This window comes from Equus przewalskii, chromosome 8 (genome assembly GCF_037783145.1).
Source record: "Equus przewalskii isolate Varuska chromosome 8, EquPr2, whole genome shotgun sequence".
Classification (NCBI taxonomy): domain Eukaryota; kingdom Metazoa; phylum Chordata; class Mammalia; order Perissodactyla; family Equidae; genus Equus; species Equus przewalskii.
In genome coordinates, this window is record NC_091838.1 from 78,741,266 (window position 1) to 78,813,354 (window position 72,089).

Here is a 72,089-nt window from a genome sequence, read left to right on the forward strand (position 1 = left end):
CATTCAAACTGTGGTGTGTGCACTAGGAGCCATCATCTAGGAGCCTATTATAAATGCAGATTTTAATGTCCTCAGCCAAAACTATTGGTTCAGAACCTGAATTACAATACAATGCGCAGGCAATTTGTATACACATTCATGTCTGATGGGCACTCTTGAAGGGCACTTGAACCCTAGCTGGGTTATATACTCTGCGATGTACGTCAGTTTAAGCATCTGGACCTCACTTCCTTCATTTGTGAGGATCTGGCCAATCAAGTTCTCAGGGGAGGGCTTGACACTGTTAGAACACCACCGTGATGTAGCTGCTGGGAACAGAAGGCACAGTATTAATAGCATTAGAAGTAACAATAACAACAAAACATGAGATTAACAGCCCACTGGAGAGGACTTTGATTTAATAAGGAAGGGTCCTACATCTGGGTTTAAACTCCATACTGGCTGGCTGAATGACTTTGAGTAAGTCACTTTAGCTCTTAAACCTCGTGTTCCTCGTTTCTAAATTCCCACCGCTGGACTAAGTACTTCTATCTCCCTTGTACTCTCTTTAAAGAACAGTGGTACACCCCTCCTCACTGACGTACTGTATCCTTCCTAGGCTTAATTTTTCTGCTTCTGACAGTGTCCACTGGGCTAGACTGTAAGCTCCAGAAAATAGTAACAGACATTGCTTAAGCATGGGTGACATCAGTGGGAAGAAACGCAGTTGTCTACAGGGCCCTTTGCCTCCAGTTCATTTCTAACCTGTGACAATGGACAGATAAGAGGATCCTCACTCATCATAGATAATGTGCTATAACATCTCACCATTTAAATAAATTTTATCTGATACTGCACAGTCCAGATTCTATTTCAGGATTACGTTAGGAATACCCCAGAGGCATTGTCTTACTTGAAAAATGTTATTTCAATTCGTTGGATATCATTCTTTACAGGATTTAGGTCAAACGAGGGCCAGCACTAAATCCAAACCAAACAATATGTGTCTGCAATAAATTTCTGTTCCTGAATTATTCATACATAATGGCATAGGTGACTCTTCAAGCATTCTGAATTAAGCAGAATTGATTTCTCACTTTTTTTATGCTCTGTTGTACAAGCCTTTTTGTACTTTTACTTCTCCTTAACAAATAAAGTATTGATTCGTCTCCACCGAACATGTTTTATTTAAACTTCGGTCTTTGTCAGCAACTTTGTCCTTGTTACCCACAATTCCCTTTGCTAACTTCCCAATCGTCTTTTGATCTTGAAGGTGAAATCCTTCAACCCAGCTGCTTAGCATGAAGTAACTGCAGAGTGGCTTAAGAACCCACTAATAACAGTAACACAGTGCCCGCTCGCCCTTCCTTTGAGTTTTTATTTCATTAGCACACCCAAAAAGTAGCCTACACGTTTTTATGCCATTTGGACGATTTAGAAACTAACATCGGGTTTGAACTGCATTACTTCTATGATTTCCAAGAGTCCTCACGCTTCTTTTTACTAAATCCATGAGCAAACATGTCTGTCAGTAGATTGGAGGGAAAATCTGGGTCCTGTAGAAATCTCAGCATGAAGCACTGGGCCTGAATGAAAGCTGGGATTCAATAAATATGTATCAAAAAACAAGTGAATCAAATTTTTATCAGGATTTATTCTTACCTCTTCTAAAAATAGTTGACAGAACATGAGACAGAAAGGAGAGCATGTAACTTTAATTCTTCGTTCACTAGGTAGCACTCAAGTTTTGTGTAAGAATAAACAAGAATTGAAAGAAGAATGAATTAAGAAATAAGTGAGTCAGGAGACCTGATTTCCAACCCCAGATCTGCCATTAACTTTGTGTAACCTTGGCCTCTGGCTAAGTTTCTCTACCTCTATTAAGAGAAAATTGTTCTAGACATTATCTACATTGTGCTCCTGTGTTGGGACTATGATCGTGACACAGATGTTTGCTGTTTTACTTGCTTGGGTTAAGACAATCATACTCATTGTCTACTTTGATTCCATGCCTCGTCTGGAAACTGGCCATCTCCTCTCTCCTTCCCAAGTTCTGTGTGATATGTAAGAGAGCCCCCAGCAGGACCACTGCACTCTTGTCCATGTAGTCCATTGCAAATTTCCCATAGTATGTGGTCTTCAAAGCACATCTCCCCTTGTCAAATTTTCTGCTGCCGATGCCCATTGAGACACTCTCACAGTTACGTTTCACCTGTCAAAATTCCAGGCCATTCTCCTTTCTGCAAAGCACAACCTCTAAAATCAATTCTCTGTCCTTCAGTCTTGCTGTGAATACATTCAGCACATGGAAACTTTTCCTGGTAAACCAAATTCCTGAGCTGCTGCATATGTCCATGTCAGCTCCCTGGGTCTTCCCTTGGGCAAAGCATTTGGTGCATATTTACTGAACACATGCTCTGTAGGCTGTACTATGATAAGTTCTGATGATGCACAGATGAAATGGGCACAGCTCCTACTCTGAAGAAGTTTTTAGTCTAGGGACGGGGCGGGGGGGGCAAGATGTACACATGTAGACAATTTCCATACAAAGAGGAAATTGCTATTCCCATAAGTGTTTCCCAAACAAACAAGGCATTTCTTCAGGCATCAGCCTGATATCAGCTATGACATGGGAAGCCAAGGGCCTCTTCTGCTTTGTATTATGCTCTGAAAGAAATGTTACCAAGACCATGTGGCCTTTACTTCAATACTTCTCAGTGAAACAACTTGTTTTATTCTTTTCCCAACTGTCTCTTTCCACATGAATAACCTGGAAGCTACACCAATACAAATGCCAGACCATATGCTCTACTCAGATGTCCTCCCCGTCATGCCTAAGACTGTGCCTTGAGTTAAGAGCCCAGTGGCTTCTGACTCCTTCTCACAGGATGAGTTCTCTCCTTGGTAGACCCACACTTTTCTTAGAAAAATCACCGACTTCCTTTTCTTGTCAATGTTCTAAAGAGGAATGTTTACAAACCTCACCCTCCCTTCTGAAGTTTACCCTAGCCCTGTCTATGTCCTTTTATTTCACACTTGGATTATCCCTTTTATCTGCTAGGTTGAATACGTTGGACATGCTATATGCTTTTGAAAAATTAGTTTCTCCACAAAATAGCATTTCTCAGGTGACTTTTCTTGGTGTCTCCTCTCAACTTTTCACCTCCACATACCACTTCTGCAAGAGAGGGCTTTGGTCCCCAGAGCCACCCTTGAAAATACACCTCTGAACCCTTTTGTTACAGGATTCATTTCAATTTCCTTTTTCTGGCCTGCTTCTTCTAAACAAACAAACAAAAACAACTGGGATTTCAAAACATATATTTATAGGATACCTCCTAAAATCTAGGGAATACATAACTTACACACAAAGCATTCAAATCCCAAATCCCATACCTCGGAAGAAACGATGTTCAGGTCCACCATGCTTGGGCTCAAATCTTGTGCAGAATGCATGTGCTCGTCAGGTTTTATGGACTTTCTCTACATTTGTATTGTGATTCTGTGCATATCTCGGAAAAAGCTGACCCACGACTGCAGGAGACTGAGCGGTAGTCCATGGGCAAATCAATTGCTCCCTCAAGAGGTGAGAGACGTGAATGGGAAAACCAATAAAATAAAGTAAAATAAAATAAAATAAAAATTGGCAGCCTTTCATGATTTACAGTCACTGTCTTTGGTGTAGTAAACCTAATCACATTGGTTACTATTTCACGACATTCGCAGCCGGAGTCCATTAGAACAGTCTAATTTACACTGCAGTGTAATTCATCTGTTTTATTAAGGTTGTTCTTGTATTTATGTTCAAAGTAAAAGCGGCCTCTGGCTCAATGTTATACAGTCATTCTGAGAAAATGCCACAGGGTACAGCAGTTAATAAACCCGGGAACTAGATTACAGTGCCCGCATTGTTGACATCTGACAAGTTTACTGTAAATGTAGTTAGGGGGATGAAGGACCTTATAAAAATAGACGTTAGTGTCATCATTACAGGCCCATTCCAAAATAATTGTAGATCCCATTTATGGAGGTAGTTAAAGGGTCTTTGCATATACTTTATTGAAAATGTTAGCGCTTAATCTTTACCCCATCTTCTCCCAGGAAAACCTATTTCAGGTTAGCTTGCATTGATGGTAAGAAAATTACCTCTTCATAGAATAATGATAAATTAGAGATGGGGAGATTGCTTGGTGAAGGCATGCCACGATTCCAACAAGATTAGAAATTTCCATCCAAATCAGCTTTAGCTACTGAGAAGACTCTCTGTTCTGTGGAAGACTAGATGGCCAGCTCTCCTCTATAAATAACCAAGAGGGATAGCTGACAAGGTGTCATCCTTGTGACTCCCTTAGTGATGCTCACAGACAAGGCATTCTTACGTTTCAGGATGCTAGTCACTCCCCAACGGTCTACCAGTGACTCTGTTTCCAAGAACTCATTATTTACACTGGTACACGGATAAAAAAATCATCTTTTCTGGAATGAAAGAGAAGAAAGTCTACTAGAGAATAAGTTAATGCCAGCTATAATTCATAAGATATAGAAGAGGCAGAAGAAACAGGGGAGCAATTAATTACTGAAAAAAGAAACTAAAGATGGTTCTCAGCTTAATATTCCCTGTCTGATAGAAAGAACATGGTCTTTGTCATAAAATTGACTTGAACTTGAATCCAGGTATTAAGACTCACACTCTAAGAGGATAGTGTTACACAAGGCTAGTACGAAGTAGGTACTCAATGAAAAGACTATCAACAGTTTTAGGGTCTTAGAGGATGATTCCAAGACCTAACACAATGCCTGCCGTATGGTTGATAACCATCAATATTTGTGGATTAATCAATGAATTTTTTCAGCATTATTTTATCAGTACATGAAAATGAACTTCAGGGGATGGCATCAAAGAAGGGAAAGATGTCAGAAAGAACGTGATGCCTCCTGAAATGCATGACTACTTAGATTTCCTCATATTGTGGGGCTGTGAGAGGAGACTCAGGCTGTGGGCTTCTCTCTGGCATTGACCCAATGACTGTCAAGTGCCTTGAGATCCATAATTGCCTATCTGGGTCTCTATCCCTTCATCTTTAAATAAGGATATAGGATGATAAAACCGAAATTCTATGCATTATCCCTTCTAAAACTAAAATTCTATGACCTCCACATTTACTAAAAAGTCCAGCATTTCTGATTCGGGGCTCCCATAATTTGGGAAGCATCGGGAAGAAAATCACATTATTTCCATCTGCCAAATCTTTAAGAAAATTCTTTCTCTATCATAATCCTTATCACCCATATCCAATAAGTCACAGATTCTTCTAAGTTCTCTCTCCTAGACATTGCTCAAAGTCAGCATCTCCATGCAATTCTTACAGCTACCGCCTTAGTTCAGGCCCATATTGTTTCTTGCTAGGATTACTGTTAAGATTCCTTAAATTGATTCTCTGCCTCTGATTTTACCCTCTTCCAATCCGTAGTCTACGTCTTCTACATTCCAGATAACTCAAGCCTTGTTTACACAAACTTACAGTTTGAGTATTTCCTCTTACATCTATTCTTTTATTTATTGAGCAAATATTTTCCATCTGTCTGACTCAGAGAAAATTATCAACACTCACTGTGCCTCAGTTTATCTATCTGCAAAATGAGAAAAACAATAAAAATATCCATTTTATTGAGTTGTGATTATTAAATAAGTTCATATATGAGAGAAGCTTAGAAAAGGGTGTAGCTCCCAGCAATCATTCAAAGTGATAGTTATATGTAATATTAATATGACCACTCATGCAATCTTGCCAAGCAGAGTCCCTCGCAGGCTTTTTGTATTTGATGTTCCATCTTCCCAGATGTCTCCACGTCACCTTCTCTCACTTCATTGAGGTCTCTGTTCAGGAATCCTTTGCTTTTCCCATGTGACATAGCTCCCTTGTTGCCCGCTGTCCTCTTTATCTTGTTTTACATTTCTTCATAGCACTGACTGCTTGTTCATAACGATATTATATGTTATCCTTTCTTCTTTATAATGTATCTTTAGAATATATTTACAGGGATTATGCTTGTTTATAGCTACATACCCAGAACAAAAAGTGCTTGACACATAGCAGGTTGTCAGTAAATATTGGACAAATGAGAGAATGAATTGATGAAATACTCAAATGCTTACTTGACTATGATTGTGATGAATGTTCTAGAAAAAAATAAAATAAGGCTCTAGCATATAACAAAAGCAAAGACCAGGAAAACCTACTCTCCTGTGCTTGAGTCTAACTTCCCTCTACAAGCTGATTGTGTTGGTGTCCTTCATAAATGCACTCAGGGAATCTTACCACTCTCCACAACGTGCCCCAAGTGCTCCATGACTAGAATGGGAGATTCATGGGGACTTATCTGACTTATTTCTATATGTCCTTATGTGCTACACTTCCTAGTAGCAGGGGCTTCTACTTGTCATAAATCATTCAACAAAAGGTTGCTAATCAACATCATGAATTTGAAATATGAAAGAGTCAAGTTTGATTTCAACATATTTGGTCCAAACAATTGTTAAGCAGGTTGTGGTTTTTGAAAATTCGATAGCTCTATTTACAATAGTGTCGTTAACATCATTAAGAGTAAGTGATTAAAAAGTAATAATTCATAGATGGTCTTTAACAGCTGATAATTATTGAATGCTTACCACATTCAATCAAAACAGTGAAATGTGATGCAGTCAACTAAGCACTGATTCTGGATTCTAGAGAATTAGGTTCTGTTCTGAGCTGTCACTATCCAATTTATCTCCTGCTTGGGCAAGATATTTACTCTCTTGAAAATTCTGTGTCTTTACAGGAAAAACAAGGGAGTTGGACTAGATAAAATTTAAGATCCTTTCCCATTATAACAGCCCATGATTCTAGGCTGACCTAGTTCAGATACATCATTAAAAAACATGACTAAATGGCAAAATCAACCAAAAGAACATTTTTAGGTTTACCAAATCAAGACTTCCACATTTTTAAGGAAAACACGGAGCTTACATTTCAGAGGGCATGAGGTCAATCCTGCTCCATGATGGTGTGCTTTTTTAAGGCATAAGTGCCCTTTTCTGGGATTCCCAGCTTGACACGGTATCTAAGTCTAATTAAATTCCTTTGTGCAAACCTTAAATACACTTAATTAAAACAGGTGAACTTGGGATGATTAATTCCAAAAGCAAGTAGGTTAAAGTGCAGGCTCATTTCTTCCTCTAATTAGTTGAAGGATGATCTTCCTTGCCGAGAGGCTAACAGGCCGGAGATTCATTTCTTCAATTCAAATCTGTTTTTAAATGTCTTTTCAAAGCCTGTAGGCTTTGGAATTTGAGTTCTATAAAATTTTGACGTCGGGGATTATTTCTCCTTGTTTTATACTTAGTTAAACCCAAAGCAGGGCTCACTGGAGATGCAAGGGTTATAAAGTAACCAATGGTCAGTGAATCCAGACACACGGTCAGCAAAACCGGCCACGTGGTAACTTTATTATCACTTCATCACTCTTGAGAGACTGGTTTAACTTCATCTATTATGATAGGTTTTCAGAAACTGTGACTTACTCATTAAATAGTTGATTCTTTGAAATACTCAGTTTAGCACAGAAGTGTCAGATTTCCCCATATGCAGCCATGTCCATCCTTGCGTGTTTAAAACTGCTCCCATTGTAGTCTTAGTGTATGGCCTGGCTAAAATGGCTGAGGGCGGCACAGTCCCAGTGGTTTTGGGAGGAGTACTCTCAAGGTGGTCCCTGCCATTTTGATTTTCTTTTCATATTATGATGAAAATATACTTAGTACATTGTTACAGAAAATAAACAATTGTGGTATATATAATGCACAATTTGCTTGGCTGATTGCAAGCACTGTCTGAATCCACATTAGTGGTAAGTTTCTTGTGATGTTGAGAACATATTGTAATGAAGACTCCTTGTGACATGTTGAAAATGTTCTTATCTTCTTAAATTTATATTCTATGTAGTAATACAAAATTTTCTCTATGAAATTTCACTGATGTAGAAATGGCTCACTATGAATCTGGGGGAAGATTTAGGGGTCCTTGCAGATCCTTGGGATACCTGGAGACGTAGAGACAGTAGACATTGTGTGCTGAATAAAATGGCTGCTTTCCATGTGGCCTTTTATTATCAGGTGAGCAATATCAAATGCACTTCACATTCTTTCAAGGTCCTTCCTCTAACCTGACAATGATTTTAATGTTTCTCCTAGCGTGGTGTTTCTAGAAGTAGAGTAGCAAGTAGGGATCTATGAGGTCTAAAATGATGTTGAATTTTATTATACTGATAAGCTAACAAAATACCCAAAAGATTATTCCTTCTTTTATTTGCCAAGTCATTATTGACCCCTATGTGCCAGTCACTGTTCTAGGCTCTGAGAAGACAAACTGCCTTAACAGAGCTTGATTTTCATGGCAAGAGCGGGAGAAAGAATATGCAAGTAGGGCGACCATGGAACAACAAAAGCACTAGTGGCCAACAGCTGCATGAGCACCTAGGCCTCGCCACACATCAGCACTGACAGTTATTCTAATGTCCCCGAAGAGATGTCATTCTTCCTCTCATGAGGAAAATCAAGGAAGAAGATGAAGAGAGGGAGCATAAGCTTCCTTTCCTCGACCTCGCATCTCCTCAAGAGAAGTATTGGGCCGGATTATCTATGGTATGGAGTCAACCGCATTACTAAAACTTAGCATTGTTAATAAGGGCGCAGTCTGAGATTCTATCAAAAAGTCTGCCTTCCAGCCACACTGCAAACCTCCTGTTGCCAAAGTCCTAACTACACGTGAGGAAAGGGTGTTATCAGTGCTCTCTCTAGTTATATATCTTCCAATATTTATAAGTAATGAATTAGAATTTAGAAATGTTAATTTACAATTTACATAGCAAATATAGTATGTGATACATATTACTTAAACAAGAGTCAACTTGATGTCATCATAACTAATTTAGATTTCTGTACCGTAGTTGTTATTCTAAGAGTAGATCTTGATGCGCATTGGTGTTGATTCGTATGTTAGGTCTCTAACTTAAACTCTATGACATGTGGTTGAATTATGATTATCTATAATTTTATTAGTCCAGGCTCAGTGAAAAGAACAGAAATAGGTCTAGTTTTTTGAGCAGTAAGAGATTTCATACACAAATGAGAAGGTTTGGAGGAGCAAAGTTCAGGGAAGCATCTGCCAGCCTCAAGACACGAGGAAATGTATCCATTGCAGGACCCAGTGACCTCAGCTGCCTGGACACAGCTGGATGATTCCCAGGAACACATCTGGAAGCTGCTGGGAAACCAGGGCCCACTGTCTACCAAAGTCCTCTTGTAGCTGCTGCCAGAGAGTAATGTATTTCCCTTCCCTTCCACCACTCACATCTCCCTGACGTGTTTTTAATTAGAAGAGTCTAAACCAAATCTGTTTAGCCAGGAAGCCAGGAAAGTGTATTTTCCAAGATTTTGAGTCTCCAATATATATACACATATGTATGTATATAAAGAGAAAAAGAGAGAGAGAGAGTGAGTATACAGGATGCTGCGTATAAATTATTCCATTGTAAGGGAATCCTGGGTATATTATATAAAACTATCTATCAACTTTATATATAAATATATAAAAATTTATGCATAATATAAAACAAAGTATAAAATATATAACAGATATAAATTTTATGAATTATTCAATTATAATGTAATCCTATACATGATATACACATACATGATATAAAAATATACAGACATTGCAAAAAAGATAATTACACACCAATTCCTTTATAAGTACAGGTAAAATAATCTTTAACAAAATATTAGTGGTTTGAGTGGAAAAAAGTGTGAAAGCATAATCTATCATGACAAAAATTAGTCAATGAAATCCACCATATTAAAGAAGAAAAATCATCTGACCATCTTTGGAGATCCAGAAAGTAAAAAAAAGCACATTTAGCAAAATCTGTAACGAATTCATGATAAAAATTCTAACAGAGTAAGAATATAAGACACCTTCCTCCACCTGATAAAGGGCGTCTACAAAATCACACAGCTCTCGTACTGTGAAAGATTGGAGGATCCCCCTAAGACTGGGAAGAGGCAAGGAGGTTCGGTCGCATTAATTCTATTAGGCTTTGAACTGGAGGTCCTGGCCAGTGCAGTGACACAAGAAAAAAAGGTAAAAGCTATGAAGATAGGAAAGAAAGAAAGAAAACCTGTTTTATCTGCAGACGGCGTGTTTCGATACATAGAATATCTTAAGAAATCTACCCTAAAACACTGTTATAAGGAATAAATGAATTGTAAAAAGTAGCAGGATACAAACCCAATTATACAGAAATCAACTCTATTTTCATACACTTTCAATGAACAGCTGGAAAATAAAATTTTAAAAATGTCATTTATAATGGCATCAAAATTAAATAATAGGGACAATGGAGTTAATATAATGCAACTAACAGAAATAAATTAAATACTTAAGGAATACTATATTAAATGATTTTTAAGATCTTTAGCCTGAAAGCTATAAAACTTTGTTGAGACAAATTATGTAACACCTATATAAACAAAGAGATGCACCATTTTTATGAATCAGAATGCTCTGTGTGGTTAAAATGGCAATTCTTTCCAAATTTATCTATGAATTCCATGCATTCCCAATCAAAATTGCTTTCTGTAGAAAATAAGAAGGTTGTATTCAACGTTATCAAGAAACGCAGGGGCTGGCCTGGTGGCGCAGTGGTTAAGTTCGCACGTTCTGCTTCTCGGCGACCCAGGGTTCCCCGGTTCGGACCCTGGGTGTGGACATGGCACCACTTGGCATGCCATGCCGTGGTACGCGTCCCACATATAAAGTAGAGGAAGATGGGCACGATGTTAGCTCAGGGCTAGTCTTCTTCAGCAAAAAGAGGAGGACTGGCAGTAGTTAGCTCAGGGATAATCTTCCTCAAAAAAAAAAAAAAAAAACCCACCAGAAATGTAAAACAATAAAGCGACGGGAAAAATGAAGTTGATGTAATTAGACCATTTGATGAAACAGTATAAAATAAACATAGAGTAATCAAAACATTGTGGAAGTGACAAAAAATAGGCAAAAAGCAAAAGTACATGAGGCAGAAGAGAATGTAAAAATAGACTTGCATACTTTGGGGTAATCATTTTTCACAAAGTGGCAAAGAAAAAATACTTCTAAGAAATAGTGTTGAAAAAAACACCTATCCCCTATTTTATTTCATAGACAAAAATTAATTCAAATGGATCATGGACCTGAACCTAAAATATATAAAATCGAGGTTCTCAACCTCTGAACTGTGAAGGTAGATCTGGTTTTAAATTATACTAGCCACATGATCTTGGGAAATAGACAAGACTTGTGTGAAATGAAGAAATGCATAGGATGTGAGGTTGTAAATATGGAAACCACTGTAATAATCCCGAGAGAAAATGATTGTGGCCAGGACTCAGGGCAATGTCTATGCAGAAGAGACTGAAAGACTCCGACAGACTCAAATGTCGAGGATTCGGAAGAGAGGGCTGTGGAGTTGGTAAGAGAGAAAGGTCAGAAGAGTATTTTTATACTCAAGAATTTTTATATATTTACATACAAATTTTATATATAGTTTTATATAATATATGTAGGATTCAATTACAATAGAATAGTTTATATGCAACATCCTGTATACTCACTCTCTCATGTTTCTCACTTAAATAAATGGTGGTGTTGGTGTCTGAAATAAAGCACAATGGGGTTGGAATAGGTTGTCAATATTGGACATGCGTTAGTTAAGGTACCTGCAAAATATTTGTGTGCAGATGCCTTGTATGAAGGCTGTAATAAGGATATAGACCTGAGGAGTCAGATTTAGGTGGACCCCAGGATTTTAGAAATGGTGACATTTAGCTGATACTCATAATAAAATGGAATGGATGACGTTTCTAATTGGAAGGCATAGAGTAAGGAGATATGGGGGTCCAGAATTGAACTCTACATTCTTCTGAATTTGCTTTGTGTTTTGTTGAACTTATCATGTGTTTCTGCAAGTTAATTTTTAACTCAAAAATCAGAAAGAATATGGTAAACAATAATCGTATTGTATATCATCAGGGAAACATAGAATGGACAAAAACTTAGGAATGTTTAATAATATTATTTTTTTAATGTAATAAGCCAAAACCTATCATGACAAAATGTAAAATACAAACAAAATTCACAAAAAAATTTCAACACAAAACAATGAAAGTCAGCGTTATAGATACACGGGCAGATGCATATATACATGAAGTATACTCAACTTTTAAAAATAATAAAAATATTCCAACTAAAGAATTGGAAATTGTGCTAAAATACAAACAAACTAAAAAATGCAAATGGCCAATTATTATATGGAGACATGTCCAAAATCTTATAAACAAGAAACAAAAACATTAAGTAATAGTGACATTCAGTATTTACCTATGAAATATCTTGTTAACAATTTAAAAATGATATGCTGAAATGATAATATTTTGAATATATTGGTTTAAATATATTATTAAAATGAAGTTCACCTCTTTCTTTTTACTTGTTTTAGTGTGGCCACTAGAAAATCTGAGATTATGTATGAGGCTTGCATTACATTTCTATTAGACAGCATTCATCTAGAACAGATTTGGGGTCTTAAAATATTCATTGATTTTGACTATAGCTTAATCAGCTACTCAGAGATGCTTTTAGAAATCCATGTAAAAGCAAATTCATCCTCATATTATTCACAGGGGCAAATGTTTATAAACGATATACATAATGATTGGAAAATGGTTTGTTTTATAGACATTTTCTGAAAATTGGGAAATCATTAAAACTATGACATCATCAAACACTTGAGAAAATGCTTACACCTATGATAAGAGAAAAACAAAGATTAAAAAATATTTAATTTGTGGGGCCGGCCCCATGGCCAAGTGGTTAAGTTCGTGGGCTCCGCTGCGGCGGCCTAGGGTTCAGATCCTGGGCGCGGACATGGCACTGCTCGTCAGGTCACCTTGAGGCGGCGTCCCACATGCCACAACTAGAAGGACCCACAACTAGGATATACAGCTATGTATGGGGGGCTTGAGGAGATAAAGCAGAAAAAAACAAAAAAAAAGATTGGCAGTAATTGTTAGCTCAGGTGCCGATCTTTAACAAAAAGAAAAACAAATATTTAATTTGTTCCTATATTTACAACATATATTGAATCAATATGTTGACTATGTATATATAAACAAAACAAGATAAAATATATAGTTCTAACATTTGCTATATATACTACATTTTTTGAATATGTATGCTAAATATATATATATATATATATATATAATTTTTTGAAAAAGAAGTGTTTCTAAAATAACAGTTTACCTCTGCAAGATAGCCCTTCTATTAAGGTCAGTGAATCAGCCTGTTTTATTCATCCCTCTCTCCCGAATGCCTAACAGTTTTTGACACAGTAAACAACCAACGTGTCTATTGGATAAATGCATGTTGATATCTATTTTTTCTCTATATTTATCTATACTTTCTGAATGTTCTTTGAGTGCATATTTTTACACTCAATAAGAATACGTTTTAAAAATTAATAAACATAAGTGGTTTAGTTCCATTATCATTTTACCAAAAGGAGAGCGAAGGCCTTCGGAATTTGAATAACCCACTAAAGCTTGTCCGTGGCTGAACTGAGACTGGTGTCTCTGCCTCCTGATCTAGCAGTCTTTTCATTGCACTGCTATTATCAGCCATGTGAACCGATTGTGTGCTTAATTAATCAAAGGCAGAAGTGAGCGCAGTTGAGAGTATTTAGGAGATTAGTTAAAGGGTACAGGAAATTGGTAACTGAATTAGAAATTTTATTGATTGGTTGTGAAAGAAGTCTACATCCATTAGAGCCTGAATAATAAAAGTGGTGATAGTACCATAAATTGAACAAGATAGAGGATTAGGGAGGCAATGATGATAAATTCAACTTCAAACATAATGTGTTTGAGAGCTGGTAGAAGACCCAGGTGGTAAGGTTCATCAGGCAGTTAAAAACATGAGATGAAAATCTTGGAGAGCCGTTGAAGCCTAACACAGAGACGTGGGAGTCGGTTTCACAGAGGCTAGTCCTCCATCAAATCTTTGAGATGAGCAGATCCTAGTGCTGTGATCTGCTCACTTAAACACAGGACAGTTTTGGAGTGTTGCAGATACCACAGTTCAACGTCTCACAAAGACTTTTACCTTCTGGCAGGAACCAATGCCTTACTGCAAGCAGAATTTGATAAGCAATGATGAAGATCTCTCAGAAGGAAAGGTGTTGACGAGAGCAAAGTATTCCCAGACCAACTAATAAAGATGGCATTTATTTTCCCAAATACAGCATTTACCTGCTGTAGCATAACCTGAAGAAGAAAGGTACTTCTAATGCTCGATTATAGCTGGGTAATTCCTCCCAAGTGAGCGGCAAAATAAAGTGTGCTATTTTTCGTATATTCTAATTAATACTTCTTAAATAGCATGTCACTCACAGTGAAATTCTTGATGCATGTAAATTTATACATATATCATGGCTCCAGTTTTCCCACTATAACTAAGATGTTATTAAGCAAGCATCACACACATATACATACATGTGCAATAAATATTAATAGTCTATATATCTGCATGTATGTACTTGTATATATTTATAAATTTCTAATATAGAGATATGTATCATTTTTAATATGTAGATATATATCAGCATAAATAGAAAAAGAGATGACCTTTGGGACAATATGAAAGGTCAACATGCATGTAATTGGAGTTCTAGAAGGAGAAGAGAGAAATAAAAGGAAAGGAGACAGATTAGTAAGTTGATTACCAAATAAAAGGACAGGAGAAAGTTTAATAAGTTGATTACCAAAAACAACAAAAATTGGATTTAAAAACTGAGTCTACAGAAACAAGAAGAATCTAATCTACATATCAACATGAAAGCAGTAAAACTACACTTAGGCATATCCAAATAAAGCTGCTGAAAACTATTGAAAAAGGTAAAATATTAAAAGCACTCAGAAAAAATGATACATAACATGCAAGGAATAATGAAACATAAAATAATTGAAATTTATAAGAAACAGTAAAGAACAAAAGACAATGGAATGGCATCTTTAAAGTGATTTTTAAAAACTCCACAATACTATTAAACCAGAATTTATCATATGTCTAGTAGAAATACTATTCAAAAACGCTAAAAAAAATGTTTAAACAAAATCTGAGAGGATTTGTCATCAAGTAAACAATATCATATAAAATACTAAAGAGAGTTCTTTATACCGAATGGACATCATCCTTGAAAAGGAGATCACATCTACAGGAAGGGATCAAATGTACCAGAAATAGTGTATATGTGGATGCACATAAGAGCTTGGGGAATCTCTCTGTATTATCTTCATAATTTTTCTGTAAATCTGAAACTAAATTAAAATATTTATTATTTTTAAAGTATTAATATGGACTGTTAGGGTTCATATCCATACTCCACCAAATTACTGAATGTATAATGTTGAGCTATCAAAATTGTTCTGAGACTCAATTGTCATATTTGAAAATTGGCAATAATGACAAGATGAACCTGAGAGGTTATTGTGAGGGTTAAATGAGGTGATCCACCGAATACTGCCAGATGGATTTCAAGACAAGCTAACCACTTTTATTTGCTATTCATTTTATTCTTATTTTTCTGATCATCATCATTATTATCTCTCGAAGTTACTTCAATCGCTTGGATGCAGCTGCGAGGAGCACAATTGTGAGAAAGAGTCCAAGGCAACATTGAGACCAAGCATTGTGATTGATTCAAGGCTCCTGCCTAATGGTGGTTTGAGGGAATGGTGGGCCACTGTCCCCAGGTCAATGATTTTTCATCTCTGACTTAGAAGGTGATTGGTCTGAGAAGGTGAAGTTTCAAGGAGATTTAAGACAGTGCAGGAGCACGTTATCTCTGGGAAAATTTCCTGAATGACAATGCAGAATTACATTCCCAATGGTTGTAAACTTCTCGGTGAATTCGTGCTTTGGAAATTAAATGTCTCTTTTCTCAATAGGCTTTTGTTCTGGCGTGGGAGACATGGAACCTATCCTTCTAAAGATCATGAGCATTGACTTTAGGATCAATTCTCTAATGTGACACACAAAATCCCCCCTTGGCCACCAAACTGATTTCTTGCTCCTCCTTTCTGCTTTAAGCTACATGGCCCCAATTCTTACCCTGGTATTTTCTGATACACTCCCTGGCCACCTCTGTTTCTGCACACTGTCCTGCTCATGGTTCATAAATGCAGAGGCTTTTCACTCTTGCAGCTCTGGAAATTTTACCTCCCCCACAAATACTCCCTTTAGTCATGTATTTATTTCTCAAATTTTTTCTAAACTCTCACTAACACTTCAGGGCTCAATTAAGAATTTTCCTTTTCTGTAATTCCTTGGACAGTTATTCACTCATGTTTTTGCCCCTACAGGTGCATATCAGTTAAAAAGAACACTCAGAGGGCAGGACTATGTCTCAGGGATGAAGAGGTGCTTAGCACTCAGTATAAGGTTTGACTCAATCTTCTTTTCAATGAGGGAAATCTTACACACGGTGAAATGCACAGATCTTAAATGTACATTGTGGTGGGATGTTAACAAAAGCGTACTCTCCTGGAACCAACATTCTGGGCAATATGTACAACATTTACTTCCCCCCAGAAATTTCTCTCATGGCCCTTTTCAGTCAATTTGCAACCAGATAAACAACCGTAGTTTTTATTTCTATCAACATAGTTTAACTTTATCTGTTCTTCTACTTCATATAAATGGAAGCATACAGTATGAACTTCCATGCCCAGCTTTTTTTCCACCTTTTTTTTTAATTTATCCTTGTCATTGCAGGTATTGGTATTTCATTTCATTATTTTCTTGCTACATCATATTCTAATGTATGAATATCCCACAACCTGTTCATCCATTTCCTGACAATGAGTTTTGAGCTTTATTCCAACTCTAGGCTCTTATGAACAAAGTTGCTATAAATATGCTAATGCAGATCCTTTGTTAATAAATGTTTTTATGTCTTCTAGATATTTACTTAGAGTGTATGTCTTGGGCAATAGAGTAGGTTCATGATGTATGTTTAACTTTAAATATATATTTAATTATATAGGCTTATATATATTTAATCATACATTTATGTATAGTCATTTTATCACATAATATCAAGGATGTATACCAGTCACATGACATCACTGCTGATGTTAACCCTGCTTACCTGGATTAGGCAGTGTTTGTCAGTTTTCTCTACTGTCAAGTTACTCATTTGTTTCCCCTTTACATGTAGTATTTTTTGAAAGAAAGTCACTATGCATGGCTCACACTTACCCGTCCATAGTTTTCAACAGTATCTCGTACAGCTATGCACCTTTGGTGGTCTGCCCTCTGCATTTCACTGAGTGCGGGCCCTCCTGAGAACTGCCAACTCTTACTTGTTTTAACTTGTTTGTCTTCTACTTGCATTGATTGCCTTAAGCCTTGTCAAACTGCATTTCCCTTTCTTTAACTGAGGCTTCTGCCTGTTAACTGACTCATTTGAAATATATTGACATAGTCAACTTATTGACATCTTCAGTAAGGGAATCTAGCATCCAGTATCTACTGGCACCCCTCCATTCTATACCTCAGCACAAACATAGCACACTCTGTTCTAATTATGCATTTACATCATTGTCTCTTATATTAAATATGAACCTCTTTATAAAGACCAGCATGATCAAACTGAGAGGACATGTGAACCAACTTGAAGGATCTTTCCATGCCTCAAGAGGGAGCTGATTTAAGCGTCAAAAAATATATATTGACTGCAATGAGTTGAACCACATCCAAATAATTCTTAACATATTAATTCATAATAGGTCCAAAAAAATCAGGTTCCCTTTGGAAATTGCTAGGGCACAAACATTATCCTTTAAATTTGTAAAGGGAAAGAATAATAGCTTTTAAAATAGAAGAGAAATACGTGAAATGATTAGCAAAACGGTCACAGACAGCAAAGCTTTGTGATAGGTACCTGGGATCCAGTAAACGTTCTTTCTAATTTCATATACTGTTGAAACTTTCCGTTATACATAATAAGAGAGAGAGAGGAGAGAAATAAAGAGAGAGAAAGGAAGAAGAGGGAGAGAGAAAGAGGAAAGTGAGCCTTTTAAGGCTAGTACCTTGACATGCTCAATGTTGTATTCTCAAAGAATACAATGCCCTATGTCAAATGCTGGGTAAATATTTAAAGAACTAAGGGACACTGCCACTGATGCATATAACCATGCCAAACTCAGCTAATTACACCCTCTGTATGAGGATAGCTGATTAAAAATAAATCTGTGATCTCTACTAGTTCCTACTGGTAAAAAGAACAAGGCAGTATCTATTAAAAGTGAGGACCTAAACACGACAAGCACTTATATTTTGCTTTAAAATAAAATTCTGAGATTTGTCATCAAAAGTCCCAGTCGTGAGGCTTTATTCTATCTTAAGAAGGGTTATGCAATCTCTACTAGTTTAAATAAAGCCCCACTGATGGCCCTGTGGTCTAGCCATTAAAAGTTCTGCACATTCTGCTTCGGTGGCCTGGGTTCACAGGTTCAAATCCTGGGTGTGGACCTACTCCACTCATCAGCCATGATATGGTGGCATCCTGCATACAAAGTGGAGGAAGATTGGCACAGATGTTAGCTCAGGGTGAAACTTCCTCAAGCAAAAAAATAAAAAGGCCCCTCAGAGACTCACTATTTCATCTTTCAAATGTGGAAACTAAACATCTATCTACTTCACAGGGTTATCGTAAGAACTGAGTCGGATATACATGAAAAGCACTCTAAACAACGGTGTTGTACAAAAGTTGTTCTTTCGAAAAATTCAGAGGGACACTGAGAAACATCCTTAATGCCCCTTATGGAACTACACATCATGGCAGAATATGACACAGAACATTTGAGACCAGTGATCAGAGTATTCAAAATAATACCAGCAGTAAGCCTTATGATCTGATTTGACATCCTTATGGAAAGAGAACTGGAAGTTTGATCACCTGAACTTTAATCTCCGCTTGACTGATTATCAGTGAGCTCGTTAGAGTGGCTGACATCTCTGGTGGTCATCCCTTTCTTGCTTGCAACTCAACTTCATCTATATAATAAATCCAAATTCATTAGACTTATTATCTATCAATTGCAGTAAAATTATATACACTAAAAACAAATGACCCATTTGATGAGAACTCCATTGAATTTTTCCATTGAACAGTGTTCAGGGCCTGAAAACTATTAGATAATAAATAATAATAAATCATATATAATAAATTATTTATAAGAAAATAACACAAACTATTGGCAGTTTTGGATAGAGATATCTAGTAGTCAGTCTTCAAACTTCCCCACGGTCCTGGCCTCCTGGCATACACACCTTTACATAGTCCTCCCTGCCATTTGATGGGGCTGACATGTATAGCCAACAGTATATTGTGGGAACAACATGTGGGACTTCCAAGGACCTAAAAGAAGTTGCGGCTTCCACCTTTCGGTCTTTTAGATCACTTGCTCTGGGAAAAACCAGCTGCCATGTTGTGAGTATACTCAAGCATCATCATGGGGCAGTTCGTGTGGATAAAGACTAAAGTCTTCTGTGAATGACTAGCACTAACTTTCCAGATGTCTTAGTGAGCCACCTAGGAAGTGATCCCTCTGCTCCAGTAAAGCGCTGGCCAACCAGCTGACAGCAACCTCATGAGACCTTGATACCAAACCAGCCAGCTCAGCTACTCCTAGATTTCTGACCCAGAGACACTGTGTGATGACAACTGGTTATTGTTTTCAGCCACTAAGTTTTAGGTTATTTGTTTTGCAGCAACAAACAAGTAATGCAAGATCTAAAATACAATGCAAAGTTTTATTCTGTGGTGAGTATCATAGCGCAATGTAATGCGTTTTTATAAATCAGCATTATTATTGTATAATTTACATAGAACAAAATGCATGCATTGTAAGTGCACATTTTGATGAGTTCTGACAAATGTATACACCTGTGTTAACTGTCACCATGATCAAAATATAGCATATTTCCATCAGTTAATAAAGTTACCTTGTGTCCGTTCCCAGTCAATTCCCACTCCATGCCAAGCAACAGGCTGATCTGCTTTCCCTCACTAGAGAATAGGTTTGAATTTTCTAGATTTCCTATAAATGTAATCATACAGGATGTACTCTTTTGTATGTAGTGCCATTTGCTGAAAATAACGTTTTGAGATTCATACATGTTGTCGTGTCTATCAGTAGCTCATTTTTTTTATTGACAAATAATATTCTATTGTATGGACATAACTTACTTTATTTACAAAATCTCTTAATGGGCATTTGTGTTGTTTTCAGATTTTAGCTAATATGGGTAAAGCTGCTAAAACATCTATGTAAAGTCTTTGTGTAGACATGTATTTGTATTAATCTTGTATCAAATACCTAGGAGTGGAACTGCTGGATTATATGGTTAGTGTATGTTTAACTTTTAAAAGAAAATGCAAACTATTTCCCAAAGTCACATCATTTTGCATTCCTTCCAGAAGAGTTCCAGTTATTTCACATTTTTATCAACTCTGGTATTGTGCTTTAAATTTTCTCTAAGTTTACTCATTCTAGTGGGTGTGTAGAAGAGTCTCATTGTGGCTTTAATTTGCATTTCTTGGATGATTAATGAAGTTGAACAACTTCTCGTGCTTAGTGACTATTTGTTTCTCTTGTGCACAAACTGCCTCTAAATATTTCCATTTTTAGTGGCTTTTTTTTGTACAATTATAAAAGTTCTTTATATTCTGAATATAAATCCTTTGTGAAATATGTGTATTGTGAATAATTTCTCAGTCTGTGATTTGCCAATTCATTTTTCTCATGGTGTCTTTTGATAGGACCAAAGATTTTAATTTTACTAGAGTTTAATGTATTCTTGGTTATTTTTATGTTTATTGAATTCTGTATCCCATTTAAAAAACCCTTGACTACTCCCACATTGCAAACACATTGTCCTGAGTTTTCTTCTACAAGCTTTATAAGTTTATCTTTCATGCATACATGACAGAAACTAATGAGTCCTAATAGCTAGATGTTTAAAAAAAAAAAGGTGGTTTTCAGGTATTAGCTGGGTAGCCTTGGGGAAGTCATTTAATATTCTGAGAGTGAGACAATTCATCTCTATAACTGCAATGAATTCATCTCAGCTTTGAAGAATTTCTGGGAAACTCAACATTATACAGAACATGTGGATTTTGGTAATTTATATAAGTTGTAAATGGATGATGCTACAGTAAGCAGTATCAATAACCAGAATATGTTGTTGATTAATTATGACATAAACACCATTTTCCCCTGTGGCCATTTCTGTTTTCTCTTCTCTGTTTACTGTATATGCATCATATTCTTTACTGTTTGATTCTTAATTAACCAAGTAAATTGTATGAGATAAAGAGCTTCTGGACCACAAATATATTGTTATAAATACCTCACAGCCATAAGAAAGTCAGCAATCATTTCTTGAGTGACTCTTGTATGTGAGACCCATACTTTACTTTAATACTCTCTTTTAATATGCTCTAGAAGCAAATGTAAAAAACTATGAAATAATAGACAATTTTAAATGATCTTTCATCATGATGTTATTATTACTTAAAAATGAAATAAAATAATTCTGTGTCTGAGAAATGAGGAGGAACATCAGAGTTTAGAACTTGAGCTTTGTGACAACATCTTCTTTCTACTCCTGGATTTATGCTAACCCTTCTTAAATCCTTCCAATTTTTCAGTTCTTGAAAGGCTGGAGCTTCTGCAATTGCAAATTTCTTTTCTTAAGGTAAATTTCACTACTTTGTAAAATGTATTAATTTTATTAGACCTTACAGCAAAATGAAATTCTTCTCCAAAATCTTATATAACTTTGTGTTTCTCTTTCTACCTTGTTAATATTTTTTGTGTAAATATCAGAATAAACTTTCTAGATATTTGTTATGGACAAATGAAAATATTCCCAAAATCTAATTGTTCATTGTTTCAAGTAGTCTTTGATACTCTAGAATAGCTAATGGTTCTCAATTAAATAGCTTATAAATTGAGTAAACTAAAGTTTCGATTCCAAAGGATCTTTCACCTCATTCACTGAATTTAGAAAAGGAGAACTCTGGTTCAGGTTAGCACATGGAGATTGAGTTTCTCCTGACAGTAGTCAATCCAAAATTAATAGAAAAATGCCAAAGCTGCAGTCAAAATGGTTTTTGTCTATTTTGTACTCACCCCTTAATATATCTTTGCTATCAGCTCAAAAAATTGAGGCTTCCTTTGATCAGACTTCCATGGAAATGTATCTTAAGTAACCATAACTCTAGTTTCTTGGCTAGCTCCGTAATTATTGCAACTAACTTAGCCCTCCATTTCCTCTTTTTATGTTCCACTCCATTAGGAAAGGACATCATATTTTCTGAACTGATGAAATTAAACTCGCCCATATTTTCCCAGTCATCATAATTTTTACAAAGAGCTCATCTAATCAATTTTTGGCAAGAGAATGACAATACTACACTAGATAGTGCCATTAAGATGAAATAGTCATGCTGTTGAATTAGAGATACTTAAATTAGGTAGACCAAAATTTAGTTTGGCTTTTATTGTCCTCATTCTTCTAACCCTTAAATACATGTTTTCCAAGTCTGGTCATTTAACTTCCACCAGTATTTCTCCCAGTGCAGGAAAAAACACATCATTTTCCAGGCTTTTGCAAACAGAGATGTTACACGGAAACTGAATTTGTAAGCTAAATGTCAGATTGCCAAAGGACGCAATGACAACCTCCCATCTATCCTGGCATACGGAATCCCAACTGCCATGTTAAGCAGTAGCAATCTACCTTAAGGATATATATCCGATATTGACATAACCCAAGATGTGTCCAGGATACCCTCTGCAGTTCCAATCCCCAAGTTCTTCTGGTAAATGTGTATTAGATACTTACTACGCATAGGCACCTACTAAGTGTTACAGTGTTTTTATAGAGAAATGCATGAGACTTAGTATCTACCTGTACACAATTATACCTCAGTGAGAAAGACAGGGTTATACAAATAAACCACAGGACCATATGAAACTGCATTGAATCCAAAGAGCGATGACTGGAAATAGCATTCTTGGACAGTATCGATTCAGACCCACACTGTTTATTAGTGAATCATCCATCAAAAGAGGATGGTTAAAGAAATAAACCCAGGTGAACCTATAAAAAAGATTACCCTCCTAGGAATAAGGACTCAGGTTTCTTGGCCCAATTCTGGATGTGTGATAGAGGGGAGGGCAGGACGTGGGACTTGCATATCATTTATCTGTAGGATGCACTTGGAGAGCTAACATGGGTCATCCCAGGAATACTGTATGTAAAAGAAATCAAATGCAGAAGCCAGAAGAAGTATATCAAACAAGATACCCATCTAAAGGAATTAGGAAGGCTTGCCCTTGCATGAGAAAGCAAAAAAGAAATTGGGGAAATCAACAAGCAAAGACAGATTTATCAAAACCACCACACAGTGTGATTTTTTAGAATTGTGCTATCTAAGAGGGGGAAGTATGCAACATCATGCAAACAAATAAAGTGGAGAAACCAGAATGATCCAGAGGGTTCAGGAAGACTTCTTTGAAGATGTGCTCTGAATCCAAGGTCCCCAGGTCAGGAAGGATGTGAGAAGTCAAACGCCCTGTAGCTCTAAGGATCTGGGCTATATTGTTTAAAGAATAAGAGGATGGAGAATCCTGTGGAGGAGTGGTCAGAGGTAGAACTGGGAGCTAAGGGAGTCACTCACTTAGGCCTGATAGGTGGGGCAAGCTTTCTGTTGTTTGTTCCAAGTTCCAGGGTAAGCTATTAGAAGTTCTTAAACTGAGGATTTGCATGATGCAATTTAAGTTTTACCATTATTATTCTGGCCAAAATTTATATCATGAACTGAAAAGGCTTAAGAGAGTTCAGCTATCGACCAATTAGGAGGCTCAGATGATGCAGAGGAGACACGATGAAGCTTGGGCTTGAGCGTTAGCAAGAAATGTAGGGGGAAATCAATGGATCAAAAAGCAACGTAGGAGTTAAATTGATTGGAAATAAGGTCTGAGGGAGAGAGACTCATCAAGAATCCTATCCTGGTTTCTGACTGGCAGTACATCTTAATAGTAGCTAATTTGCAAAGTGTGGAAGAGCATAAAGAGCAAGACAAAAATTAACCTAGATTCCACTAGGTACCCACTGCGAACCTTTTTCTAATCATAAACGTGTGTGGTTTTTCACAATCAGCATCTTATAGTAAGTATAATTTTATATCCTGGATTGACTTATATTGTGAGACTTTTCAATATAAAGTTTTATTTATCAAAAAATTCAAATATAAATTGTGATGTAAAATCACAATTATAATGGTTTATACTATCCTATGGAAGTATCATAATATATAACACTAGCCACTTTTTATTAGGCATTTTTGGTTATTTCCATTTTTTTTTTACTTATAAAGAATGCTACTATACACATTCTTGCTTGCAAACTTTGTAAACATCTTTGAATGTTTCTTCTGTACTAAATCACAGAAGAGGAATTATTGGACTAAAAGCATTTATTTTACTATAGCGCTTGCCTTATGGCAAAGTTTTTCTCCAGAAGTTTTGTTACAAGTTACAGTTCCACCAGCAGCATACGAGAGCATCCAATATGGTCACCAACAGAGGCTTTTAGCTCTTAAACATTCTTTGTCAACTTATAGGTGGGAACAGTCTCGACAAATCAGAGTTCCAGATTCCAGGGAGAAGGATTCTAGAGCCAATCTGGGGTCAGATATCTGCCTCTTTTCCTATTATCCATAAACAGAACTCATATTCTATGGCACAGACATGGCTATGATATTCACTCTGGGTGAGAAAAGCCTTCTGAGAAGAGGAAAAACTTGTGAACTGGACTGAAGATCCTAAGAAAGTCTAAAATGGTTAGTGACGGTTAGTAACCAGCTACTGGATACTTCTTTACATACATACTCAATAGAGGAAAAATATAGATTGTTGGAAAATACTATTTCCTATTATTATTAAAAGCTGTATGGAAATTAAACAATACAAAAAATCCAAATATGACATTTTATGATGAAATCACTACTTTTTTCTAGTAAGGGAAGATATTCTGTTTATGACCAGGAAGATTTTTAAACTTTTTTTTCCTATCATCATTGTGGTTCAAAATCTTCTATTTGTTGGCAGCTCCCACATTATTTGTATTTACTAGAGAATATCTGACCTGTTCTGTAGCAAAATCTAAGTAGTTTTAATTAGAAGGTCAACAACTATTTTATATATGCTCAGATAAAGGCGGATATTTGGAGAATCAGGGGTTTCTGAGATTATAAATATAGAGTGAGGTTGCCAAGTATCCCTCAAGGTGACCTCATTAAAAATTATTCTTGTCTGTCCTTATACTCCCCTCCCCCATTAAACTTTGCCTGCCTCTCCTCAAATCTGCTAAGTACCCATGGAGAGTTCTTCCTAATCCCTGAGCCAATCCTAAAACTGGGCTGATCTGCTTATATTAGTCTCCTATTGCTCCTATAACAGATTACAACAAACTAACCCACTTAAAACAACCCACATTTGTTATTTTACAGCTCTAGGTGTCACAAGTCTGAAATATATCTTCTAGGGCTAAAATCAGAGTATTTTCAGGAGTTCATTCCTTCTGAACGTTCTAGGGACGAATCTCTTCTTTGACTTTTCCAGCTTATAGGGGTCTGCTACATTCCTTGGCTCCTGTTAGCATCACTCCAATCTCTGCTTCCGTGATCACATAGCCTTCTCTGATGCTAATCCCCCTGTCTCCCCTTAAAGGACTCTTGTGATTACATCAGACCTAATCCAGGATAATCCAGGATAACTTCTCCAAGTCAAGATCATTCATTTAATCACAGTTGCAAAGTCCCTTTTATAATGAAGATATTGCCATGTTCACAGCCTCCAGCGATTAGGACATGGACATCTTTGGGGGAGGGGCATTAATCTGTCTTGCACACTGCACAGGTACTGAGCAGCCAGTATCCACAAAGGGGCATGTCCTGGGCATGGACTCCCTCACCTAGAGTCCATGCTCAACATGAGCCCCATGTGCCATGCTCTTGACCATCTGCTTCTCCTTCTGTTTGTACTGTTCTGTGACAATTATTTGATTTTTTCACTTTTTTCAGTGGCTCATCTCCCCAAACTTAATTTTGCACTTCCTCTCATGGTTAATCTGCAGCTTGTACCTTCCCTAGGTGATCTGATTTAAACTCCATGATCCAACCCAGGCATTGGCCAATGCGACCAAGATAAATAGCACAGCTCATCTCGCTTTCTATGAGAGACAGCTAGCACTTGCCTGTGTACAGACTGTGCCCAATGTACCCATGTGCCCAGAGACGCTAGTCTTCGCATAAGTTCTACAACTGGGATTCTTCTTTGGCTCAATATTTTTACTCTAGTTTTCCCTTTGCGGTCTCATCATTTGGGGTCCTGAAACAAATCTGTCCTTGTCCATCTTCTTGTGTCACGACTAAACCCTGTTGTCCCTTGTGGTTATTGGTTTGGAGCCTGGTTAAACTGGAAAAAAACAGAAGAACCAGAAGTTTATCAGCAACCTCATTTAGATTATAAGCATTGCCTGGAAACATTTCTCTCTCAAAATACCAGCTCTCTGAGATAGTCACTCTTTCCTTACTCCAACTGGAGTTTGCATATCCTTGGCTTTGGACAATTTGGGAAACTCTCATACTTTATAAACTACATTTATATTCTCACATTATACTAGTACTTAGAACAACCTTCTGCTGGATTAAGGCAAATGAAATTTCCTTTAAAGTTGAGAAAATGAATTCAGAAAAATTAAGTGACCAGCTCAAAGTATCATGGTTAGTAAGAAAAGCAGGAAATTAGCCAAGAATCTCTGTGTACTCTTCTAATGCAAATCAAGCACTGATTTCTTTAAATATTTCTACCTAAATCTGTATATATATATAATATGACTATATAATACATGTATGATTAACAATATAAGTATGTATGTGGGGAGTTCAATTTATCCTGCATCCACTATCAAATGTGAAGACACTTAATGTGAAAAACACGCTTTTTTAGTTGCTATCATATCTGCAAGAATAGTTTACAATTTTTTTCAAAATACGTGTATTGTGGAGATTGCATTGAACGCACATTTTTATAAAGTGCTGTGAAAAATCAAATAGCGCTGACATCCAACCTAAAGTGAATAATATTTCAAAACAACACCTGTTTCTGATCAATGCTGAAATACCCATCTTCATTTTTCTCCACCTTACTTTGGGAATCTTCTCCTCTGTCAGCTATTTCAGTAGCTATTCTAGAAATTCAGATCTGTGTGTCAATGCTATTGACCTGGTATCCTGGTTCCCAGAATCTGATGCTTACACGGAAATGTGAGAAGTCAAGCACTAGAAGACAGAGTATTGCTTCCCGACACCCTGTCTGCCATGTAGATGAACGTGAAGAAATGGGTCAATATATTTTATAGCCTCAGCCCAGTACAATCGCCACAAGTTCCTGCCCAAGTAACACATTTACAGTTTATATGGGGATGGCATTAGGCTGATTGTTTTAATAACACAGTCATCGTGGACCAGAAATCAAAGCTAGATTACAGCCCTGAGTTATCTGAATTCAGGGTGAAGTCTGTTCACCCTCCAGGCTGCATCCACTGGCAAATTGCTAAAATTCATTTTTCTGTTATCTCAGCAGTCATCATGTTTCTTTAGCTTTTGTATTGAAGACAAGCTAGTTAGTTGTCATGTTCCTTTCAAATGTAGCTTGTTATTCATTTTATATTGGGGTCAGCATGGTATATTTCAAGAATGCCAATTTTGGAATGAGAGAAAAGAGCTTCAAATCTGACCTTACCCCTAACTAGAAGCCTGTCCTTCCATTGGTCACTGCCTCTCTGAACATCAGTTTTTAATGTGTCAAATAAAGAAAATGATAACTAGATTCCCTATTTTAACAAGTATATTGTACAAATCAAAATGATTTATGTGCCAATCTTTTATAAGCCGTAAGGTCTTACATATGTAAAAGGCTGGTGCTTTAGAGAAAAGAGCAGTTAATTGGGAAAGAGGAATCTTGGCTTCTAGGATTTGCTCTGTAATAAACTGGGGTGTGCCCTTGGCCAAGTCTCTCAGGGTTTATTCCCCTGACCTAGAAAAAGAGAAGGAAACATTTAATAACACCCAGAGTGGTTTTCAGCTCCCATACCCCAGTGTTCTATCATATATGTTATTACTTTTTTGTTAAGGTAAGTTTTGCACTATCTATTAACACTTCTACTATTTTCCTCTAAATGACTCTTTTCCAATTATTTCACACCTTCAATGCACATATGCTTTACCTATTTTCCTCAAGCACATTTTTCTATGAGGAATAACTCTTTATAAGCATCTCTGAGGTTTTTTTCTCAAAATCTATTCAATCCTCTTCAATTATTTTTCTCCCTTTATATTTATAACACTTCCAAATTAAATACCATTGACACATTTAGTTTAGTAAGTACCTACTTTATTCTTGCTGATAAGCTATAGAAAAGGAGGTAGAGTATGTGAGATTTCAAAGTGAGAGTAAATAGCATGCTAATGAAATTCACAAATTATACTAAATTGGAAGACGTAGTGAGCAACAGAGTGAATAGAGACATAATACAAATGGATGTCAAGGGGTTAGAAACCCAGGCAGATAATAGAAAAATTGGATTTTGTGGAAAACAAATTCCCAAAGAAACAAATGCTCTTAAGAATACTTACTGAAGGAGAGGACATGGTGAAAGGGATGGGGTAGGAAAAAGTACATTAATAACCTGCAAATATATTAGATAATTCCAAGGGTCTGGAGGAAAAATTGAAACATCACTGTACTTCTCTCATTGCATGCAGAAAATTCACTTACTGGTGCACTGAGAAAGCATCCACTGAATGCCCACCCCATGGCTAGCACATGACTACTCTAGGTTCAGGGAGCAAGAGTTAGGTAGGACATGACCTACCCTTTCCTAAATAGCTCAGTCTAGGGGGGCTGTGGACAGGTGCACATCCATTGTACTAGGAGATAAAGGCAAAGACAGAGACACCTGTAACATACAGTAGTAACATGGGCAAAGGAGTGAATGTCCGGTATGCACATCCTTCTGGAAACATGAGTTGAAGCTCAAGTTTACCAGGTGGACAAACTGCAGAGGAAGGTGGAAAACATTTCAGATGGAGCAAGCACCTGAAGCAATGAGTAAAAATACGAATCAGCCCACTCTTCTCCCATATTTGCCTCCATTCTACTTAGAAATCTGATCTCTTGACTGAGCTCCACTGAAATACACTACGGTTTCCGAATCAGCAGTGTCCATCTCTCCTCTCTCATGGGAGAATCTTGCTCTGAGATTGTTCTCCCCATTCCCACTTGTCTGGAAAACTCTATTTCTTATTTGAAGTATGGCCCCAACATAAATTCCACAGAGATCTATCTATCTCTACCATCACATCTGTAAGTCAGGCTGGGCTAAGTTTCTCTCCTTTCTGCTCTCGTCATATCTGACACTTATTTTTACTGAAACACCTCTCACACACTATGGCAAATAATTATTTCCTTTTCTCCTTTTTCTACTAGTTTGTGAGATTTTGAGGTACAGAGCCTGAGATTTATGTACCCTGCTCCCTGTTCATGTAGTCTCATGCATAACCCAATGTAGGATCTCAATCAATGTTTGTTGAATAAGTGAGTGAAAAAATAGACACAATCCTCCTAACAGAAACTAGAGGTGAGTAGGGGGGATGCTGGGCAGAAACATGGTTCATCGCCTACACATTGGGCAGAGTATGTGTGTGTGAATCAGATGAAACTGAGATCCAGGTCTGCCATTCACTAACCCTGGGATTTTAGAGGATTCACTTTGCCTCACTGATCAAAAATAAAATGAGAAGACCCCCTCAGACTTTAGGTAAACACTAAAAGGGATACTGTATTTTAAAATGTCTAGCACAATGCCTGATGTGTTACAGCTGTTCAGTAAATTTAATTTCCTTCCCTCCCTTGGTCTTGACTCCAAAAAGGCCAGGCTTCTGAGGTGCCATTTTCAGATGAGTGCAGGTTTGTTTATAGCAGCCTTATGGAGACCGTCTCGGGGTTAAGAGAGCAAGGCAAGACAGCGAGGAGGGATGCTGTGCGCAGCATGTAAACTCTAAGGAGGAACAGATACTCAGCTATGGTGGGATGAGAAAGCTGCTATTTGGGAAATTGAATGGGTTAGTATCGTTTGTATTTTCTGTGATAATATTTTTTGTTCACTCTCACCATTTCTTTTTGAAGATGTTGATAGGTGTTAGCTGCTGTGAGTAGAACTGAGAGAAGGGTCATCTGTATCCTTTCCGGAACACAGGCTATCGAGTTTCTGTTCTGCTGGTCGCATGGGTAAAGACAGTAAAATCTGAGTGCTCCCCAAAGAAAGGAGTCTGGGGGCATCGAAATCCAGTTCACTTGGTCAGTTTTCTCCACCTATAAGGAGAATCTCTTTCCAGAACACACTATGCAGAGTTGGAACTGAAATCCATTTCCATTTAATTACCAGTAGGATAAGAAAATAGCATCTAAAGTTTCCTGTTGTAATATCAAATAAATTCAATTTTTAAATTAAATAAATAAATAAATAAAGCATTTTGCAGAGCTATTCTAATGTATTCAGTATCTTCACTTAGGAAGGATGCGATTAAAAGAATAAAAACAATATATTTTATGGCTTCCTTTATTTTACTACGACTGCTTTATTAGAGAAGGCATTAGCTATTCATCTATGAGTGATAGATGCCGAATAAACTGAATTAGGGTTATTATTAAGGCTTCATTAAGTCAAGCAATTTCAATCACTCATTTATGCTCTCTTTAAACTTAGCATGCTAATTAAACTAAAGGAGTGTTAATATTTGAAAATTCATTGGCTTTTGAGACCCAGCTCCAGCCCCACCTCTTCCTTGTCTACTTCAACCTCTACAGACTGAGTCTGTATCTCTTCTATGCACTCCCTGCCCCTACCCAAGGGACTTACCACCCTCCGTGAAGATATTACAAGTCCTACCTCATGAGAAACTCATAATAATGTTAGTGGGGTTCTGCTTCCACCCATGAAGGAATAGGATGGTCTGGAATTACAAATCTGTAAAACACAACCAGAAAAATGACCACAACATATGAGAAACAAACATATTCAGATAACGGACAACAGGCATCACAGGACTGTAATCCCTGAGAAAAGAAACACAAGCAAAGAAAAACCAACCATCACCCAAGGTTTCCACCCTGGGAAGTAATCCATGGACTTTGGCACAGAAGGGAAAACCAAAACAAACTCTACCCATCTTGCTTAGTTAAGGAGACCGAGATGAAAGTTTGAGGAGGCCAGGACAGCTGAAACCTGTGGATTCTGCAAAGAGTCTTTAAGTCTTTGGCTGAGCACTAACGTGTGCATATGTACAGAATAATCCCACACAGCTGAAAAGAGCAATTACCAGAGAGTAACGACTGAAGGCATGATTACGTAATTTACATGGAACATAGGAACACATAAGATGAACAATTCCCATTGTTTACACAAGATTTGAAATTACTGAAATTCCTTCCAGCTGGAGTAGAAAAGCCTTATTGGATATATGGGACTTTCAAGAGTGATTTAATAACTCTGTGACCTTGTAACTTATAAGGTCATTTCCAGAATGACCTTATAACTGTGGCTCACATAGCTCCAGAATAAAGATGGATCTTGACCTGCTCTGATACAGCATCAAAGCAAAACTCAAAGGATCAAATGAATCCACAAGTAACTCAACCTCCTGTCAGTAAAGTCTAACACTATTTAAAGGAATGCAACAAAATGCTTCACAATATAAAATATGCAATGCCTACATTCAACTAAAAGTTACCAGAGAGTAAAAGAACTAGGAAAATGCAACCCAGAAAGTAGAAATGATGGGATTTTCAGAAAGCAGCTATTATAAACACACCCCATATGCCCAAGTGTATAATGAAAAATATGAATAAGATGAAGAGAAAATGGAAGATATGGAGAAAATACCCAACTGTAACTTCTAAAGAGGGAAAATAATGTTTTTAACACCAAAGACTACTATCATCATTTATCATTTGCCATTTTTCACTGCTGCATCCAGAGGATGTTAAGAAAGTGGGCTCTGGACAGGTGTCTGAATTTTAGGACTGAATTCTCCTCTCAATGACTGTGTGACCTTGAGCAAGAAACTGAGTATCTCTGTTTTCAAACATCTCACATGTAAATTAGAAATAAAATGCTCTCTATTCCATAGGTTTGTTGTGAAGTTTAATAAGAAAAAACGTGTAAAATGTTTAAAAAGTGATCACATAGTTAGTTAAGCACTAAGGTTAGGATTGGGGTTGCAGGGGAGGCGGTGAGGGTTAGAGAGCGTAACACTCTTTCAGAGGGAACAGAACTGGAAGAGGCAGAGAACAACCTTGCACCTGGGCTGCTTGACTCCAATGCTCCTAGAATAAGAGGTTTCATCTCCTCATGCAATGCTTCAGCCTCTCTCTGGTCTTGAGTTCTCAGATTTTGTCTTGTCAGATCCTCCCAGAATTTTCTTTCCACCCAGTCTCTTCATTTTAATAGTTTATTTTCAAACATTTGATAAAAGATGTTATCCAAATTTGACCTCCGAGGTCGCCTTCTCTGGTTCTAGGGTTTGCATTTTATGGGAAGTGTAGGTAGTGATGTCCTAGCCTGCCCCAGACTTTTGCCCAGATCAGCTCAGACCTCAGTAACTCAGACCACAAGTAGGCAGGGGAAGCAATTATGATTATGATGCTCTTGTCCCTCGGAATGTCTACAACAGTGGGGCAGAACCACCCAATTTAGCACTTGATTATGTAATTAAAGTAGAAAAACAGTATTAGGAATACTCAGAAACATTCTCTTACTTGTGAGTTCAAAGGTGACAAGAGCATGCTGGCTCATAGTCGTTACTCTCTGTGGAGAGGGTGAAACAATCCAGCTTCCTCAAGCCGCCTTCACATTTGGCAGAGTGGTTGCTGAGTGGACCCTTCCTCGTCCGTTCCTGAGAAAGGAACAGCTACTCTAGTTGAGAGATGTAGTGACCTGTTGTGAAACAGGCTTGTGTAAACGCTGAGGAAGTCCAGTCCTCTGAGTGGCCTTTGGGTCATGTCTTCTTGATTCTATCTGGACACATCATCTTGTCTCTGTTCAGTCCAGACACCAGGGACTTTGCAACTGGGCTTTGTGTTAGAAGAGTCAAATTGACTATGTAGGGATCAGAAACTTGTATTTATGAAAACTAACCCTTTTAATGATTTTTTTTTTTAGTAAACACACACACGTACATCCATTACTTTTTGCATCTTAAAAGTTCTAATCCAACTCCATTCTCTGAGCTTCTGAACTCCTTACCTGAACTAAGAAAAAAATGGGTAAAACCATAGCTTTCTTTCTAGAAAAACCCTCAAATTATAGGTTGTCCCACTATATTATCTCCCTTGCCCACTTTTGTGTTACAATTTTCGGAAATAACTTTATCTTTCTTCACAAGGATGATGGTAGAGAAAAGATCCTCTTCCCTAGTTCCCTTTCTGTCCAAGGGAAAAAACAAAATGTTTTTTAATTCACAGAACCTACGAAGTGTAGCAAAACTCAAGATCTTTCTTTAAATTAATAAACCTTTGTGTCCACAAACAAAAGAAAATTTCAAGTAGGAATTGGAGAATTCCCTTGCATGTCATTTCTCTGCTTAAATCCCTCCAGTGAGTTCCTGTTAAGTTCAGAACACATTTCATAACACCTCTTGTTGTCACCTTCAAGCTCTGCCCAATGAAACTCTTCTTCCTATCCTCTACCTCAATTTACACCATTTCATCTTGCTCATCTACACTGTAGGTTTACTATACCCTTTTTCAGTCCTTCAAAAATGTTATTTTCTTTCTCGCTTCAAAGCATTTACATTTCTGCGTGGGATCCTCATCTCATGCTCTTCACATGACAGACGCCTTCTCATCGTTCAGGTATCAGGTTCAACTTCGGATGGGTCTCCCTTGACAACCCTCCTCTGCTCCTATGACTTTCTACCATTCATGTAGATCATTGCACTTGTTACAATTTATATTTGTTTTGTGTGTGTTTCTTTTCTTGTTAATTTCCTATTTTTTCACAATAAATGAAGTCTCTGTGCTAAGAGGAATTATATCAACAGTTTTTGCCTGTGTCCAGACAGTAACTGGACCAGAAAGGGTACCAGTACTATTTGTCACATAGGATCCTGAAAAGGAAGCCCCAGAGGGACGACATGGGCTCTGGAGGCCGACACATCTAGGCTCTAATCCTCATTCTTTTACCGATGAGCTGAGTGATTTCATTTTCCTCCTCTGTAAAATGCAGATACTTTATAGCTTACAGGGCTATAGTAGACACTCAATGAAGGGTAGCTGTTATTGCTATTAATTTCGCTTCTCCCAGTTATTTTAAGGATGGGACTAATTAGAATCTGACTCATTTTGTACAGTGAACTTGGAGAAAAATTCTGAAATGTGATTAAGTAGATTAAAATCATAGACTCCTATAAGGAAAATATAATTTGTGTGACTTCACAAACAACAAAAATATCCGGTAACAGAGAATAGTGTGGTCTTGGGCAAGTTCACATAAAATATCTCTTAGTCTCAATCCATGTATGGCAATTTAGAATCATATTGGCCAATGCATTGTTTTGATATTCAAATGAGATGATGGTCATGGGTTTGCCTTCCAAATCAAAAAACATTAATTAGAGGCCATGTATGATTGTTCTTAAATATAACAAGGGGTGGGGGGAATGAGCAGGAGTCCTCAAAACCCAAATCCCCCGTGAGAAATAAGACACCCCAAACCAGCTTTTCCTCAGTTCATTCAAAATTTCTTTAGGAAAACTAGAAACGAGATCTGTGTTTCTGTCAGTCTCTAACTTCAACAGCATCAAGTACATCTTAGCTGCAAGACGGTGTGTTCTGTGGGAGAAATCTCTCCACTTTGGGAAATGACTTTATTGGATTTATTGGCTGAACAGCTCATCTCGACAGCGCATGGTAAAAGCTCAGTGCTGGAATGGATAAGATTATGGTTCAAATTAATGAACCGAGAAGGAAATAGGAAGGTTGCATATTAAGTGCTTGCCTGTGAAGGTCCTGGAGATCAAAACTGAACGTGGTGAAACTAATGAGCAACTAATGCCAGCCTATAAGGCCTCGGTGAGGATTTTCCTTTTAAGAACCATATCCTGATCAAACTTAGACCCCAAACACCCTACCACCAGAAAACATTTTCTTTTAACGCACAGATTCCATGATACTGTTAGATTTAGAATACAGCAAAAGAGTAGAGAAACAAAGATAATAATAAATTTCTTGAGCACAGCATTATGGGCTTCACAGAAAGGAAGTCACTGTCGCAATAAATCCATCAAGAATGAGCGCTCTTGACAACACAGGGCACCTGAGAGGGTTTCGTTTGTTCTCAGAGAATATTGAAAAGCTCCCCTTCTTTTCCAGGTACCTCACTTTTATCACTTCAAATTCAGGATGGTTTCATGGGTAGGGTTACCGGATTAAATGTGGGACATCCAGTTAAATTTGAATTTGAGATAAAAAGTGGATATATGTAGTACAAATATGGCGTACATATTGCGTAGGATAAACTTATAGTAAAATGCTATTTATTGTTTATCTGCAATTCAAAGTTAACTGGGCAGCCTATATGTCTTGTTTGCTAGATGTAGTATCACTCTTCAGGGGTGATGCAGTGAGAATGGACATACTACTATGAAATGAAAGTGCCACGCAACATCATTTAATTACCGTGTGATGTTGACATTTTAAAAAACTACTGTCCAAAAGGTTCTGTACTTCTTTGTAAATTAAAATAATCACATTTAAGCTAGTATTTGAAGAGTATAATATTAAAAGTGTTGGTACAAAAATAGCAATGGTTGTGTATGAGTGTGTGAGTATGCGAGAGAGAGAGGAGAGAATTATAAATGTATACATATATTATTTTCAATAAAAATTAAAAGTTGCTACATGTATGTGCTTATATATATATACATGCATACATACATATATATATATAACGATATGTATGCATGTATATATAGAGAAATTAAATAAATTATATAATACATAAATGATACATTTTATAAATATGTTATATTTATATATTTTTATAAATAATAAAATAAATAATTTATTTTCTCTATATACACATATTTACTTATATAGTCATGCATATACATGTAAATAAGAATGCAGGTATATACATACATACATACATATATATATATATATATATATATGTAACCACATGTGTGTTTTAAGGTGCACGGGGACAGACGTACCTGATGCCTGGGAGGAATGAAACTTCTCAATTAGAGTGTTACATTTAGCCCTGGGTTTCTGGTTGACCTAAGTACGGAGGGGACACTGGTGTGTGATTTATTCTATTGCTTTGTGCTTAAAGGATTCCTGCAAGTAAACCCAAAAAGAAAAGGTTTTATGTCTTTTTCTGACCTCCTACTTTTAGGAAAAGTCTGTTAAAAGACGTCTGCCTGTGTATAAAAAATTCAACCTGATTTTGCTGTCTTATTTCTGTGCTTTGTGATACACTCAGCTTCCTGCACAGAGCACACCCCATTGGTTCGGTTCACTGCCCTCTCCCACACACGATGATTTTTGTCGTCTTTGTCACCTAACTGCCCAATATAGTCCCAGAAAGACAAAGGAAACTTCATGAATGTACTTTGAGTGAAAGAATCAGATTTACAGATTCTAGGAAGGTTCTTTAATCAAAGCTATCTGCAGGGAAATATTGAAGCTGAAAATCCCACTGGAAGAGACACATTCCTTTGGGGAAGGGATTATAATATCTTGCCTGTAAAAAGAAGAGTGTTTAAAATTTATTCAAATATTTATTAACTTAGCAATTATGTTGGAGATTCTGAAGACACATCCAGATCAGAGATTCTGCCTCCTTTTATTCATTGTTCCTCCATGTAATTCAGGATTGCCCACAAGAATTTTTTATGATTTTTTTTAATCTTCATAATATTTTGTGTTGATCAGTAGACTTTGAAGTAAATTTAATGGTTCAGGACAAGCACTTTTCTTTTAATGAAACAAAATGCAAGCTAAATTATCAATGTGCATCAGGTACAGATGGATTGAAATATTTTCTGAGAACTTCTGTTATTAATTGTACATAATATAGATGCATATAAATAATGTGTACAGTTGCTCTTGGTTGTGATCAAAATAGTTTGAAAAACACTGCCTTGAAAGGTTTCCACACTACACTGCACAGGCCAAACTGAGCCAGAGGCTTGTTTTTGCAAATAAATTTTTACTGGAACATAGTTACCCTCATTCATTCACACATTGTCTATGGCAGCTTTCATGCCAAGACTATATGGACTGAAAAACCTAGAATATGTACTATTCTGGCTCCTTGCAAAAATGTTTACTGACCCCTGGTCCAGAGTATAGGGTCATAGTGAGAGGAGGCTGTCAGTAGCCAGGGGCGGGAGTTGAGACACCGATTATCTGGTCATTATCAAAAGGAAGAATAAGACACACAGTATGGATTGAACACCCTGCCACAGTTTTGGCCCTTTCATGTCATGGTTTAGAATTAATAACTGTGAATACTTAGAACCAAGAATCCGTCACAGAAAATATCACCATCAGAAGAATCTCAAAGCTGCGATTGAGAACACAGACTGGAATTAGGCAGATGAAACTGCAATCCTGAATCTTTGACTTAGTGTATAAATTTGGAAAGCCAATTAACATTTCTGAGTGACAATTTCCTCATCTCTAAGTTGAGGCTAATAATGTGGAATGATAAAAATTAAAGAAATAATGCATGTAATGACAACTTATTGGCTTGCAGTAAGTGTAGACACATGATAAACACTAAATATGGCAGCTTATTGAACTTGCTAGCTCCCTTGGTTCATTCATTTCTTTAACAATTATATGTTGGATGTTTTCTCAGAGACATGACTCTTTCATTTGGCATCCCTGTTGTTTTGTTCTCTTCTCACTACTCACTGGCTTCTTCACCTCCGACCCTTCAAACGCAGTTGGACCTGTATAACAGCTTTGCCCGGCCAAGGGCCCAGCTCAAACTCATGATGTATTTTCTCTTTTTTCTCCTCTAGCTATTTATTCAAACCTTCTGTCTTTATTTTTTAAGATAAAATAGTTAATAAAATTTAGGACAAAGGCAATACACTCCTTGAAGATGAATTAATATTTTTAAGTCTAATGTTCTGTCTTCAATATTACACATTTTTGAGATAAGAATGTTTGACAGCTCAAGAGCAAGCTTAATAATCAAAAGGCATCTTTAATTTATACTATCAGATCACTGAAAACCACAAAAGATGTAAAGTATGTTTTACAGTCCCTAGAGAAAAGATATGCTTGGCATATCTTATTGTTTCCTGCGACAACACGTGCCATACGTCAAGGGTAGATAGAGGTGAGGAGCAGAATAATGCCCACACAAGATAGCTTCTGTCCCCTTCAAAGGTAGAGTTGGAAATGTAAGGCATTTCTAATACTGATATTTGTTGAGTTATTTTATAATACGCACTACCCTTTAACAGCTGTTATTCTTTTGATGTTCATCTCACAAAAATCCAGTATGGTAAAGCAGAAATAATGTTCTCTTTTGTATAGGAGATGATGTTAAAGCCAAAAATTGATGGGAGCTGCTCTACTTGACACAGCTGATAGAGACCCTAGATCCAGATAGCAATTAGATATGTCATGGGTCATTCTGAAGACATTTTGTCTAGGGATTTTAAATCTATCTCTATCTAAGGAACTCTGCACTCTGAATCCCAGCAGTCAAGTGGAATTCCATTGTTTAAGGACTCCAAACATGTCCTGGGAGAAAATTAAAGATGGACTCATTGATTCAGTCAACACAACAGAAATATCGACTATCCACTGTTTATCTGTTACTTTACTATGCAATGGGGAATATAAGAATGAGCCAGACATCATCTTTACCTTTAAGAATCTCACAGATAAGTAAGCATGGTATAAAAATACAGAGATAAGTGCTGAATTAAAGGTAATCAGAGAGCATATGTGGAATAGATGAAATGTGTGCCTGCTTAAAATAAGTTTAAACCTTTACCTATCCACTTATTCTCTAATAATGTGCCCTGGAGAAGTATCAAGTGCCAGAGAGGAGTTCCTAGAGGAGGTGGTCTCAACTTAGGTTGAAAGACGAGTGAGCCAATCAAAGAACAGATGGCAGTGCCTTCTACCCAGAGGGAGCAACATATAAAAAAGTCAGAAATTATAGAACTGTTCAACACAAAGAGTGAACCTTAATGTAAACTTTGGACTTCAGTTAATAATAGTGTTCATCAATATGCGTTCATCAATCGTAATGTGCCACACTAACACAAAACGTTAATAATAGTGGAAACTGTAGAGGTTGGAGATATGGGGAGAAGAGTATAAGCAAACTCTCTGTACTTTCTGCCCAACTTTTCTTTAAACCTAAAACCGCTCTAAAAATAAATCTTTTCAAAAGGCTAAAATTAGAGATGATGCTGTTTAGAAAACACACAGTAACCATGTATGATTAGAGGAATGTCGATAGAGAATATGGAGTCCAAGGACACTTGGAGATGAGCAGAAGCTGGATCATGAAAGTCCTTAAAGGCAAGTAAACGATTTAGGTCTTTATCCTAAAAGACATTAAATTATTTCAACAGCGAAATAATACAGTCAGATACGTTTGTTTGTTTTTGAGATTCCTTTAGGAACTCTTAGGAGAATAGATTAAAGAGAGTCAAGGCTCGGTGATGATTCATCATTTAGAAAGATATAGATGCACCATGGTGGACAACTGTAAGGTTGATATCAGGCCCTGAGAACTTGGACCAGTTGTAGCACAAAGAAGGGAAATGAGCACTTTGCCCTCTGAAGCATTTAAAGACATCCTGTGCAAGCAAGTTCCTGCTTTTTCTTGTAGAAGGAGATCCATATTTGCTACAGGTGATAGCGAACCATGAGCTTACGGTTTGAGTAATACGTCCGTCATGCTCTCTGATTATGATCAGGAAGAACTGGCCTCTTTCTTTTTCATTTCAGGGTAGCAAGGACACCAGGGAGACAGCTGCATCAATTGCATGCAGTTTGGTGTCAGACCTTGTAAGTCTTATTCATACATTCAACAGAAGTGTGTCCTCATGCCCCATCCTAGGGATGCCAAGATGAATATGATGAACCTTCAATTTAGAAACTCACCATAAAGTGAAAGCACAAACATTTCAACAAGTATTGTACTCCTTTGACAGAGAAATGGATCAAGCACAAAACTTGGAGGTTTTACCTTTCCTTACTGAACAAAGGAAGGATTTGTAGAGATGTCACTTGAATTCAATACTGAGGGATAGGTTGAGAGTTCCCTAAGGTGGTGGAAGGGCATTGAAGGCAGACAAAATGATATGGACAGGGACAGGGACACACTTGTGAAGCAGCGTGCTTGGGCTAGCTCTGGAGTTAAAGTGTGAAGAACAAGCAAGATCCAAATCAGTGTAGACCCTGAATTGGGAAAGTCACACTCCAGGTTCAGGATCATGGGACCACTGCTAGAATAAAGATACAGGGTAGACCAGAAGGATGCTGGGAGAAGGGGCAACAAGAAAATGCAAGACAGTAGTTGCTTTGTGGCAAGCAGATGAAGGGGCCTCTGAGAAGAAAGAACATCCAGTTGGTGCCTAGAGTTAACTCAGATGTTTGGAGGTGTCAATATTCCAATTAGGGAATTAAATCAAGTTGGAGAGGCGATTTCCTACAATATTACCTCTGAAGCTTCAGGGAACAAGGGATAAACATCCAATATGTGCATACAAGTCTGCTTACACAACTGGTCTATAGATAAATTTTGTAATGATTACGGCCTTGACAGTCAGGTGACTTCTTAAGTCATTATATGCCTACTTAATCACTAAATATGTGACATGGAGCAAATTACTGAACCTCGAAATATTTTTATTTATATAATGTGATTAGTAACGCCTGCTTCTCAAGTTTTTGTGGAAATAAACAAAAAGGACATTGAGTGACATACTTTTGAAAGTGTCTGACCCCAAATAATCTGCAAATCTCCTGTTACACATCTTCTTATCAAAGAACATGTCTCATTTATGTTGAAATCACCATTTTCAAGAACTGTAGCTCACTTACAAAGTGAGTGTTTTTTTAAATTTATTTTTCCAGCTTTATTGAGATATAATTGATACATAACACTGTGTAAGTTTAAGGTGTACAATATAGTGATTTGCTACACTTATACATTGCAAAATGATTACTAGAGTAGGTGTTAAGTGTACATTTGTTGAATAAATGAATGAGTGAATTCAAGAGTAATTTTGAAAGGATTGACTTTCGCATGAGAAGACCTTGGTTTTCTTCAGTTAGAATGTCCTTCTCTTGACATTCCAACTGAGTTTTTTAATTCCTCAGATGTTCACTTATTTCACACTGTCACCTCATTAGCACCATATCTGTTTGTGAAGAAATCTGGCAAAGTTGATTCCTCGAGGCAACTGGTTTGTACTTTTTGTCCTTTGATCGCAATTAATGAGATTAATTGTTTATCTACTTTCCCATCATGCTTTGATGAGGCCCATGCGAGTACATTTTCCAGGAATATAAGTATTTAGTATTACCGTGTTGTCTTATTGGGAGAACAATGTTATTACACTGCTTCATTAATGTCTGTACATGCGGTTCAATTAAGATTTACAAATTAGGTTTAATTAAGGTTTATAAGCAGTGAGGTGAACTCCTGGCTGCGTTCACACTGCTGATTCCTCTTCTTATTCTTCTTTCTTTTTTTTCTTACAAGCCTTAATTGTTATTAGAAAAATCAAGTGGGTACTGGAACTGGTAAATGAAATGTCTGCTCTATCTGATTCCACCTACTGTCCCTATGTTCCCTTTATAAGTGAGGCCCAAAACACAGGTGTCAGAAAATCCATACATCTGGATTACAACCCATTCGCATTACCAAGAAAAGTCCAGGGTCATTGGAATGAAAGTATTCACATCAGCTGTGTGATTTGGGGCCAGTTACTTACCCTCTATGATGCTCAATTTTCTCATCTGAAAACATAGAGATAATAACACCTTTCTTGATATATTATTAGAGATATTAGATGAAATAATTTTGGTAAAGTATCTGGTGTCAGAGTTTAATAAATGACAGCTATCATTAATAAGCCATATATAGTCAGATATATAAAAAACGGAATAAGGCAAATGGAAGTGTGGCTGATATCTGACCACCTACACGATGCGATTGCAATGCTTCAGGATGTCAGTGAGGTCCTCTCTTTTTAATCTCTGTCTCTCTCTTTCTGGTTCTCAGTTCTATTCAAACTCAACAAATACAAGTACACAATGCATACCTACAAGGTGTCAGACACTGAGTAGAGAGGAAATCAAAACAAAGGAGACAAAAATCACTACTCCTGGTCCAGAAGAAGGATAAGCCTAGCTATGAGAAAGAAAAGGAGAGCGATCCATGTTAGAACCAGGCATCAGTTTCAGGGACGTCAGAGAGGAAGGAGGGATCCTTCTGCCCCGGGAAGTCGGATCTCTGTTCACTTGCTCTTTCTCTTTGGATGCTGGCTCGTCCGTTGCTCTTTGTCTGGAGAATTCTGGCTTCCTGGCTGTGTCTTCAGATTAGATTCACAAACTTTTTTTCGGGGGGTGGGGGTTTATCAATCATGGATGTTTCCAGGTCAATGCTGCCACACCTGGCCCGTTTGTTAACCTGAAAGCACCTCTATAATGTGGGATACCCACTGTTTTCTGTCCTGAGGTGTGAACACAGGGTGTAGAGGTAAAATGATGGTGAAAGGTTGCCTAAGAGAGAGCAGTTCAGACAACGTTGGCTGTCTAAATTTGGTGACAGTGCTCCCAAAGTGACAAAGCAGTTCCAAACATTTCCAAAACTACATAGAGTCAGAGGCTGAGGACATTTAAGGCGTAGAGACCAGTAGCCATTTGTCTTTTCACACTTGACCACACAATACCGTTTGAGATCATTGGATTGTCGTTTGAGGGACAGCAAATAATAATAATCTTTTCATAGTCACATTTAATTAAACTTTGCTAAGTGCTTAACTGAAGGTACTGATTTTACCTCTTCACAATCAGATATTAAAGTGGTGTCATTAACTCCTTTTTACTAATACTGTTCAAGGAAATCATGTTCGGTCAGTTTGAGAGAAAAAGACAAAACAAAGATTCCTGACCATGACGGTCTGCTTCTGTACTTTTCCTCCTAATTTCTGCTTACAAAGTATTCTACCAAATGTAAGATGATGGCTCCAAGGAGCTGGCAGGGATCTCAGAACTCCAGTTATTTAAATCACATTGTAATATTAATTCTGCATGTCCCCAGAAAGTTCTGCTTAGAGTGTCGATAACTTCTGTAGAAGGGAGTTATATAAAGGAATTACACCCATTATTTTGTTTAAATAAACGAGGAGAATGTTTGGCTGACATTTGGACTGTCTTTCAAATTATACCATAGACTTAACCTAGTCGTGAACTAGTCAGTAGCAAATGAAATAGGTATTGATGCACAATGTCACTAAATGGCAAGGAAAACAGCATCAAGTATGAAATTTTTCAAGGGAAATGGGCTTCACATGGCTTTGCCTAACTCAAAACCCAGTAGACTAGGAGACAAGCCACCTAATCCCAGAGCTAGTTGTGGCCCTTTCTGAATCTTTATTTCCCAATTAAAAAAAAAAAAGAAAAATGTGGAGACATGCCTCTCTGTCCTGCCTTCCCCTAAGAATCGTTAAGGAAATCCAGAGAGACAGTGGATATAACATTATAAAGGATAGGAAAATGCTTGGTAAATTGTAGATGGCTATATAAACATAAGGGGTTATTATTATGTTGATTATCTGTGATGACAGCACCGACAAATGTGCTAATTATACTCATAAAATGAAGATGCAAATGCTTTATTCTGGACTTTCAAGAGAGGCTTATTCTTCTCCTAAAAACAGCGATTATAAGCACAAAATATTTCTTTTTATTAGTACTGCAATAACTGTTCCATGTAATATTAATAACAATAATAAAATGTAAGTCACTTCTACATTATTTTCAGAGAGAAGATAACACAAGAGCTAAAAAGTTGAGTGAGCAGGAACTTGTCCCTTTTAATGAGATCTGTAGAAAAGCTATGGATGTTCTAATAAATCTATGTCTTACCCCAACATCCCCTATTGCGCATTGACCCGAATTCATATTTGTGTCTTTTTCTTGTTTGGCACCATTTGTGACCTCAGTGGCTGTATTCATATAAGTGACCATGATGAGCCCTACAGCTGATTTTCTTTGTTATTCAATAGGCACATCTTTCCCAAATTGTCCCAGACCTGTCCATTGATATCTATCATTACATTTGGCCAGAATCCTTGGATAAATTTTGATTACATGTGACAAGGTGCACTTCAAGGGCTCCTGTTTAATTTGGGTTATACATGCATGCTGAAGCTGCTACCCAGAAAAACAGTGACAAGTCAGTTTTTCTACATCATTTGGCACAAGCTGTCCTTGTGCAGCTGGATAAAGTTTACTAAGAAAATCTATCTGCCTTGATTTTCTAAGACTACTTCTGAAGGACGTGATGGGGATGACGCCTTCCAGTCTGCCTCAGAGTGAGGGTGTAATTTAGACCATGTGGTATTCTAGGTGCCATGAAGGATATAGGAAAAATATCCTGGATTCTGACAAAATAACTTCTAATTTATCTCAGTGAGTGTATTGCTCCCTACCGTTATAACAAATTAGTACAAAATTAGTGCCTTAAAGAAACACAAATTTATTGTCTTGCAGTTCTGGGGGTCAGAGTCTGAAGTGGGTCTCACCGGGCTAAAATCGAAGTGTCAACAGGGCTATGTTTCTTCTGCAGCCTCCAGGGCAAAGTTTTTTTCCTTATCTTTTCCAGCTTCTGGAAACTGCCCATTCACTGGCTCAGGACCCCTTTTTCATTCTTCAAAGCCAGTAGCGTAGCATCTTCAGCTTTCTCTGACTGGCTCTCCTGCCTCCCTCTTCTACTTAGAAGGATGCTTGCCATTACATTGGGCCCACATAGGTAATTCAGGATAATCTTCCCATCTCAAGGTCAGTGGATTAGCACCAGTACAGTAGTCTCCCCTTATTGGGGCAGGGGAAGACATTCCGAGACCCCCAGTGGATGCCTGAAACCGAGGATAGTACAAAACCCTACAAATACTATGTTTTTTCCTATACGTGCATACTATGACAAAGTTTAATTTATAAATTAGGCACAGTAAGAGATTAATGGCAATAAATAATAATAAAATAGAATAATTATAATAATACACTCTAATAAAAGTCACCATAGATCTTCGCAACCTCAGTATAAGATTTTTTTTCATTCTTTAAAAGTCGAGAACTTTCACTTTTTCACTTAAAGGAAGCACTTTATGGCTTCTCTTTGGCATATCCGAATTGTCAGCATCACTACTCTTGCACTTTGGGGCCGTTATTAAGTGAAATAAGGGTTATTTGAACATAAGCACTGTGGTACCGTGACCGTCAATCTGATAACCGAGAGGGCTTCTAAGTGACTAATGGGTGGATAGTGTATACAGTGTGGATACACTGGACAAAGGGATGATTCATGTCCTGAATGGAACAGAGCAGGATGCTGTGAGAGTTTATCACACTACTCAGAATGGAGTGCAATTTAAAACTTGTGAATTGTTTACTTCTGGAATTTTCCATTTAATATTTTCAGACCATGGTCAGCTGTGGATAACTGAACCCGTGGAAAGTGAAACTGCGAATAAGGAAGGACTACCGTAACTCCCTCTGCAATCTTCATTGCCACTTCCCATGTGACAAGACGTATTCATAAACCTTTGCGGCCCAGGATTTTGCCTACCACAGTGAGACACCTAAATTATGAAACAACTCACACGTATGAATAGAAATTACAGAGTGATAGTCAATATTGCGTGACTCATACCATTTACGTAAGGGGAAAGTCACAAAGGACAAGCCAGAAGAGAAAAAGAAGGCTTGCGATAGTCACAAAAGGAACAGAGCATAGATGATGAAAAAGAAAGAAAGAAAAAACAGAGAAACCAGTTAACTTTCACAGGGACTCGGTCTTGGATCATGTTTATTAGAATAGGCTAAGAGTCAGTAACATGGATTACCAAAATAAAATAAAAGCAAAATAAAAGTTGATTTCCCTCTGTCCAAGCCTCATCCCCAAACAGCCCATAAAATTTCTGCTCATACTCCTTTGAACAGATATTCAGTACACGGCTACACAGAACTGCGAGGAGGCATATGGAATGAAGTCTAGCCAGGCCTTGCCATAATCCTATGATGGAGAAAGGAAGAATGGATTTGGGTTGAGGGCTAGCAGTCTCCACCCCAGACTGGAAAACTTGAACACCGTGGTTCCATTTTTAGCACTCTGACCCTTTCCCTGACTTCTGAGCTGGTTTCCACTATTACTTCTGTGTTCTTACATGGACAGTTTAACAAATGCGTGTTCTTGCTCCTCTGGCTCACGTAAAGCCCACTGACATCATATGCGTTCCTAGAAACTTGGATTACACCCATCTTATCACAATAGACACTTAGAGGAGAGAACAGGGGGAATATTAAGGGAATCATATACGGAAAAGGTCGTGATTTAAACCACAAGTTGAGCTACAAAGAGAAAAGGCACTGGAGTCTGATTGAATTCCACTTTGTCACTTTCTAGAAAAAAAAGTAGAAAACTTAACGAAGTTCGTTATCTGTCATTGTCCTCACCTACAAAACAAGCATAATCAAACCACCTTGAGACATATATTGTATGGATTATGATAGGTTATATAAAAATATCTAGTCATTTGCTTAGCACATGGTAAGTCCTAAATGAAAGATACTATTAACGTCATCAATATTTATGTTGTTTTGCTAAAATGGTAATCCATTCCTTATAACTTGCCTTTTAAAGGGAAGAAAATTAAATTTGAAAGATTAATGAGACCTAGCTAAATATTTTTTTTTCTCTTGAGTTAAACTGCAAGTTTTATCTGTGACTTTGCTGCTTATATTTCTGAATGGATTTTTTGTCACTTGGACTGTGAGAAAACAAATCAATGCAGCATCAATAATTAAGCATAGAAGATTAGTTTCACAACCGTCTCCTTGGCAAAGTGAGAGATTGAGAAACAGCTCCTAATACAATCCTTTAAGTAGCGGACACGAAAACAGAAATTTCTACATGCACATGCCGTAGTTTATAAATAAACCTCTTACTAATGTGGTCAGCAAGTGTAAATTATATCAATATTACATTGTTTTCTTACTTTAGAGACAAATGGAATCACCTCTGTAAAAGGATCTCTAAAGATGCTGAATTTAATTTGCAGCTCATAGATTCACAGACACGAAGGTTTGGGCAGGATTGAATCTATAATTTCACAGATTATGATCTGGTGTAAGAATGTTTCGTTCCACATCTACCAGGTGGGTGTCTAGTCTCTCCCATATTACTGATAGGAAATTTGTTATTCAGAGGAAGTAGTGTTACCTACAGACTGCTTGGACATCGCCAACCTATTAATTAATCAACTAAGTGATTAATTAATTCAAAATGAGTGGTTTCGTATATCAGATTAGGTATTGGTTCCAAACACACAGATAATCATAGTCTCCATATTCTGAGCTCCTTCTATAAGCCAGGCACTGTATGCCATCTCATTTAATCTTCCCAGCAAAAGTATAATTTAAATTTCTTATTAGCCCCATTTTAATATGAGAAAATTGATGTTTAAAAAGACAAAGCAATTTGTCTATCATCATGCAGCTACCTGGCTTTGAGAGTGAGGACAGAGTCGTAACTACCATCTTATGCTAACTCCCAAAATGCTTGGTGATCAGTTCTTGAGAACCTGAACTTAAGTAAAGTTAAGGTTAAAGTTAAGATATGAAGATAAATGGATTATCGTACACATTAGAAAGGGTTGTAACTGACATCTCTACATAGAATTATGGGAACACAGAAGTATATACTATTAAAATTTATTTCTACGTTTTTCAAATCTATCTCCTTTAAAAAATAAAAATTAACATTAATTACTTGGGACCAGATAAAATGTCACATCCTTAAGGACAAAGCTGCATCTCACTGGATTTTGAATTTTAGGTACTAGCAGCGATAATATCAAAAGTGGCATTCGGGGCTGGCCCCGTGGCCGAGTGGTTGAGTTCGCGCACTCCACTGCAGGCGGCCCAGTGTTTTGTTGGTTCGAATCCTGGGCGCGGACATGGCACTGCTCATCAAACCACGCTGAGGCAGCATCCCACATGCCACAACTAACAACTAGAAGGACCCACAACGAAGAACATACAACTATGTACCGGGGGGCTTTGGGGAGAAAAAGGAAAAAAGTAAAATCTTTAAAAAAAAAAAAAGAAAAAAGTGGCATTCAATCAGTTAGAGACTATGCAAGCAAGTCTTCTCACCATTGCTTTACAGACGAAAAATTCCCTTTTACATGTGTCAGGTCAGATTCAAATATTCCCCTTTAGGATTCTTTCTCCAATCTTAGTTTCTTCATTGATTGCGTTCTCACATGCTAAGCTAAATAAAATAGTTGCAGAAAGCCAACTGGTCAACCAGAGGAATAACGATGCAAACTAAGGAAAGCTGCCTAGATATTCTCTGAGAGAGAATGGCCTTGTGTTTAAGGATATGGAAACTGTAGTAAATTAGACCTGGCACCGTGGCTCATTACATTTGTGACCTTGAGCTGGAAACTTAGCCTCATTAATCCCCTTTGTTTTCGCATTAGTGAAGCGAGCATTATATCTTTCTCAAATGTTTATTATGAGGATTACATAAAATAGTCTATCTAAAGTGTTTAACAAAGTGCCTGGTACACAAGATTATTTAATAATGTTTGACTATTTGCAATTTTTTGTGTAACTATGATTACCATTTCAGAAATACAAGGTGAAGGGTGCAGCCTTCCTGCAGCCGAACCTAACTTGCCTAGTAGTAAGTAATCCTTCACAGGGGTAAGGCGTTAGATTATTTATAGATGCTTTCCCATTAATGATCTCATTTAATCCACATACTAACATAGAAGGTAGGCTGTATTATTCTCATTTTGATGATGAAAATGGAGATTGAGAAAATGAAAAGGCTTTCCTGGGATTTTCTAGTGACTTTCTAAGGGTTAATGTGATATAAAATGGAAGCATTAAAATATATTAATAGCATCTTCTTGAACTACAAAACTTTCTTTACTTTGCATGCCTAAAATTTTTTAAACAATAAATTTTACTATCACTGATTTATTGAGATTGATTTTATTAATTAATATTTCAAACCATTTGCTTCATTTAATGAGACAAAGTCAGCCCCACTGCGTTTCAATGTTGGCTATAATTAATGATGATATTATGAAAATTAATGCTTTTCCATTATCCATTATGACATCATCAGTGCTAATGATGTGTTTATTGCTTCTTTGCTGATGGCAGTTAAATGAAGTCACATTTTAAAGAGGAGAGAAAAGCCTAAATCATTTCCAAACTGGTAAAACCCTTTCAATTTAGAGAATATTTTATTCTGTAATCATCCAGCAAGCGTAGTATAGAAAATAACCAGAATTCCAAAAATCCAAGGCATATTCAGGCAACTAACATGAAATAATTTTAAATACAATGAAGCAAGATTGTCTAAGCATATCTTCCCAAACTATTCTTCCATTGTTCTTAAAGTGGGACATCATTTCTAACATTTAAAAGTCTGTTGTGGAGCTTGAAGTGGGAAAATGGGAAAGAAAAAAAAAAAGTTAGTAGGAATGATTGGTTTTGTAAATATTAATAACGTAATACCCATTAAACCCACAAAAAATAAAATGCAACACCCTCATTGAATGTACTTGAAACCAGAACTCCGGACATCAAAGTTATACAGCTAACAAGAGGAAGATCCTAAACTTTTAAATATAAACCTGGCAGAGATATTAATAATTCATACCTTGTCGGCAAACAACCTAATAGGAACCTTTCCTGAGGGGGGTGGGTAGAAATATTGCCCAATTTTGTCTGTGGCTTAGATAAGAGAATTGGGAGATTTTTATTTATAGAGATATTGCTTTGGAAAGATTTTATGTAAATAATTGATGGATACGACAATGATTAATTTGCCAAGAAAGCAGATGGAATCAGAAAGTCAGAGCTGGAGAGTATCTCGTAAACCCTCTTTCTCCACAGAAAGAAAACTGAAGACGGGTATTTCAGAGACACATGGAGTAGGTCAGGCTTAATACTTAGATACCCTGACTCCTCAGATCACCCTCCATCTTTCCACCACCTCTCAGGTGCACACAGCTAAGTGTCCATTAGGAGGTCAAGGAAACGAACAGAAGGGGTAAGGCAAAGGCTTTGTCTTCCTTGAAAAAAAGAAACAAAATGAGAAGGGCATTAGCTTTTTTCTGCAGGAAGATTATCAACTTTTTATCTCTCGCTTTATGGATTCTAGGTGGATTTGTCTCATCTGGCTGACTGGCCACGAATCCCCTCCCAACCCACAGCTTTTAGTAATTCACCCTCAAGGGTGAGAGCTCAACCCAACATGGCTTCTCAGAGGAAAGGTATCTGCTCTTCAATCATAGATATTGATTCTCTGGGTTCTCCTGTTAACAACGTGCAGGTACACTGTCAAAGGCTGTTTGCTGGAAAGCATAAACTATTAAAACATCCAAGCCTTCAATCTCATCCTAAATAATCCCCATGAGAGGGATAAAGCCCTTTTTTAACCTGGGATATGTTTTGCTGACCATTGGTACAATAATCTAAAATGTCTATTACTCAAATTCTTAGTGGCAAAATTTTCAGTTTCCTAAAATAATCTCATGTATAACAAATACAATAGGACTAAATGAAGATATCACTTTAGCTAGCTAAGCAGAATATCACCCAGGAGTCTGAGCCGTGGATTGGATCTAAAGTGACACAGTTCCAATTAACCAGTGAATCATGGAGAAGGATTTGTGAGTAGAAATGTTTAGAGTAATAGTTCTCTACTCTATGCAGATACCCAAGGCATTCTACATTCTGTGTGGGCAGAACTTTATGTGTCTTACTCATTATGCTCAACACTTGACAGGGTCAGGCATGTAGTAAACAGCTCACAAATATTTGCAGAGTAAATCGGAATCTTATAGAGAGAGTCTTAAAAATACTGATGCGAGGCATCCACTCAAGACCTACTTGAGAACATCCTTGGGAATGTATTTGTTTTTTAATTTATTCCTTAGATAATATGATATCCAATCATGCTAAGATACATGATTTTAGGTATGTGCCACCCTAAACAGACCAATTTTTTTCTGATTTCAGATGCCAGATGGCATACAACTTGGATCATAAGCATCAGGATTCTAGGGGAAAGGACAAGGAAGATGATTGGCCAACTTCTCTCCCTTTCCACCAGTCCTTTTACTTGGGAAATAGTACAGAAAAACCTAACCACACGCTCTGTTTATTTAGATTAACATGGAATCTATGCATCTGATAAGTTAGCCAGTTCAGAGCCGCAATTAACTGCAATGACAATTACATGTAATGGTTATCTAGGATTCTATATCTGGCAAACATTTTCATGAGATTTGCTTTTAATTTTTACCTTAACAATGATCCCAGAGGTACGTATACTTATTATCTTAAACTATGAGGGAAAATAATCTCACATTGCTGCATTATTCAGAACTTCTTGGCAGCAAGTGACATAATTCCAACTCAAACTCTTGGAAGCAAAGAGAGAAATTTGTTGGCCCCAAGACTCCATGTCTTGGACCAGCAGGAGTAGACTGATAACGTGTCTCCAGGTTCCAGGAGTAAAGGGCATTCTCCTTCCTCCTCCCACTCTGCCCTTCCTACTCTTCCTCCTCTTTGTCCTACTCTCTCTCTCCCTCTGCCTATCCTGCGTCAATGGATAGGGGTAAGATGACACCCAATGGAGAGGTTCTCAATGACAGACTCTCTGGAATCCAATGAAGTAAGAGTATAATGTAGCAGGTCTACAGTGGACAGAGGCAAAGAACATATACATCGTTGAGGCCACAATTACAGCAAACATTCATTAAGTTAAAAAGCTCATATCTTGAGGATCTTGTAGGGTTCTTTGGGGCCAGAGGACTCCTGGAACCACGGGTCACTCACATGTGCTTTGAGACATGCTTTAGATGGCTTTTGTTGTGTCCCACACCTATCCTCAACATTGAAAGCATTGTCGAACAGATGTATGGTCAATGGTAACAGAGTCTACGTAGAACTGTGCTACATGATGTTTTGGGAAAAAAGCTTTCGACTTATTGGCTATACTGTTGAGTGTGGCTGTTTAGATCACAGTGATTTTGAATACACTGGGGGTATTGTTATGTGTTCTGGACTGTCAATAGAGCCTTCAATACAAAATTAATATATTGTCTTTGCAGAAAACCTTAGTCAACATTTTTATAGTATCCAAAGAGGTGACTCTGTGATTGCAAAAAGCCTGAGTGATCCAAAATCAAATATTTGTAAAAGAACAATTGGTTTGGAAGGAGACAAAATCCTCAACAATGGTCCATCACCTTTTTTTAAAAGCCACAGTTATGTGCCAATGGGTCATGCTTGATTAAAAGGGGCACAGATTCCAGGTACTATGGAACTGTTCCATATGGACTAATAAAAAGATGGATCTTCTTTAAAATTTGGCTTCTGAATGATTTGGGATATCTACAACAGCCCTAATGGTCACAGATTTTCTGATGATTAGCAAGCATTTATTTGTTTGACTTGATTATTGTCTCCTGTTCAGGTGAATTTTTTGCTGCCACTGAATCCATGCATTTACCAATAAACTATTCATTATTCCAAAAAAAAAGCTTATATCTAGCAGAGCCCAGGTTCCTACTTGCTACTTGGGCATATCTGACACCACACATTGCCATACTCAACATTTTACTACTCTACTGATGTCAACCATACTAACTTATTAACTCTAACAAAGAAAATAAGACCCCAAACAAAGCTCTCCTATGACTATTTCCTGGGGCCCACAATGGAATTTCTACTCAAAATGATTCCAGGAGATAAGTGTTATGAGTCAATGTGACTCTTGTTGGCAAATTAAAGTTGGGGCCAGATAGGATTGGAATTAGAACGGAACAGGATCAAGCAGGAAATGAACTAAGGATGACAGGAGAAACTTGAATTAAAAAAGGAGTGTGGGTGGTAGACAGTAGTGAAGAGAAAGGACAACATAAGTCAAGGTCTTGGTGGTATCTTCTTGTTTTGCCTGTGAACAGAGCTGACGAAGCCCTGTGAGGGTGTCTACTCATATTGACCGTGTTCTACATAGAGTTCCTTAAGCCATGTTAGAAACGCTAGGGATATATAATCTTTTTTTTTTTAAATAAATGCATCCTTGTAATCACTTGCTTTTATGAACATGTCATACAGTTAACAAGAGGCATGAGTTACCTGTTATCAAACTCCAGGTGTATAATAGGTGAACCCTAATGAAAAAAATACAGAATTGTGGTAGAAGCTTCCACACTAACCTCTCACAGTTGGGAAAATTAAGACCAGGGCTTTTTCCCCTTTCACTGATTCATTAAAAAGTTGAACTTCATTCTTACAACTTCTGAGGAGATTCTCAAGCCTTTTGTTTTGCTTTGTGTGTTTCCCAGGACACAAGGTGTTGGAGGTGGCCAGGGTACCTGTCAGAACCAAGGCTGTCTTTCCATCGTACAATATCTATCAATATTTGTTTCTGTCCACACTAGAAATGATGCAATTAATGATAAGGATTTTGCCTTGTACGTCGGACACCCAGTAGACACCCAAGACATGTTTTGGGTGAATGAAGAGATACTTTAATACTAAGAAAAAGAAATGGTTTGTGTTTGGAATTGTGAGCCCTGGCAGAGTTGACATTGTTTGACTCTGCATCCAAGAGAAAGTGTTGGATCAGGCAGGAAACAGAAGGAAAGACAAACAGAAAAGAAACAGACAGACAGGAGACAGGAAGCATCTTCTACTGGGATTTCTGAACAGACTTTTAAATGAAGGGACTTTTTAAGAGATGAGGACTGCTGAAGGGAATGGCAGGTGGCGCTGAGGTGCTAGCAAGAGGAAACAATTACCACCCTTAGATCTAAAAGGTCAAAGGGGAGGAACGTTGTTACTGGAGTCTAGGTGGGAGCTGCAGCCCTGAAAAGCATCTGCCCAATAGATTCTAGACATAGAGGGTCAGCCACGGACAGAGATGCTCCAGAGCAGGGAAGTGGCAAGGAGAATAAGTCCCTCAAGCTCTCTCCTCCCATATTCCAATGCCCTGTTAGATATGCCCATTTGAAGAACTCTCTTGGACATCAGCTGGGATGGAAGCCCAGGGGGTTCAGTCCACAGGGCTCAGCAGGCAAAGAAGAGTAAAGCATAGACAGGGGAAGAGGGATAAATGGAGAATGCCCGGCATATGTGTGTCCTGTCAGGACGTTGGGAAAGAGGTCAGTGGAGAAATAGACGTTGCTTTTACACCTGGATTTGGCCAGCAGCTCACAGTGGGCCTCAAAGTTCCTGTAACTGGCCGGTAGCTCTGTTGCGTGAAGCATTAGGCTTAAAATAATTTGAATTTTAAAGAAGTTGCTATAAGATCATTTTGCGCTCAAGTTAGAATCAAATTCAGTAATGAGGTAATCCCAGGTATCTGCTGCATTCCTCTCTCTTTTCAATGTTTTTGTTCTTCACCGTTGACAAGTTATATGCATAAATTAATTCTTAACACCATTTTAAGGAAAAATAAAAAGAAGCCAGTGCAGCTGGAGTAACGTGAGATGAGGAGAGCATTGAGGTCATGAGACAGGGGGCTTAATGAGAGGCTGCAAAGGTCATGTAATGCCTTGGTGATGTGGTCCTTGATGGAAAGCCTTTGTGGGGCGTGAGCAGTGGAGTTACACGATCTGACTTACACTTTAAAGGGATTCCTCTGGTTGGGCTTTAATTTCTTCCCAGATGCCCTAAAAAGGTTGCAACGATTTAGTTTGTTTTAATCTTGGACACTTCTCATCTCCTAAGTGGCTAAGTTTGCCTATTCGTTGAAGCCTCATCCATCTCTAATTTTGTTATATGGCGATTACATGGGCTGTGTGAGGAAAATGAAGCAGAGAATTCCTGTCATGTAATTATATTTTAAAAGCCAAGTAATAGCAGCTACTTTTATGAGCATTAACAATTAGCAGACCTCTTAACTTCGGCTGTGATAAAGAAATCCCTGGTAATGATTTTGTAGTGGCAGTTTTACATACCTGCCAGATTAACATGAATAATAGAATTAATGTCAAGGGGAGTTGATGCAGGCATTCTTTATTAAAAAATACACAGGAGAGCAAGGAAATAATTTGGCAGATAATCACGAAAACACCACCCATGGTCCTTAGTTCCTTTATATTCTCAATAATTTTCTTGATTCGTTGAAAATATATTGAGATTTAGAGGTCATGTCTTAGGCTTAGAATCACAAAATTTTAAAGTTGAAAACAAATCCCAGAAATTATTTCAGCATCCAGGAATTCAGAAGCCTTAGGCACTAAGCAGGTAATAAAAATGAGTGAAAATGCTGGACGGAGTTATGATAACCTGGAAAACACAACCAAGTCAAAAGAGAGAAGCTATTCGCTCCCATGATAAAGTTTTCCATGAAGAAAGGCAGGGCCAGGCTTGGCACATCCTCTAACTTGTCAAGATATCTTTTTCAAAAAGTAACTTTCATAAATAATTTAGAAATATTTTACAAATATTTTACTTTGACAATATTTGATATTTGAATGCCAACACACACACACACACACACACACACACACACAATGGCAGGACTAAATAAAACACAGATATATCAAAGAGGATTTTGGCCCCTGCACTACCAATTTGCAGCTGATTTAGTACAGCTGAGAGTAACTGAATCCTAAAGAAAAGAGATAGCTATGAGTTATCCAATGGCATTCCAGCAAGTTAGTGGCAAAATTAATTAGATTTTGAGAGTCTCTCTTAATTCTCAATGAAAGTCTATGTTCCACGCCAGAAAAATTATCTCAGGATTACTCTTAGCTGTTCAAGAAATTTTGTTGAATTATTTTATCTCAACAGTTTTTTTCTCTAGATTTAATAATTGAGTCCTAGAGAATCCAAGTGACTTTCTCAAGGGTGCACACACAATGAGAAACAGAGGTCAGTCTAGAAGATGAGCTGGTATTCCTTCTACTTTCTAACTGTATGTGTTGGCATGCAAGAAAATGATGCCTGAATCTCAATAGTCCAGGCCTTGGGTTGTACTTTAAGTTCTTTTTACACTGTACTCAGGTCCTGAGACCAGGAGCCATGTGCCATGTCTGCATGCAAGTGAAGTCTTTGACCGGGTGTACCTGTGGAGCCACAGGAGGCCTTGGAGAGAGTTAGTGACTTCATATTATTAGATAATAGCTTACTACCCTGAGCCTTTGCTTGTGTCCAGCCCACAATGATTCTAACACTCTCTCAAGTTCATTTTTAAAGCCCATTGCCAGACAATTCCATGCTACAGTAAAGCCCTCTCATCTTTGAAGTTAGCTATCATAAGACATGTTCCTGCATTAGCGAAAATGAAAACATAATTAGAGCTTAAAATGTATGAAAAAAAGATACAAGAGATAAGGATAGAATTATTTCTTAAAGGCAAATTGTGAAATGTCTTCAAGGTAGCAACTGGCAAGTAAATGTCTTATGAGCCATAGAATGGGGTGGCCAGGCCTCCCTTAAGAGGATGAATCCAGGAGAGAGAGGCGTGATGAGACACAGGAGGACTGGACTGAGGACAAGGCAGTCGCTAGGTGACAACTGCAAAACCACAGGGATGACCAGAATGAGAGCAACAGCAATGGGACCAGGAAGGACAGGACTGGTTGCAACTCTCTGATTGTTCCCGTCCCTCTTGTCTCATCTGAGATCCCTTTCCAACACGACCATTCTGCAGTCAGCACTTCTTCAGAACCGCTTGGATCACATCTCGGCTCTGATTTCCTCTGTCCGTGTTTGTATCATGCACTTAACCTGTGCTTCCTCCAGTGCTGTCTTGTAACATGTCACTTGTTTTTTTCTTGATTAATGTACGTCCCTGGCGCAAATAGCTTGGGCTTCTCTAGGATGCAGCCCAGGAAGCCAGGGCAGCCTGCTGAAGAGCCTGTTGATCCAATCTGAGATCCAGCTACAGCTGAAAACAGAGACTGTATCCCAAACTTGCCTGAGTACGTTAGGTATCCGCCTCCCTGAATCAGGGTAGCTTAACACCAGGAGACCATGATTTGCTTTGGAGATGTTCCCCCGCTGGGTAAATCAACTTGGCAATTTTAGTTTGTTTTAGAGAAAGACAACTTCCAGTCTGGACAAAGTGAGCCTTGAGTCCACAACCCTCTATCAGAGTTCCCTCAGTCTCCATCCTTCTTTCTCTTTTAACAGCAATCACTTCTTCACTCTCTGCACACTCCTATCTCTGTGCTTGGCAGAGCAGAAAGCACATGATCTTTAGAGAAAGACAGACCTGCAATGGACTTCCAGCTTAACCACTGACTCCATGGGCTTGGACAATATTTTCAACCTTTTATAAAATGTAGAGAATAGTAACTGCACTGCATGCTGTTTCAGTGAATTATCTGAGCCCAAGTTGCAAGGTGTCTAGCACATTGCAGTTGTTTAACTGAATTGAATATCATGTTTAATCATATTTTCCCCTCACTTTCTTCTCTGGTATCTCAATTCTCTCTGCATCTCCATTTGGTTTGCCTTCCATCTCTTTCTGTTTGCCATAACTCACAAAAATCTTTTCCTCTACTCCTTGTCCTCTTTCTCCTGTGACAGCGCTTCATGTGTGGTTCCTCTGGGCTCTCGCCCTATCCTTCTTTCCTTCTTCAGTGCTTCTCCTGTTTTCCATATATTTCTAACTGCACTGTTCCATGTCTCCCTTTCTGTTCACTATGTCCTTCCTCCTCTCTCCATCTTTTGTCAATTTCTCCCCCTTACTCTTAGTCTTTTGGCTCTGTGTGTCCCACTGTGTCATGACTGTCATTGCCGTTTCTTGGATATCCATTTGTCCCTTCATATCTCACTTTCCCTCTCCATCCTTTTCTCTCCTGTTAATTTCGTTGTTACTATCTTCATTGTTTGTCTCTCTTTCTCTATCTTCCAGTCTTCCTCATTTCTCTTCCCTTCAAACTTTAAATGTGCCTATATAACCAATCTACACAATGAAATTGGGGTTGTATTGTTTGGGGAATGATACATGATGCTTTTCTTGATTTATTTTGACCTTGACTTCCCCTTAGATGATCTACAAGCTACCTTTCCATTTGCATGAGTCAAGTCTCTTTTGGTTTGGTGCCTGTGCTCCACAACATTGCTTCTCTGTGCAATTTCATATTTTATGCACTATGAATATCATGCCCAGAAGCTCACAATCTTTCACTGCAATGTAGCAGGTGACACAAATAGAATTTGTTACAAAGGAAAACAAACCTAAAAACAGGTCACTGTTGAATTAATAACAAAGGGTCAAAAGTCTTGTGGGAGAAAGATGAAAACTTATAGGTTGGGAAATAACATTATTTTGTACCATTATTGTATACCTTATAGAAGGAGGTCACACATTTAATACCGTATCAATCGCATTTTGTATATGAAAAGACTGACATTCAGAAAGGAATGCTTTGTCCTGAATTTCACTCAGTGTTGGATGCTAAATGCATAAGTTGGAATTCATATCCAGGTCTTTACACCTCCATTTCTGAGTAGGATGGACTAATTATGGCAGGCCATCACTCACATTGCAACAAGCACAGATAAATATGCAGAAATATAGATAAATTACCAAATTTAATTGTTTACAATTATTGGATACTTAGGGAAACAGAACTATATGAACTAAAATTCCAGAGTAGGAACAGCTCCTCCTAGGTGAGCTAAGATCCCCTGCTGTTTTCTTTTGGGGGGGGGGGCATCTTCTGATTCTGACTATAGACTTACCAGAAGTAAAGGACACTACATGGGAAATCAGCCAGTGGAGGTTCTGATGGCTGCATATGCTGCCATGAGCAACCGGAGCCAAAGGACTTCCAGTAAGTTCTGCAGCTGCACAGCAGGCAGGGCTGAGCTGGGAACACAGTGTGAAATCACAGAAGACCTGGGAGAAGGGAGTCCTGTTAGAGGGAGGCGCCTGCAAGGAGCACAAGAACCTTGCCAGAATTTGAACCTGCATGCAGCAGAAGAATATAAAGATAAATGAAAAATCTCTAAAGTGCAGAATTCTCAGGACTTGAGGTAGAGACAGACCAGGCTCTCAAACAAAAGCCCAAAGTGTGGTACTTGAGATGGTACAGAGTTAAAAGAGTATAAGCTAGAGATACAATGAGACCACCTAAAACTGTGATTCAATCTTGACCCAACTCAGACCCTCCCCTGGTCTCTCTGGGAAACAGAGGAAAGTGTGACTCTTCTCTGGAGGAGATAACTTAAGCTTCACACTGTAGATTTCTTCTATGTACAATGCTAGGCAAAAATTTATATATATATATGTGTGTGTGTGTGTGTGTGGGAAGCAGAAGAACGTAACTGATAACTAAGAAAAGAAGAAAAAGATAGTAATGCAGATCCACTTGTAATCCATTGAATAGCAGAAAAGGACTTTAATACAACTATTAAAAGTGAGACAATAGAAAAACAATATTTAAAAGAAAACTGAAATAGATATTCGAGACCCCAAAACTAAAAAGCCTAAAATTAAGGACTCATTGGATGAAAGGACTAGGAAAGCTCAATCAAAAAGTTTCAAACTGACATACAGAAAGAAAAAAAAATAGGAAGTAAAAAGCAGAATTTCAGAGATGTCTGGGACATAGTTGAATGCTCTAATGTTTCTATAGAACATGTATTAGATACATGTGTATTGAACACATGTTAGATACAAAATGTGAAGAAATAGGGTCCAGAGATGTTCAAAAAGTGATGAAAAATATCAACCCACAAATTCAAGAAGCTTCATAAACTCCACGCTCATGAAACACAAAGGAAAACCTCACCAAGGCACATTCCAATCAAACTGCTCAAATTAAAGATAATGAGAAAAAATCATTAAATCAGCTGGAGGAAAAAACACATCATCTTTCTTAGGGCAACAATGATGATGATGGCTGACCTTGCAACAATAACAACAGAGATGGAAGTGAGAGAATATGATGATGTCTTTAAAAGTGAAGAAAAAATATCATCCAAGAATTCCAAACCCAGCCATTATATTTATCTGGCTGTATTTATAAAGAATATGAGTTGACATTTTTTGTTTTTTCTTTATTTTTTTGAAGGATATCCCAAGGGGGCGTGTTCTCATGTCTTTTATACCGTAAGTCCTGGGTTTGTGTTCATACCAGGGATAGGGTCTTTAAGAAGATCCAGACTCCTCTCCACCGCTTCATTCAGACTTTCCCAAGAGAAACAAGTACATGTGTGGTCTGTCAGGTTAAAGGTTCTGACCTGGCCACATTTAAAGTGTGAGGTGTCAGTAATTGAAAAGGTGATGCATACATATCTGTATTTTTCTTCTTTCTCTTCCAAGATTATTTCCTTTCCTGCACCTAAGCTTAAAAAATAATATGTTGGGGCCGGCCTCATGGCCAAGTGGTTAAGTACATGCACTCTGCTTAGGCAGCCCAGGGTTTTGCTCATTCTGATCCTGGCCGTGGACCTGGCACTGAACATCAGGACATGCTGAAGTGGCATCCCACACAGCACAACTAGGACCTGCAACTAGAATATACACTTATGTACTGGGGGGCTTTTGGAAGAAGAAGAAGAAGAAAAGAAAATTGGCAACGGATGTTAACTCAGGTATCAATCTAACATCATCATCATCATCATCATCATCATCATCATCATCATCATCACATGTAGCTCCCAAATCTACCTTGTGGGCAGTTGAGTACACATGGCATCTCTCCAGCTTCTTTGTTTCTTTCATATCGTCAGATAGAGTATAGAAAGTTCTCAAAACATTGGTTTGGTTTTCTTGAGCTTAAGAAATGTGTTCCTGAATCTCTTGGAAGATATTTTCAAAAACAAGGAAAACACAAGGAAAACAAATGAGGGAGAGGCATTACAATCACATGTGGGGGTAGCCTAGAAGTTTAATTCTATTTTCCTTTGTCAAAATACTGGTAGAAATTAGAAGTTAGCCATCAACTTTAACTTCAGCCAAGAGCTGGGCCTTCCAGGGGCTGGTAGATGACAAGAGACTTTCACATATTGAGGTATATGGGGTAACTATCGGGTTCAAAACTGATGTGGCTTGAATAAAGCAGCCTGACTTATGGTCTATCAAACATTCATTGCATGTCTGCTCTGACTATAAAGTAAAGAATGCACTCCCTTAAGAATGCCTGCTTTCCTTCCTACACCGTATTGGTCACACCCTATTGATACGCCCATGTTAATCTCTTCCCCGTTACTAGTTCTTTTCCAAACATCAGGGTTACACTGACCTGCTAATTTGTAACTGAATCTCTCTTTGAAACTTTGATGAACATGTATCTTGGGCGTGTTTAATGTATGTTCTTTGTTCTAAAAAGGTGCAAGACTTTCCTGAAAATCGTGCTTCTCCCAAATGCTTTTTTCCTTTGTGGAAAAGGTCTTCCCAGATTATAACCCTAAATCTAGCTCAAATAAAACTCACGTATCTCTCTTATCTATAGAATGCCTATTGGTTATTTTGCTTCCACATGGACACTCCTGTGACTGCTGCTCCAGGAGAATTCAGAAAGCAGCTTGAGTGTAGGTCTTACATGTGTAACTGCTTGTAACAGGGACATTCCAGGTGAAAGCCAGGGAGACCCGCTGCCTCTCTGGTGTCTGATGGGGCAAAAGTCACTCAAAAGATTAGATTTATTTCTTTATTTTTGGTTTCTCAGGGTCTTGTTTGATTGCTTGTTTGTTCAATTTTGGGAAAACGTTCAGGACAGAATCTATCACTTGAGGATCTCTTATATTTTATCCGAACCTCTTTGTGTAACTTCATGTTAAAATTTCTTTATAGCAGGGGACTATGGAGTGTCATTAGTCCAATACGTTACATATCCTCAAGAAAGCGCATTAGGGTCTGTATAAAATGACGTGGGATTGTCATCATGTCAATAATGTGGATCTTTAGCAGAGTTTAGTTTTCATGTGTGAAAGGCTCTGGAACCAATTTCCAAAGTATGTGTGTTGGGGTGGTTTGCCCCACCACCCAGTAATTCTCTGATGCCAGCTGGTGACCCACAATTCAACTCAAGTCTGACATTATCTACCTGGAGATAGTAACAGATTCCACAGGTTAAGGGCTCTGTCCTACAAAACCACCCTTCACTTCAGATGCCAATCGCAAGCCCAGGTTGTTACCTGTGCTTCTGACCAACTGGCTACAGATTGGAGGTTCCCACAACGCCCTCCTTGGGTTGAGCTAATTTGCTAGTGCAACTAATGGGACTCAGGAAACCTGTTTACTCACTAGATTACTGGTTTATTGCAAAGGATATTAAAGGATATGAGTCAATAGCCAGATGAAAAGATATACAGGGCGACGTCTTGAACACAGGAACTCTTGGTGGAGTTTAGGGCCTGGCACTGTGGCATGTGGATATGTTCTGGTTCACTAACCTGGAAGTTCTCTGAACCCTGTCCTTTTGGGGTTTTATGGAGGCTTCATTACACAGGCATGATTCATTAAATCGTCATTGGCCATTAGTGGTTGAACTCAATCTTCATTCCTTCCCCCTTCCCCAGAGGTCAGAAGTTGAGGCTGAAAGTTCCAACCCTTTAATATGATTGGTTCCACTGGCAACCAGCCCCATCCTTAAATGCTTTTCAAAAATCACCTTATTAACATAACATAAGACACATCCTACGCTCTCATCACTTAGGAAATTCCAAGGTTTTAGGAGCTCTGTGCCAGAAACTGGGACAAAGGCAAAATACATATTTTTATTATAAATCACAATATCACAATAAGTTATGTTCCAAGTGATAAATAAGGATGAGAAGATGCTAATATTCACTAAGGGACAGTAGAGATCTAGACTCCAGCAGGGGAGTGGAGCACTGATGAGATTAGAGGTTCTAAGTGTGTATGAGGAGGTCAGCGAAGGTCAGGGGAATCTTGGAAGCAAGGGATTTGTTAGTGATGACCTGCCATCAACTCAACATAGTCTCAGCCACCAGCCTAGCTTACAGAGTTAGACGGATACTTAGAGGAGGCTAGAACAGACAAAAATCACTAAAATTAATAATTTTGAACTCATGTTTCAACATCAAGCCTTAATCAAATGGGATCGCCAGAACTATCTATGAACTATAGGGATTTGTTTGGCTTGCACTAGAAAAAGGCTAAATCTTTCTATCCATTTCCCTCTTCCCTAAGTCCATTGGTTCCTGATTTGAGCTGTAATAGTGAAAAGCTACATCTCCCAAATGGAAGAATGCTCCAGCCCTCATGCTCCATGAGCCTTTTGGAAAAGACGAAGCAACACTAGGATTCGACAGAACATGCCATAAAGGTGCAAAAGACTTTAAGCTTTTCCTAAGCATGTCAGAAGCCCCATCGTCCCAGAAGCCTGGCCTTGACCAGTATCTGTGTTTCTCTCCCTCGTTTGTGGAGAAAATCAAGCGGGAGTTTTGAGATCATTCAGAGGCTGGCATGTGGCTGATTGTCTTAACCCCAGGGCACACCTCTCTCTCTCTCCTTCAACTTTGGTTCAGAGCAGTTTGAAATTTGAATCCGATAGCCATCTTCTCCCTTGGTGTTCCTTGGGTTTTCAGATCTTCAAAATGAAAGGTCTTAGACATCATGGATTTTAAGGCTGCTTTCTAGCTCTGTGATTCTATAGGTGCAAGAGGATTTGGTTTGAAAGAATTTGTAGTCTCCCAGAAAAGTAGTATGCAGGATGGATGATAGAAGTTATGCTGCCACATTAGGATTTGATAAATTGCTGAGTCAAAGAAGCAAAATGACAGCCACACCTGGATAGCACTGAGCAAATGGAATTTAAATTTTAAGATTTTTTTTTTATTATTTCTCATTCTCCGAAAGATTGATCTGCCACTGCAGATAGGTATTGATTGTGAGGTCAGCCAGGATTATGATTATCTAGACTGTGTTATTGTTTATCTGCTTTAGGGAGACAGAAAGAAAAAAAATATCCATTTCAGTGAATAATATCCATTGATAACGGTAAAATCAGAATATTGTTGCACCTTTATTCACATTCACTACATGAGCAACCCAAATCTATGGTGATGATTTCCCAGGAGAGAGGTGAATTGATACTATTGTGCACATTACATAAGTTCTCCAGGCGATTTGGTCAACACTTTTGAAACTGGCTTCAGTTGGCCTTAGTCCAGTAAAGCTGCTGAGAATGAAGGTTTCTATCCATCAAGACTCAGCCTTGCCTGGTCTATGAGTCTTTCAAACTAATCCTTGTAGTATACTGGTGTAAGACCTGTATAGGTCTGCCTTCTCAGACCACATTTGCCCTTGGTAAAGTCTCAGATGTGCACATGCCTCAGAGCAGCTTTCTCCTTCTATAAACCCTAGTTTGTCCTTGATTACATGAATTAATCTCTCCTTTGAATCACAGATTAAACGCTAATTCTCCAGTGGGTCAGAAATTCTGTCCTGCATCCTAGTCTACGTGTTTGGTGCTCTAATATCCTACAGCGCCTCCCAGGATCCCTGCCTGGGGAGCTGGTTGTCCCAGGACTGACAGTCCTAGTGGGCTGGTTGGGTCCTGTGTTAACTTACACTGACCTCCTCATGTAGAACTAAGGGGATATTGTGGGCCTAACTGTAGTTAATATCTCAATTCAGCCACTCTTGCTGCCAGAGCCCTCACTTAGCAGATCAGACCCATTATAGACACACCAACCTCAAGCAATCAATCACATTCCATTGGTTACTATAATGCATTCAGTCAGCCTCATCTTTGAGATTTAGCCTCATGGTGGAGCAAATAGTCTCAAGAATTATCCATTATATCCTAGAAATAATAAAACATATCTATATCCAAATGTTCTTTGCATATCTGCTTGCAAAGACTTTTTCCTGTCTGCGCTTGTTGTGAATCTTGAATCTAGAGAGATTACAATCTCAGAATTGTTTGCAAGCATGTAGGACAGTATTTATCCTTCATCCTCTTTTACCTTCCTTCCAATGTGTTACCTTGACGGAATTCTACATGATCTCATAGAAGTCTTGCTTGGTGTTTATGTCACTATAATTTTGAAAATCCTAAATGTGATGATGGTTTGAGTGGTCCCTACTATTAAGATATGGAAGTTCTCCCGACACCGTTGACCAAGCTGTGAACTTCTGTACTTGCACTACTTCCCAACTGGCCATCAGGCAATGAGGCAATCCTATTACAGTTCATCTTCTGTAATTAAGCCTGAAATTCTCAATGCTAGCTGAAATGGTCCCTGAATGGAAGGCCAGGACTCTGTTCATTAATATACATGTTTTATATATTTATGAAATATATATATATATAAAATATAAATGTTTATAAATATAAATGTTTATAAAATATATATGCTATATATTTTTAATATATTAAAATATAAAATATATATATAAAGAGAGAGAGAGATTTATTTTAAGGAATTAGCTCATGAAATTGTGGAGGCTGGCAAGTCCAAAAGTCCAAAAGCTGAAGGGTAGACTGGCAGGCTGGATCGGTAGGCTTGAGACTCAGAAAAGAGCTAATGCTGAAGTTCAACGCTGAAGGCCATCTGCAGGTAGAATTCCTTTTTGCTGTGGGGAAGTCAGTTTTTTATTCTATTCAGTCCTTCAACTGATTCCATGAAGCCCACCCAGATTGTGGAGATTAATTTGCTTTATTCAAAGTGCACCAATCTAAATGTTAATCTCATCCCAAAATACCCTCATAGAAACATCTAGAATAATGTTTGACCAGAAACAATCAGAATAATGTTTGACCAGATATCTGGGCACCATGGCCCATCCTAGCTGACACATAAAATTAACCACTACACTATCTGAAAACCTACGATCTAAATTCTGAGTCTTTAAGGTCATCTTCACTGGCTCTGCTTGGGGCATGAGTGCTCTTCATGCCTTTCTTGTCAAATGTTTACCCGGTCTAAATATAGTGTGTGATGCATGGTCCAATCTAGGATTTTTGCAATGAGGTCCAATGACTGCCATCTAAACTGTGTCCCTGACTACATCATGGGATTATGAAAACTCCTTCCAACATGAGTGGCATCATCGTTTGAGTTCAGAATGTCTTGTTAACACTGTGGATGCCTTTGAACGTTATTGCTAAGGGATAAGAAGATACCAGTGAAGTGTCCTTTCTCAGTTAGGATTAGAGGGAAGGAGTGGCTGTTGTTTCTGGTCCTGCTCCTTGCATTTGTTAGCTCTGAGACCTAAGGTTAATGACATTATTTCTTTGGACTTTTGTTTTCTGAGCTGTGACTTAGGAAGAAAGTACATTTCTCCAAGAGTTATTTTGGAGATCAAATGAGGGAATAAGTCTGAAGGCCCTTTGAAAATTCTACCGTGCAGTCCCCAGATGAATTACATTAAAAGTTGTCTCATGTTAAATTGCACTAAAATGTCTACTTTAGCCACTGAACTGTGAGCTGCTTAAATTCAGGTGTGAGATCTTATTCATCAACGCATCTCCAACACATAAACAGGACCCTACCATTAATATTAATTTCATGTATGTATTAATTAATTCAACTGGCAGTTATTATGTATATTCTATGTTGTAGCAACTTTGAACAGCTAGTAAATGTTTATTAAACATGTGGATTTAGCTGGCAATATTTTCTGAGACTTTTGAAAGAAACAGATGAAAAGAGAAGTTTGGGCTTTCAGATCAGCACATGTTGATTTTGAACTTCCATTTTCTTCTAATTCTTTCTATTTTTGACATTTGAACTCATTTTTCTGCATCACCCAGTGTACTTGATAATTAGCAGTTCTAACTTCATGTCTTTGGTGCCAGAATCAAGATCTCGACATCTCTATTGTTTATGTGGCAGAAACTAGGTGCCCCTGTTTTGACAACTGACCCTCTCCCCTTTCTTTGTCCCCACTACCCCTGTGGAGCCTGGATATCTTACTATTTTGTTGCCTTGGATTTACTTTCAATTATCTCTTCTAGTAACTTGTCATCAGAACTATTAATGGATGAGGTTGGTTTTGCTATTTCATGTTCCAGTTGAGGTGCCAACGCATTAACCCTGCAGTCAGAATATGCTCCTCTATGATAATGATGGCAGTGGAAAAAACAATAGTAGTAGGTGTTTTTATATCACTTTTATTATTTTTGACTAACATGTATTATTCCTACGTGTACCAGGCAGTGTGCTAAGGACTTTATGTATACTGTTTCACACAATTGATCTAATAACCTAAGAGGGAACAACCAGGGACACCATTGTCATCATCATTTTTTGGTAAGAGATTCAGAAAGTTAAAAAAATGTTCCTGGTGGTGTAGTGGTTAAGTTCGCCCTCTCCTCTCCGGGGGCCCAGGGTCCGCAGGTGTGGATCCTGGGAACGGACCTACCACAGCTCATGAAGTCATGCTGTGGCAGGCATCCCAAATATGAAATGGAGGAAGATGGGCACAGATGTTAGCTCAGAGCTAACCTTCCTCAAAAAAAAAATACCACAAAATGTTCCTAGGGTTATAATATCTGAGTGATAAAGTGGAACTTGAACCTAGACTTGTCTGAATCCCAAACTCATGCTTACAGCCACTTTATGGTTTATTTGTAATTGCTCATAACGTCTGCCCCTAAAGCCCTATCATTCTGCTGCTTGGATGGGGTATCCTTTTCCCTCTAAGTCAGTCTTAATCACCGACCAAATAAGAAGCAAAGTTGTTTGCATGATCACGTTGTCAGACTCTGCCATTTTGCCTATAATTAGCTTCTTTTCATGTTCACAGCTGATCTTGTCTTGCTTTCCTGGAAAGACAGAGGTACAACCAACAAATTCTAAGACAGTCTCTTTTTGCTGAGCCATTATATCAGAAAGAGAAAGAGCAGATCACCTGTTTTCCCTGTTTTCGCTGGAGAATTCACTAAGAAAAATAACTCCACCAAAACTCCAGTCTAGAACTGAACTGTATCAGAAAAAAAAAATGGATTTTGAATCAAAAGTAAAATCTCAGGTGTTTGATTAAAATCCACCTGACCATTCTATTTTAGGTGAGAATTTTGAGACTTGAAACTAATGTTGTGTCCTGAGTGCCCCTAATTCCCTGAAAAGGTCAAACTTTCTGGATTCCAACAGAGAAGGAGGTAGAAAGAATGAGCATGAAGAGTTGGATGGGGAGGAAAGAGGAACATGCATCAGTCAGATGGAGCCTTGGCTGGCCAAGTATTTGTATCAGCAAATGAAACACCTATTCAGGATCCAATAAATGTAACTCATAAATGTTTAATCCCCAAAGAAGAAAACAAATTTGATTTGAATTGGGAAGGAATTCTTTTGCCAAGCACAGCAGTCTCTAGGCATTCACAGACAAATTCACAGTTAGCAAATTTGAATTTTTATAAATTCCCCATGCAATTTATAAAGCATTTGTAGTATAATGATATCATCACTTCTTCAGATCTTTATTCACCAACCTCTCTGACAAGATATACTTTCCATTGCAAGCTATGCCTCCAATTAGTGATGTGCCTTTAGACAAGGCACTAATTCTCTGGGCCTCGGCTGTCAAATTGGTAAGATTTATGTTTGAGAATATGGAAATCTTTTAATACACTGTAGAACAGGGATTGGCAAACTTTTCCTATAAAGGGCGTGATAGCAAATATTTCATGCCTTACAGGCTATGTGGTCTCTATCACAATTACTTGACTTTACCCTTGTAGCATGACAACAGTGATAGTAATGTGCAAACAAATGAGCATGGCTGTGTTCCAATAAAACTTTATTTATGGATACTGAAATTTGAATTTTGTGTAAGTTTGACCTGTCACAAAAAGTTATTCTTCTGCTGATTTCCTTTTTTACCATTTAGAAGTGTAAGAACCATTCTTAGACTTGAGGGTCAGAGGAAAATAGGTGTGGTCCATATTTAACCAATTTAACCAGAGGGCCATAGTTTTCTGCCTTCTGCTGTGGAAGGGTACATTTGTAACTGTACTTTAACTTTGGGAGTATGTAAAAAATATAACAAAATTGCAAATGAGAAATGAAAATACTTTAAGATGTTGTTTTCGTGATGCCAATGAAAAATGGATGTCTTGCCTAGTTTGTTTACGGCTGAGCCAATTTTTAAAAATTAATAGACAGACAAATATATTGATAAGTAGCACTCTAAAAACATATGATGCTTCATCTAGCTGAGAAATTATTCTGTTTTCATCAAGAAAGCAGCTGTGGAAATAAAGCTTAAAATCATCTTTTTAATTAAAAATATGATTTTCTTTATCTTATATGGCAAGGACTAGTCATAGATCATGATGGAATATGAGTCAGGAAGTAAGCACAATGCTTCCATTTCAGTCTCTACTGCTAATTCTCTTCTGGTATGAAGTTTGTACAAATCACATAATTTAAGAGTAGATGTAAAATTAATTAATGAATCTCTACCAAGGTGAAATATATTTTTACAATTTTTCTATTATGAAAGGTACTAAGTTGTACTCAGAGAAGGACTTTTCTTATTAACTGTTAGGAAGGACAAATTCTAAATTTGGTGACCAGGAAAAAATGTGAATCTTAGATGATTCAAATTTAATTCATGTTTATTGAGTGCCTACTCTTAGCCAGATAATACGATATATAAAGTAATATTCTAACTACAATTTTATTTAATATATAAAGCACCTTTTGTGGTAGATTCTAAAGTTCCAATCTGATAGATGAATAAGCCCAGAAAGTTTCATAAACTTGTCATTTCTACCTCGATATTCCACTGTTCTCCCCTCAACATGAAGTAAATATACACAAAGACAGTTTTCAAAGAAGAGGTGTTCTATGCAAAGGAAGAGGAGGAAGCACACTTTGTGGGTGCCTACTGTGAGCAAGTTGTTATGAGAGTTGCCAAGAATATCCACTCATCAATCTATTCACTCATTCAGGGAGAATCTCCCACGAGCCAGTAAATACCAAACATTCTTTGACCCTCGCAAAGCAATCGAACATTATCTCAAACTTTCAACAGCCTTGAACACTAGGGGTTATTACTCCTGCTTAACAAATGAGTAAACTAATACATGAATTCAGGAGCTCAGGGTCACACTGCGAGTAAGTATTGGTTCTAAGGTTTGGACTTGCATTTATTTGCCTTAAGAGGCTCTGCTCATTTCACACCACACTGCCTCCAGGGCCATAGAAATAACAGACTCCCTTCATTAAGTGTCTTCAGCTGCCACTCCACATATTTTCTACATATTTTCACTATGACAATGATAAAAAAGAAAGACATCCTCCATGCCTAGGAGGCACCCAGTTTTCTGATAATTTTGCAAATAGTTTGCTTTGTTTCAGAAGTGCATCTCTAGTGGAGAGGGCTATGGATGCTTGAAATGAGTTGGAGGCAGGTTTTTATTTGTTTGAAATTATTTCAGCAGCCTTCCCTGACATTTGCTGTTAATTATTCACTGGGAAATGGAGAAATATGTCAACACAACATTTGTCACTGGTTATTTAGAGGAGCAGGTTGACAGATCTTGGCAGAATCCTTGAAGATGTATCTGACATGGTTGCTTTTAGTCTCCTTATTTATTTTGTATTCTCAAGACTGTAAAATAAAATAAAATCTTCAGCTAGTGAAGCCATGAAATAGCTACTCACAACAAAGACAAATATTTTGGACATGGCCCTCAGTCCTGCAGCCCTGACTGACAAAGTCGGCTATCCTGATCTGGCCTCTCTACAGCGCAGTCCAGGAAAGAATCGCCCAAGGGGGAGTGACATTGGCACATTTCAGGCCTGAAGGATAAATGTAGTCATTACCTTTTTCTTAAACAGTCCCCATAAAAATGTTCAGAAGGAGACTCCTTTCATCTATTCATCCTCTAAGCGATAGGCTAACCATAAAATTAAAAAAAAAAAAATTTAAACCACAAACATGACATCATACGCTGTGGTGTGTCCAACGGCTCCTCTGTCTTGCAAGGCTTGGCCTCATCCTCTCTCATTGAATTTCCTGTGTTCTGCCTCTGTTCAAGATGCTCGATTCTATGGGAGGCAGATGTTGAAACGGTACTGTTTGCTGTTCCAGAAGTCCTGAACTCAAGTGCTGGTCCAGCCCTTACTGACTGAGTGAACTCAGTCTACTTGTTTAACCTCCTAGTCTCATGTTCTTTTATTTTGAATTCAAAAATAGATGTTTAAATCAATTATTCTTCTCCTTAACACTACTTATGTTTTCCTATCTCATTCAAAAGAAAATTCAAAGAAGTCCCTAAATTCTTGTGTAGTCTGTTGTTTTGTTGTTTGACCTCCTCCCAGCACTCTGCCTCATTTTCTCTGCTCTCGCCACACTCACCTCCCTCCTACTCCTAGAATGCACAGGCACACTCCACCTGAGGGCCTTGCATCTTGATGGCCGTCTGCCGGCATTCTGTTTGCTGGGACATTCACATGGTCTCCTCAGTTACTTCAGTGAGGCATCTGTTCAAATGTCACGTTATCAAAGAGGACCTCCTCATCTATCCCATCAAAATTGTCTCATCCTCCAACCTGGCCATCTCTAACATCT

The 72,089-nt window shown here is 37.9% G+C and overlaps 1 long non-coding RNA gene and 1 pseudogene across 1 annotated transcript; both read left to right on the forward strand.

The window, feature by feature from the left end:
* The first annotated feature begins 24,847 nt into the window (after window positions 1–24,847).
* LOC139085348 (uncharacterized) lies at window positions 24,848–46,460 on the forward strand. The gene is made up of 2 exons (XR_011543628.1): window positions 24,848–25,029; window positions 46,011–46,460. It is a non-coding gene; the product is annotated as an uncharacterized lncRNA (long non-coding RNA).
* A 6,078-nt stretch (window positions 46,461–52,538) lies between these two features.
* On the forward strand, window positions 52,539–53,054 carry LOC139085146 (mitochondrial inner membrane protease subunit 1 pseudogene; annotated as a pseudogene).
* Window positions 53,055–72,089: the final 19,035 nt, after the last annotated feature.